Genomic DNA, 71,848 nt, shown 5'->3' with positions numbered 1-71,848 from the left:
GGAGTCCTGCTGTAAGAACAGGTCTCTGAGGTCAGAAAAGATGTGTATGGAAACCCTAGCCTAGACTTCACCAGCTGTGTGACCAAAGAAAATCATCTCCTACTTATAAGCTTTCAACAACAGATTTGTAAAATGATACCATTGATACTCACTGCATATGCAACTCCACAGGTGAAAATAAATTTATACAAACATATATTAAAGTTCATGGCCTTTGGGGCACTAAGTAAATGCTGGTCTGCTTCTGGCACATGCAAGTCTACAGATTCTTAAAAACCTCTTTAAGATTTTGCACAATAACTCCTAATCAAGGTAAGGACACAAGGAAAAGGTTAGCAGAAGGACAATGGGCAGCAGCAGAGCAATATTTCTATTATTTGGTCGTTTTTGTAAGGTATAGGTTTTGGAAACAAGGAATACTAGATGAATTTTTAAAAAATCTTTGGTGACATATAATCACATATAATAAAGTATAAAAACCAAAGAATTCAGAATAATAAGTACAACTAGGCCTGGTGTGCATGCCTGTAATCCCAGCAGCTCTGAGGCCGAGGCAGGAGGATCAGGAGTTCAAAGACAGACTCGACAAAAGCAAGGCACTTAGCAACTCAGTAAGACCCTGTCTCTAAACAAAATAGGGCTAGGGATGTGGTTCAATGGATGAGTGCTTCTGAGTTCAATTCCCAGTAGTTCCCTCAAAAAAAAAAAAAAAGTACAAATAAATTTAGGTTTTATTATGTTTCTGACAATGCTGAGGATTGAATCCAAGGCCTTACCATGCTAGGCAAGTGCTCTACCACTGAGCTACACCCCCGCCTCTTTAATTACAAAGCAAATTACCATGTAACTATTACCCAAATCATAACATGGGACACTGTTATAGTACTTAGTACCCTAATATGTCCCTTCTCAGTCACAAAAATCCCCACCTCTTGGTGGTTACCATTGTGACCTGCATGTTAATTACTTTCAAAATTCATTGTGTTGTTTTACAGAAGGTTTTCCCACTTTAAAACCTACTATAACTAAAATCAAGTTAAACGTGTTCATTCCCTATAACCCTATAATTTGTGAAGACTAAAACAATCTGGTTGAATAGTGTTCAGTTTATGGGAACACATAGCAAGAGAAAAAAAAAATTTACCAAGTTTAAGATCTTATTTTCAGCCAGGCATGGTGGCACTCACTCTTAAAATCCCAGTTACTCAGAAAGCTAAGGCAGGAGGATGGCAAATTCAAGGCCAGCTTTGGCAACTTACTGGGACTGTATCTTAAAATAAAAAATACAAAGGGCTGGGCATTAGATTAGACAAAGGGGAATGAAGGGAAGGGAGGGGAGATGGGAATAAGAAAGACAATAGAATGAATCAGACATAACTTTCCTATGTTCACACATGAATACACGACCAGTGAAACCACACATCATGTACAACCACAAGAATGGGAAGTTATATTCCATACATGTATAATGTCAAAATATAGTCTGCTGTCAAATATAACTAAAAAGAAAAAAATTTAAAAAGAGTGCACTCACAAAGAAATAAAAATGGGTAGGGATATAGTTCAATAGTAGGGCAGGAGAGCCTGGGTTCAATCCCCAATCCCCAGTACTACACATACATAGCAAAAAAAAAAAATATATATATATATATATATAAAGGAATATAGAGAGGGGCTAGCAATACAGTTCAGTTGGTAGAGTGCTTGCCTCGCATGCACAAGGCCCTAGGTTCAATCCCCAGAACCAAAAAAAAAAAGAATATATAAGGAAAAAAATATATATATACACACACACACAGTTTTTTTTTTTTTAATCAGGTTTATCAATATCTGTTCCTAAATATACACATGCTGCCACAAGTTATGTCTATGGAGCTACTTTGTTCTTTCATAGACACAACAAGGATAACAATAAGAAATCAAGAATATAAAATACAAATCAGACAGCATATTCTTTCTTTTACCCTTTTTAAAAGCTTTATAATAGGAATGTGGGCTAAAACTTAGGAATTTCATTCAGAAAATCTTAAGGGATATTTTAGCTCTAACAATTTGACTAGAAGTTCTGGTAAAATAATATTTACATTATGAACAGGCCTATCAGCCTCAATATTTGATAGCTTACTACATGTCTAAAGTTAAAAAATATACTTTATCACTATGCTATAAAGTATTCCTATGACTTTAAGGAGAAAATCAGTATTGCTATACTTGTCAGTAGGCTTTTTCTTTTTGGAACGCTTCACGAATTTGTGCGTCATCTCTTGCGCAGGGGCCATGCTAATCTACTCTGTATCATTCCAATTTTTTAGTATGTGTGCAAGCACAGTAGGCTCCTTTAAAACATTTTAATATAAGAAAAACTGATCTGGCTATTTGTAATAGTTCTTGTAAGTTCTACAATGAAAAACTAAAATGTATTTTTTTTTCCTAATTGTGAAATAAATTGATAAACAATTTGATAAACAATTGATAAATTGATAAGCAATTTCTTATTCCATTTGCCTATTCTTTAAATAAGGTAGTTCTGTTTTCCTAATATGAGTTCATGGAAGTAGCATTTAAATACTAACAAACCTGACTGGAAGCACTGGGGTCTTCAGAAACTGAAGAAGGCATTTCAAAGGGAGCAGGCCATGAAGCCCCTTCTGAGTCATGTGTCTGATCAGAACTTGATGATTCCTGTTGTTCTGCAGCTGAAGGGACAGGCTGAGCTGCTCCATCACCATTGATACTGCCCAAATCAGAAATTAAAAAAACAAAATAAAAACAGACTTTGTCAAAAGTTAACTTTATGTTACAATCTACCAATTATAAAAGATGGTGGAAGAGATGGGCATCATCACCCTAAGTACATGTATGATTTCACAAATGGTGTGACTCTCCTTCGTGTACAACCAGAAGTGAAAAATTGTGCTCCATTTGTATACTATGAAGTGTATTCTGCTGTCATGTATAACTAATTAGAATTTTTAAAAAAACTCCAGACTTTGTAATCAAGCATGTATTTTCTTAACAAAAATTAAAATGAAAAATGTAAATACATCATAGTGAAAAAAAAATTAATTTTACTAGCTTCAAATTAAATTTTAGATAAGAATTTACTTTTTTTAATATATATATTTTTAGTTGTAGTTGGACACAATACCTTTATCTTATTTATTTTTATGTGGTGCTGAGGATCAAATCCAGCACCTCGCATGTGCTAGGTGAGCGGTCTGCCACTGAGTCACAACCCCAGCCCCTCCTTTTTCTTCTTAAGGTAAAAATAAACAAGTAGTCAAGTACCTATAATATAAAAACTTGGAAAGAATAGCCTTCTGGTACCAGTGCTCCTTGCTCTTTTTCTTCCTCTGCCACTTTTGATCTATCAGTCTTTGATAAAACTCTTTCAACCATGTCCAATCACCAGTCTGAGTAAGAAAAAAATTAAATAAATATCACACACATAGCGGAAACAACTTGGTACTATGCTATCGTTTGGATCCTGAATGTCCCCAAAGGCTCCTATGTTGAAGGCTTGGTCCCCTGCCTGTGGCACTATTAGGAAGTGATGGAACCTTTAAGAGTGGAATCTTGTGGAAGGAAGTTAGGTCACTGGGACATACCCTTGTAGAGGACATGGGGATACCAGCCCCTACTTTCCCCTCTTTGCTACCTAGCCACCATGAGGTGAGCACTTTCCTCCATCATGTGCTCCCTAACATAATATGCTCCCTCACCATAGGACCAAAGCAAAGGAGCCAGCTGGTCATAACTGAAACCTCTGAAACCATGAGCCAAAATAAACCTTTCCTCTTTTTAAACTGAATATCTTGGGTATTTTGTCACAGTGGCTGAAAGCTAACCCGCACCTATTACTCTTTTACAATCGATTCTCTGTTGAATATCGTTGGCATAAGCACACTCACAAAACACCTATATTTCTAGACTCAATTCATATTGCCTCTTTTAACTCTTTTAAGAAGCCCACATATTCCTCCCTTCCTAGGCCAGGCCAGAGAGGTAACCCTTCTCTATCTTTTCTTGAGTGCGTGAAGTATAACCTACTTTGCACTTTATTGAAATATCTACCTTTGTGTTCTTACATCAAAACTGTGAACTACTGAAGAACTAGGGCTATAATTTACTCACTCACATCTCCCCCAAAGCATTGTGTATCTGGTGCACACACAGATTGAACTTTACTATTTTATCTAAAAGAATATTTTAAATGTCAGTTTAAATCACTCATTTTCCTTTATTGGAAAACACTGAAGTGATGTTAAAGAGTAGCCCTATGAACCAGTAGAACCATCAACCACTTGCTATCAGTAAACTAAAGATTAAGTATAGAACTGGAGAACAAGCCTGGAGAAACTGAAACATTGTGATTATATTTTATAAAAGTGTCCAACATTAACACAAGAAGGAAAAACAGCAGTTTATCAACACAGTTTTAGAAATCAGGCTTTAAGACATTTTTCACATCGCCTAGTAACAACTTTTCAGGACAATCTCTATAATGAAGACAAAGAATTTTTTTTACAATTTAAACATAATAATAATTATGTATAAATAATAATTTCACATATTTTTCTGAACTTTTTCTTCACTAACTTCACTCTTTTCCTTGTAAGAATCCTGGCTGTCAGCATGAACAAAATAATTTTCTTCCCCATTCTGTGTTTTTTTTTTTTTTTTAACTGAAGTTTTCTTATCTTCAGTAAATTTTTTCAACTTTTGATTGCTGAAGTACTCAGCTTCATTTCTACTTTGGCCTTTCTCTGGAACACAATCATATTTCTAGCGCTCTTAGGTTGTTAATGTTTTTCTGGATGTCTTTCACAAAGTATTACCTGAGATGATCTCATGAAGAGTTCCTGAATATCCAGCTCATCTAATAAGAGTGTCCTTCCTATGCGGTGCACCGCCATGCTTACGTGGGACTTGCTGTAGGGAATCTTCAGCAGTTTTTTTATGTTCTTAGAAAAAATAAGGAAAAATAATTTAGAAAGACCTTTTTAGAGTTATCTGTAATTTCAAATTTCAATTTCATTCATCTCAAGGTTATACAAACTGTAATTTACACAAAAAGCTACATAGAAAATAGACCTTTAAAACCAGAATCACTACACTTTATGAGCCACGCTAATATGTTAATATAAATGATGATCAAAGATTTATTTTTACAAGATAGAATTTCTCAAGGGTAAGTGCACACAGATAACACTACTGCACTGACCTAAGCTTTTAGCATATCAGAAAAAAACTGCCAACTAAAGATCAATAGAATTTACTGGAAATATGATTCTAAATTGGTAACATGCAGTATAATCCATTTCAATTACTATTATTAAAATATAGCAGTTCATATTAGTATTAATATCACTACCATTGTTTTGGAAACTGTTCCCTCCACTTTGAAGAAAGAACATATGGTAAGGAGTAATAATTTAAAAACAAAAAAGGTATCAGAAAATCAGATAATTGTATCATTTCATCGGGAATTTCTCAAGACTGTGAAACAGAACATGTAACACCTAGTATAAAACACTCATGGAGTTCCACTTAAACAATAAGAAAACTTACTTCAGAATCAGAGACAACATCCACATCATTTCCCACAGAATCAATAAAGTCATATGCCATGCCAAAACTACCAAAGGAAAAGAGGCCACAAGTTAAAGGTGAACAGAACACCAAATATCCTTGCTTCTAGGATTCACATTTTCCACATTCTAACATCTCTGAAATCAACATGTAGTAGGTTGACTAGTGTTTCCTTTTCAGAATATATAAAATAGTGTCTCAAAATAAAAAATATCTTAAGATTTAATGAAACAGTAATAATTATAAGAAGTCATTAGGAAAGATTTAGAATAAAATACTTAGTGGGTATTTTTATTTTTGTCCTCTGAAACTCAAAAAAATCTCTTCCAAGAGAAAATTGTTCTAAGATTTTACTCTTTTTAGATAAAACAAACATTTATTATGATTTTAGTTTCTAGGACTGGACTGTTTCTAGAAAGATATCATTAAAAAAAAAAAAATGAGATAAATGCACCTGACACCAATTTAGAAACAAGGAGAAAAAAGAAGAAGAAATGTGTGCATCCAACTCATTCCAGGTACCATATGAGATACACCTATAGTCTATAAGGTGGAGAAGTAGCAGTCAGGATATTTACCCAGGACTGTCTAATATTGGAGCATGCTCTTACAATCTATCATATGCTTTAAGTAAATTACTTAAACTTTCTTAGCTTATTTTCTCACATGCAAAATACTTCACAGTATCTAGTTCAAAAGATTGCTATGAGCATTAAATGAGATAAACATAAAATACCTAGCACTGTGTTTCTACAATCAATATAATTATTTAAATCATCTCATAACAATATAATCTATTAAGCTATTCTTCCAAAAGAAGATATTTGAGTTATTTCCAGTTTTTTGCTAGAATAAATGCCACAAATAAACAACTTGTATACATAACTTTTACTTTCTGAGGCAGTAAGGACCCCACGTATTAAATGGCCTACAAGAATAAGACACAAGTGCATTTTTCTCTGTAAGATGCCGGGCCATTCTCTCATTTTTAAATACCACTAGCAGAATTCTCGGGTTCAGAGTCAAAGGTGTAGGTCACCCAATATGCTGGAATTTTACATCAGGTTTTTCTAAACTACACAATATACCATAATTCAAAGAAAAACTCCAAAGAACAGATCAGACCATGGTAAGGGTTTTCCTTCTCATGTACCACCCTGATTTGTTTTGTTTTCACATTCAAAAGTTAGCAAATTAGCTAAAAATAAAATGGTCAATTTTTAGTAAAAAAATTTAATATATGTTAATAACATGATACCGACATGAAAGGAACACATGAAATTGGTATCTTCATATTATTACATATTCTGCAGGGGAGAAAAAACTTTGAAAGTCAAATGTGATCTTTGGGAAAAAGAAAAAAATCCCAGCAAGTTAATGTACATCACAAATTAAACTGGAAAGTATTAAGAGTTTTAAGTGGGGTAAAGGGGTAGGTTAAAAATGCCATCTATTAATATTTACCTTGAAAAGGGCTTGTTTTTCTTACTATTGCCAAGAATGGTAGTTCCTGCTGGCCCTAGTTTGGCACTCTCTCGTAACCAGTTGGCAGGTGGGAGTTTCAAGTCTGTCTTCTCTTCCAGGCGTGCAAATGCTGTTCGAGGAGGGGCGGAAGAATATTTCACCACAGCTCGGCTCTTCACTTCATTGCCTCCAAGAAATAAAGCTGATCCCTAATTAACATATTGAATGACACTATAATGAACACTCTTAGGAATGAAAACCTCAGCTTTATAAAAAGAAAACAGGAACTCACTACCTCAAGCTTCACCGGGAACGCGTGTCGCGTGTCACTAACAATACATTTTAGCACACATTATCATATTTACTAGCTCTTCTTCAATAGTTTTAGAGGAAAAAAAGACGGATGCATCAAGGAGCACGATGGCTACGGTCTTCAGCCGGGAAGCAGGCCGACCACCCCGCCTTGTTCAATGTACTTATGTAAAACCCAGAAGCAGAAACCAGGAGACTGAAGAGCGCCCGGTGGGTCCCCGCAGGATCCCACGACGCCGCTCCCCGGGTCCGAGAAACAGCTCCACACTGCGCGCCGCCTACCGAGTGGTTTCGGGTGTTTCAGGGCCTCTTTGGCTACCAGCCAGGGCCAACTGCCCGTCGGTCCCCACAGGAGCGCGGCACCNTTCCGGCCCCTGACAGGAAGGCTTGCGGTGACGCGACCAAATCTCGCGATCTCTGTAACAGAGGCTCGGCTCCGCCTCCTGCTGCGGAGGCCGCCTCCGGGGGCGAGATCGGCGGCGCGCCGGCGCCTGTCAAAGCCTCTCGGGGAGACCACTTCTCGCGGTATTTGCCGCCCAGGCTCCACCCCTCGCACGCCGCTAGTCTTTGTTGGCATATAGTTCTTGGTGCCGGAGCTTGGACCGAGTCCGAATCCGGAGGTCTTCTCTGCGTGGGAGGTGAACTACCCTAAAGGGTTTTGAGAGTTAGCGGCGTCAGCACGCTCCCTCCCCGGCCTGCGGTGCACGCCGAGGCCCAGAAGGGAGAGGCGCATTCAGGTGCGCCGGTCCGCTGCAACCCGGGTCCCTGCGGCGGCCCGTTCTTCCTGCATCACAATGCAGGAGTGCAGGGGCGGGGGCTTCGCGGGCCTTGGGGCGCCGGGGGACTCTGAGCTGGCAGCACCTTCTCCGGTGGTAAACTGCTTAGATGCGCAGGGAGCGTCTGCTGAGAACCCGGGCGTGAGCCGAGGCTCCGACGTCAGAGCGCCTGGGAACACCTGGGCATCTAGCGGGCGTGCACGTTCCGACTCGGTGGCTCCGGGAGGGGCCCGACCGTCTGCATTTCTCCCAAGCTCCCAGGAGGTGCTGCCAGTTCCTAGAGTAGCAAGGGGGTGGAGAAATAGCTAGGGTTGTTTAAATCTTGGAGAGCCTGGACTCTTTCGGACGAATCAACTAAGATGAAACAGCGAAACATCTCAAAAATTTGGCAAATCTTGTTCGGTTTTTCAGTGAAAAAAAGTTTTTTAATTAAATTTGCTTTTGAAGTATGTCTGTCTTAGTTTGTAATTTACATTTGACTAATAGTGTGCATCTTCAGGAATCCTTGTGAATGAGCAAGCCTAAGTTACTTTGTTTTCAAATGTAACAAAAAATTATGGATTAATATTCGATTTGACAAAATATTTTGGAGCTATTTAACATGTATTGATTTTAATTTTTACAATCATTCGTTCTATTTTGCTGTCATTTTTTTTTTTTTGCAAGTTATACATTATTCAGTAAAATGTTGAACTCATATCTAAAACGGGATGGTTAAACTTATTTTGGGTACCTAATAAAACCTATGCAATCATTACCTAATTTTTCAAGAATATTCAAATTATAAATTGTACATATCACATTAAATAAGCCAAATTTGTAAAAGTAGATATGCATTATGATCCCAGTCTCAAAAACATCTATTTCTATGTCTTTGTCCACAAAAACAGATCTGAATGGAAAGATGGAGTGATTAAATTTTTGTTCTTTCAAGTCTCCCCTATTTTCTTTCATTTTGTAACTAACTTTAATTTTATTAAGCTTTTGCACATATGTAATTTAGCTTTTGATAATATTTCAATTTTGTTGTGTAATTCTATGTAAGAAGTGAGGTAGCAGGAATTCTTTTCTCAGAACTCAAATTTGTGCATGCCTGGAAAAGGGAGTTCCTGGATCCTTGTTTATATTGGCTGGTGGGAAGATGGGCTGGAAACCACTGGTGAAAAGCCAGAGAGGAGTGAGACAGAATGGAGATCTTGCACAGAAAAAGGAAGACTTGCAGCCGGAGAGAGGCTGAGGGAGATGAGGGCCTCACCCCTCAGGAGCTACTTGAGGGATGCCTGGCCCCCAGGGGCTGAGTCTGCAGCCACCCACAGGCTGGGACTAATTTAGTAAAGGAGGGTGATCCCTGAGGCCTGCAGAAACTGGGCACATCTGGGTTACATAAAGTTTGAACAGTCTTCGAACTCCAAGGCATGTTTTTCTTTTTCTATATTCAAATACTCTTACATGCTATGTTTTTAAAAAGTCATTATTGTTTCTAAAGTAAATTACTAAAACATAGCGTGGGAAAAACATTTATTCCACAATTTCAAATTTGAAGACCCTCGTTCATCTTCCTTTTTATATCATACCAGGATATCCCACCCCCAGCTCAGGAGGTATGGCCTCCTTCATTTATGCCCTGTCAGTTGCCCTGGTTCTGGGACCTAGCCAGGGTGCTCAAGTGCTTGCCTGCTGCCCTCACTGCCTACTAGGTGTTTGTTGAATTAATGAGCTGTCCAGAATGGCTGCTCCGACAACTTGTTCCATGAGCTCCACAGGAGCTTTTCCTCTGCTTTAGAATACGTTTCCCTGCCTTACCTGGCTTATTCCTACCCATCCTCAAGAGTCAGGTATCATCTCTAATAAGTCTCTCCTCACACCTCTCCAGACTTAACCCTCAGGGTCCTTTTTTTTGTTCTCTTCACTTGTATGGCTTTATCCTGCACTTGTCATATTATAGAAAAATTACCTGTTTGTATCTGCCTCTCTTGCTGCCTGTGAGCTCAAAGGCGGGTGTCCTGTCTGATCATCTCCGTTTCACCAACACCAAGCACAGCAGCAGCTGACAGAACTGTTTTAGCCCTTAGGCAATTTAGGGAAAATGACTAGGGATGACAGGCTTTAAAAATGCTTATCAAAATGTATGAGACATAAAAACAATGTTGTTGACTCCAAAATATTTTTTTAATCGGCAAAATCAAAGCTAAGACTGTCTAATGAAGTAACTCTAAAACATTGCACTGTCAATGACATTAATTATTAAAGTCAGTATTGACATACAGTTTGTTCTATTCTAAAACAATTTGTAGGTTAGACTTTCTCAGTTTGCAGAATTCCTCCCAGCATGCAGGATGATTTCTGCAAAATCCCAGTCAATCCTAAATTCATTTTGTTATTCACAGTGTACAGTGTTTCCAAGCAAAATTAGAAACCCTTTCAAAAACTTTTACAATAAGACAATTACATGAAAGGCAGATGTGGTTTGGGGGTGCTGCAGAAAATAGGAGTGCCCAGCATATTCAATGCCTGTACAGCTATACCAGCAGAGAATGCCAAATTCCAAAACTTCTACACTCAGGCAAGTTTGAGGTACTTGCTCTTCAGTTTGCCACAGCCCCCTCTATGACCTACTATCTTCCACCTAACTAGCCTCATTAATTTGCTTGCTGGATCCTAGAAGGATCTGTTTCTGATTCCTGATCCTAGATTGAGCTGGGAGAGGGCTTTGAGATGATCTGAGCCAACCTCTTCCTTTAGAAGAGAGCAATGAACCCAAGAAAGGAAAATAGAACTGACTGGCTGAACATTGTACAAAACTAGTAAGTAGCGAAGCCAGGACTAGTTCTTAGGTTTCCTATTCAGGCAGCCTTCTAAAAAGTTTCATTGCAGGTAGAGTCCACAGTTAATTTGTTTCATAACCACCTGTTTAAAAGGCAGATCTTCCAGCCACCAGCAGATTCTAAATCAGTATCTTTGGGGCGCTACTAAGGAATCTGCCTTGTTTTGTGAGACTGCTAGTTCTAGCAGACCTTGGTCTGTAACTACCACCTTGGCAATAGGGTCTCCTAGAACGATCCTTTGGATGCAAGAAGAACTATAACATCTTTTTAAAATCTGCAAATAATGGCAAACTTAAGCTTTACTAAACACAAGATTAACACAGGAGCCCTTCCTTGGGCCATGGTCTATCAGTCAAGTGAGATTTGGTATGCCTCTGGAACAAATGATCTCAAAATGTCAGAAGCTTACAGTTAAAGTTTACAGATAAGATACAAGCGACTAAGTTAAATCTGAATTTCAGATGAACAGTGAAAAAAAAAATTAGGGTGAGAAACATACTGAGAATGTAGCATAAGTATGTCCCATGCAATGTTTGAGACATACTTATGCCAGTCCGAGTCATCTTGGTTCTGGACTGAGGCTGATAGTGCATTGCCAGTTGGAGTGGTAGAGAGACAAGGAGAGATTGGGAACTGTCTGCTTATCTCATAAATCCTCCCATCAAAAGTGACAAACATGGGCTGGGGTTGTGGCTCAGTGGTAGAGCATTCACCTAGCACGTGTGAGGCCCTGGGTCCGATCCTCAGCACCACATAATAAATAAATAAACAAACAAACTACAACTAAAAAATGGAAAAGATTAAAAAAGAAAAGAAAGTGACAAACATTACTGCCATTCCATTTTTTGAGGGGTGGGGATATATCACAGGGCCAACCCTGGCATCAGTGAGGAAGGAAAGACTAATTCCCCCCTGAGGAGGATGTTGGCTATTGGTGACCATCATGCAGCCTGCCCCAAGGACAGGGTGGCTTGAGTAGGCTGCTGCCAGATGCCATCGCCTGGTTGAATTTGCTAAGAAGACATGGCTGCTAGGAGAATCTTTTTTTGGAGTTTTGTGATGAGAGGAGGAGTGACCTCGAACTCCTCGTATACCACAGAGGTCACAGATCTTCTGTGAGGAAGCCCTCAGAAGAGTTGTCGAGCTTAAAAGAAAGTTGCTGTTTTCTTTCACAAAGAGTGCCCCACATTTTCTCTTCTTATCTGTGATGACAAGCAGCTGTCATTAGGATGCTACTGAGGAGAAAGTCTCACGAAAACAAACAGACTTAATGTGTTCCTTCAAGACGAAGGTGCTGCTTTAGCTGCGAGGGAGAAAGCATTTGGCTTTCAGAAGAAGTTTATCCTATGGAGGCAACATCTTTGAAAATAGATGTTTGGAAAACTTTCCAACATTATGTGATTTTGTTGCCAAAAATGATGTGTGTTGCTGTTAACAGCTCGTATCTGCACACCCAACTTAGAAGTGAAGTTTCTCACTGCTTGGGGAAATCTTCCCAAGGGGTAGCTGGGTAACCAAACATGGAGGCTTTCTTGGGAGGTCAGTGGCTGTCGGTCTGGTCCAGGAAGGGCAGGTGCTAAGGGAGGGGACCTGGACGAGGTCACACAGAGGCAGCAATCTCCTGTGCTCCTCGGCAGCAGGGTCAGGAATTTAAAAACAACAACAATAACAACAACAAAAAACTATCCACACTTAATTGTGATTTTGATATTACTAGTTGGCTAACTCACACACCCAGAGAGATCTCTCCATCAGCTGCCAACTGATTGTTTACCCAAGAACATACCTGCAAGCCCTCCTCTTTGCAGGCAGATAGCAGGTCTTTCCCTTTCTCCTGTCATTCACAACCCTGCCTTAATTTTATTCCATGACAACAGTCTGTCGACCTTTCTGTTTCATGTATGAGCAAGTACATTGCACATAAAATAACTGACAAGTGACTTCTGAGCTATTCCTTGACGCTATTTAATTGGTTTGTAAGGACGACTGATGGACTTCAAAGAAAATGGAAATTTAACCAGTCAAATTTCAGTTAAAACCTTTGCATAATTTGTATGTACATATTTTGAATTGAGCAGTTTCATCTGGTGAGCCCTAAGCCCATGCAATTCTTTCTAGTAGGTCTTCTTGTCTTTTGAGATATGTTAAGGAATGACAGCCATTAAGTCAAGTTTTAAAATAAACTGATTTGGAAGGAGACTTCAGTCTGTTATACAGCAAATTTGTCAACCAAGTTTTCCACCTTGCTTTATTTTCAAAAACATTAATGTGAGCAGAATTGTTTTGTAGTTCCTGAATAAAATGTTTCAAGTATTGTTTTACACTTACATTTTTTTTTAAATTTTATGTTTTATGTCAATGATTAGTGCTGATACATATTTACAAACAGATAAATATGCATATGTCAGGGTTTCACATTCAAACATCTTTTTAATAATGAGGAGTGATTTTTAAAAAGTTTGTAGACTACTGCTTTTATAATGACTATTTTAGACTCACTGTGGTGCCGACAACCAAATGCTAGCTACTGTTCAAGTCAAGAACAATTAGCAAGTTAATGAGCTACACTTTGCTTTACACTTTAATTTGACAAGAGTAGAAAAATGTTCGTGTGTAAGACAATGCAAGTCTGGCTGTGCTGTTTACCAGTGTGATAGAAAGATACTCTTGGTCACAGCTACCTGATATCATATTTAGTTATTAACTGATCAGTGTTGCTGTTCTGAAGATTAAGAACATTGAAGCACAGCATCTAGGACTTCATTTGAAGGAGTTTCTTGACTCCTAGGAACCCAGATTCTTTTGCGAAGTCTTAGCATTGACTTTCAGAATAACCAGGCAAGGGATTGTAAGGGCAGATTGTTCAGTATCACTTTTGTAACAGCAGAAAATATTCTTAGAGTCTTTGAGTTTTATCCTCTGAGGCTGATGAATACCCTAAATGAATCCTAGAAATGGTTTCAAAGTCACTAACATCTGCTCTTCAGGCATGTCGGTGGCTGGAGCCCAAGCGATTATTAGTGTTGCCACACGTGCATCTTAAGCTGAGGATGAGCAGGGAAGAATTCTCCAATGAACCTTCCAGTCAGTCTGGCACTCAGACACTGCTGGGGGGGGGGGTCTCCCTGTCTTTCCAGTTGAGGGTGTGGCCTTTGCAGACCTGAATGAATCATTTAGCTATTAAACATTTATAAGGAGGCTTCCAATGGAGAGAACAAAAGGAAATCAGCCCCTGGTACAAGGCATCAAGTGTCAAAGCCACTGCTTGGACCTTTTACTAAACATTTCCCTAGCATCTGTCTTCCCCTGGGCATTGAAGGAACATGCTTGGCCTGCTCAGTGTCATGTGGTCTCAAGGCACTCAGCCATGGAATCCGTTGCTTGTGAAGGCTGAGCAGGACGGTGACCACTGGAAGAACCATGGGTGTTACCCACATATGACAATTTTTTACATATTTATTTACATTTTTTCTCTCTCTAGGAAATGGAGCCAGAATCCACAGATGTCATTATCCATCTGCACACTTTTGTTTACTACCCAGAAGGCAAGAATATTGCATTTTAAAAGCCTTGGATGTTTGTTCTTTCTTATCACAAATGACTTAGGGAGCTCTGACCATTCACATTTACCCCAAGCGAAAGTGCCAGTCAAAGCCCTGCTTCCTGGAGAGCTTTGAGATTCTGCTACAAACGGCATTTCAGAAGCACAAAACGGAAAAACATCATTTATATTCATTTGCTGCTGTGGCATTTCTCCTGGAATCTTCCTCTTGTCTGTCAACCCTGGGTGAAAGGACGACCTCATCTACATCACAAATATCATGACTCAGTGTTCTGGAGGTAGGGAAGACACCAGCCACACGGAGGAGAGGACAGAAACTTGGGCTCTTGCCTTGGAGGGCCTAAGGCTTGTTTATCTGCAACACTGGTTGGACCTGATCGGTTGGGCCTAATGAATTGTTTTGGGAAAACCTGCAAGGAGGTTTGTTAACTGATTGCAGTGACTCTTGGGAGAGTCACCAGAGGGAGGCTGCTCTGAGGAATGGTCTAGAAGGTGGTTCCTTGGTCAGGGCACAGTCTCCAGGGGCCTCCTAGGTCCAAGAAGAAGTTCTACCAAGACGACTCTTGTGACCTTTCTCAGGGAGAGTTGGGGCTCTGCCCAGTGTGATTTAGGAGGTAACCAAAGGGACTCTCTGTCCCAAAAGATCTCAGTGTGTATCTTGTCAAAGGAGGGTTGCTAGCTGGATCAGTTGGTGTGGAGCCTGGCTCCGACAGGATCCATTCCCGTTTGGGAATGTTCCAGGATGTGGAGCAGCCCAAGGGCAGAGCCTTGGTGGTGTTACTTGGGTCAAAAGTCTGATACCAGATCCATATGAATGAATGGGGTTGGGGTGCTCGGGGGACTGGAGTGCTGCACAGGAAAGGGGGCAAGGGTGGGAGACGACCTTCCAGAGCCTGGGACCTCCTCAGACTCTGCAAATCAGCTGCTGCTTCTCTTTCTCTTTTGTCTTCTTCAAATGTCTTCAACACAAAAAAATTCCAAATTCAAACCAAAGCAGACAGAAGAGTAAAACAAGCCCCGCGTGGTGTCCATCACCATGACCCCTCCGCTCCCGCCCTCCTCCCCGGGGTCATCTACTTCCTTCCACCCTGCCTTCCTCCCTTCTCCAGGTTAATAGTGAAGTTAGCTGAGGCTTGGTTTCATTTAACCTAATCCTCCCTGTTGCATTTCTTCTGTTCTGTCAATCAGTGCTGTTTGAATTAGCCAGGAAAAGACACATGACTGTTGAGTTAGCCAGGAAAAGACACATGACTGCAGAGGGCTTTAAGCAGTTTGGAGACTTTGCAGTTTGGGGTTGACTCACAGGTATGCTTAATCCAACAGGTTCTGGAGTCCTAGACGCAGTGCTGGATTGAGGGCCTCAACAGTAAAAGTGATACCTGACCTCAGGGGAATGTGCTCTAGGTCTGGGCAGTGGGTGGGGGCAGTGGCAGGTATTGAAGGTCACTGAGAAAAGAAGGAAAGGTAGCATGCGTGATGAGCACGTGCCCGCAGAGGCTGACAGTGGAGGAGGCTCAGAAGCACTGTGAGTCTGAGGCCCTGGAGAGCGGGGAGGGCTGGGCAGGGGGTGGGATGTGATGAAGGAAAGACACTGAAGCCAGGAGATGGGAGTGTCGGGGGCAGGGGGGGGGCAGGAGACTTGCTAGTTGGCTAGAACACGTTGTGCCAGGGGCCCTGTGGGGGACCCCAGGGTCGGGAGACAGGCAGTCAGGCTCTAAAAGACCCCTGGCATTCTTCCTAGCTTAGTAACCAGACGATTCTTAGTTCTAAGTAACGAAAAGCAAAGCTGGATATCTAGAAGCCCGGCTCCTGGAAAACAAACTCCAGAGCACAACCAGGAAACAAGGAAACCCAGGTGGGCTCACGGAAAAGCATGGGTAATGCAAGGCAGCTCCCCACACTCAGGGGATGCTGGTCCATTCGCCAGGGAACACAACAACACTTTTTTTTTTTTGAGTCTCACTAAGTTGGCCTCCAACTTGCAGCCCTCCTGACTCGGCCTCCCAAGCCGCTGGGGTTGTAAGCAACACATTCTTTTAAATCTGCGTACGAGGCTTGTCCCTGATTTCTGATATATAACGTAAGTGAAGCCATAGTGCTTTCCACCAAGTTCTGAAAATGTAAGGCGTTTGCCTCTGCCAGGGAAGTAAATTCATGGACAGGACATTCCTAGCAATTCATTCAATGCTGTCATGTGAGGGCTGACAACGAAGATGGAAAGCTTTGGCAAAATGTTCACATCTTGTAAATGAAACAGAATAGTAATGATTTTTTTTTTTTAAAAAGGTCTTCATTGCAAGTGTTAGCATGTTTATAAAAGAAAACTGAAATAGTAGCAAAATGTGAAAAGGCAGGAAAATTCTTTGTCCCACTACCCTAAGAACATAATCTGTACAGTATTTTGGTGTCATATAATGATTTTGCCACATTTTTTTGGTACTGAGCGACTCGAGTAGTTCATGCCCCTCTCCCTCCATCATGCTGTCAATGAGCTTGGGCAACATGCCCACAGTTCTGTCGACTTGAAGAATCAGTCCTCCTCTGACCTCAGATTTCAGAAGGGCTCCAGAGGACCGACTTTCCTTTCTCTCTCTCTCTCTCTCTCTCTCTCTCTCTCTCTCTCCCCTCTCTCTTTCTTTATTTTTTGTGGTGCTGGGGATTGAACCCAGGGCTCTGTGCATGCGAGGCAAGCACTCTACCAACTGAGCAATATCCCCAGTCCCAGGGGACCATCTTGATGGCTATCTTGGCTGGAATTCTCTTCCTTTTTTTTTTTTTTTAATAGATACTTCTGACTGGGTCAGGAGAAGAATAAAGTTTATTGTCAGATATGTGAAATAAACCCATGCCAACATTCTCAGGGCCTGGGGAAGACTGGAAATGGAGGCCTGCCTAGCCTCTGTCTAAATACTTAAAGTTTTCATGGATTGGGCTAACAAATTGTTCACTGAAGCATGTTCCTAACAGCCATCCTTTGGAAACTATTCCAAAGTGTCCCACTATGTTACCTCCACAACAGCAGTCCCTGGGCCACCCCCGGGACCGGATGTGCACACCAGCTCCTCTGGAGAGGGTCCTGGAACCAGGACTGTAGCTCATAGGACAGGCCCCCTGTCACTCCTGGTGAGCCCCTGTCTTCACCCGGGGACACCTGTGCTTTTGGCTGCGCTCTGAGTGAATGAGTCATTCCATATTTCTCTGGTGTAGGGAACACAAAGCTGAGTAAAAATAGTTTCGTGGGTCACACAGAAACTTCCAGTTCCTCCCAGAACGTAGACTTACGGTGTGAGTTGGCCCAGTCAATGGCTGTGCAAAAAATGGCAAGAAGAGAATGGCAGAGAGGAGAGCCCAGGGCCCTGTCCTCACGCAGCAGGGAACACACTGGTGAGGTACAGAAAGACCCAGGGAGGGAGGGCAGAAGCAGGCCCAACCAAGGTGGGAGAGGGGCTGTGCAGGCAGGGACACCAGACCAAGAAAGGCACTTAATCAAGCTCATCTGCAGTGAAGGCCTCTCAGCAAGGGGCCACCTGGGCAGGGCAAATGAGGCCAACCTAGACGGATGACCAGCCATCTGGGGGACATGCTTGCTCTCTGGCCCAGTGGGGTATGGTGGAGATGGAGAGGCAGCTGGTGTCCTGGAGATTTAGAAAGCCAGGACTTTGCTGGGTCAAGAATGAAGGGGCAAGTAGGGAGCGGGGATACCTGGCTGGCTGAACAGGTGGACGAGCTGGGGACGCTGAGGGGGGATGAGGTGGTGGTTCCCTGTGGGGCATCTAAGAGGGCAGCAGGAGGCAGGAGGATATAGGGGCTGCACTGTAGAAAGGGTGGGGTCACGGGTGGACAGGCGCGGGAGTCTCCTCCACGCAGCTGGAGGGGGAGACCAGGGCAAAGCTGCCTGCTGACCTCCTGTCCACGGTGGAAATGGCCCACCCAAGCTTTCCAAGGCCAGTGAGAACTTGGAAAAGGAAATCCCGTGAGCGCTGAACTGAGATGAGAAGGGAACACCTAGAACTGTCCTTGTCCTTCCCGAATCGCCTGCAAGAGCCAAGAGGGTCTGGGCTGGCGAGGTCCCAGCGGCCGAGATCTTTTCTCGCCTGGGAGTCGAAATCAGATTCCTGCTCCTCACACACCATTTTGCCATGTGGGTTTGTAAATATATCTTGCCAGCATATTTTATGCTTCAGTTAATTTAGTTGACATCTAATTTAGTTGACATATAAAAATAAAATCAATTTTCAGACAAAATACCCATAAAATAAGTGAAATGGTGTAATAGGTTTCAAGAAATTAAAATGTAATATATTTAGGCTTCTATTCTAAAGCAATTTCATCTAGAATAGTAGATGCTGTAGATGTAATTTTTTTACAAATCTCTGTCAATTATACAATAATAAATGTTGCCACTCTATAGTCAGAAATTTATTGCTTGGAGTAGTTTGTCGTGAAAAATGAGAATTTTTGTTGTGACTTCCTTTAAAATGTCAAAGAGCCTAAATATGAATACTTTGTATCTTGATGTTCAGGCTGTAATTAAGCTGTGACAATGATTATTGCTTTTGATATAAACTCTATCAAATTTTCATTGGGCGAGTTCTTTTTTAATTAATGTTGAGTTATGTTCTGTTTATCGTCCCGTTTGCCTATGTTTCCTGTCATTTTCCAGTTGTCTGCCTGAATCCCGTTTTTTAATAGTGATTTAGCAACTGATAATGTGTATTGATTTCAGTTTTGCTTCTAATTTACATTTTTATCTCTTTGGTTGATGTATTTGGCTTAATCATTTTATTTTTATAAGCAGTTGTACAATTCGTTAATTCAGCTAGATGATTAAATTTGGCTTCTAAAGAGAGTTTGTTTTAGAAAATGGTCCCTGAAGTGAATCACTGTCTGGCCTTTCTAACATGTCAAAGGGGCTGATCTCTTACAGATAACTGGAAATGTAATTCTGAATTCTTAAAAGTGGTTTCGCAATTCTAAACCTGTGACTATATAGAGCTGTATATTCCAGTAGGTGGTGCAAATCGACTCCATTTCAAATGGAAATGTAATTTAAAATTGTGATGTAACTATTTTCACTGTAAAAAAATAATATTTCAACATGTTTTCCAAATGCAAAATTATGTCCCTCTCCTTCTAACGGAGCAGGATTTAGCCTGCAGCGCTCATTTTTTCTTATGTTTTATTCACAGGTGCCATCCTGATGATTACTGCACAGGGAGGTGAGGGGACAAATTAGAGGGACTAGAGGAACCGGGGACCTGATGAAAATTATGAATACGTAGAAAAGTCATTTGTCTCTGTGCTTCAATTCCATAATTCAGTGAGTATAATGTCAGTATTGGCATTATTCTAATAGTTTTTATGCCTATATGATGAATCCAATGTCACATTTTGGTCTTTTTATAAAAGTGGGAGTTATTTTGCTCCTGGGAGTCAGATATCCTCACACAAGCACATAAAATATGCCTATAAGGATTTTCACTGCAGCATATTTTTGCGATTAGTTTTTTCCTTCCATCCCCGTCATATAGATACAAGAGAGGCAGGGAAAAGGGACAATGGCGGGCAGGGAGGACTCTGGGGCAGCCTGCCTGGGTGGAGCCCTTCTACTTCAGAGTCTTTCCATTTCCTTTTCTGCAACCTGTGGACCCTTAGCGGCACCTGCTTCCAGCAGCAGTGGGATCCGCGGGCACATGCGCTACCACTTTAAAGCACGCCCGGCACACAGTAAGCACTGTATAAATGTTACTGCGGCACTTTAAAAAGTAAAGTAGCACTGAAAGGATCCTAATGAAAACCCTCGGTGTCTTGCGGCGTCCTTAGTCTCCCAGCACTGTGTGTGTATTAGCGACTGCTCTGCTTCTGGATGGTTCCTACCACAACTTTAAGAGTTAACCCAATACAGCTATTTTTAAAAACCATCTTCACTGTTTTAAGTGTCTTATTTAATACGTGCAAAGTGTTGTGCAACCTTCACTATTACCCATTTCTAAACCTTTTTCACCTTCCCAAACTGAAACACTGTCCCCAGTAAACACTCACCATCCCCTCCTCCCAGTGCCTGGGAGCCACCATTTCACCTTCTGTCTCTATAAATTTGACTAAATTAGGGACCTTATAGAAGTGAAATCATACACCATTTGTCCTTTTGTGACTGACTAATTACACTTAGCAAATGTTCTCAAGGGTCATTAATGCTATAGCATGTATCAGAAGGTTATTCTTTTTTAAGGCTGAATAATATTCCACTGTGTAGATATACCACATTTTGTTTAACCATTCATCCAGGAATGAATATTTGTTTGTTTGATTTTTTCTGCCTATTCTACTGTGAAAAAGCTGCTGTAAGCATGGGTACACAGGTAACTGCTGAAGACCTGTTCTATTCTTTAGGGCAGATCATTTTTGGTTTTAGGGATTGAACCTGGAGCACTTTACTATTGAGGTACATTCCCAGGCCTTTTTATTTTTTGAGATAAGATCTCACTAAGTTTGTTAGGGCCTTGCTAAGTTGTCCAGGCTGGCCTTGAACTTGTGATCCTTCTGCCCCAGCCTCCTGAGTCCCTGGGGTCACAGGCATGTACCACCATGCCCAGCAACACTTTCTTGGTTCACCAGTTTTTCACCTTATCTCTTGACTTCCAGGCATGGTAAATGAGCAGAAGACATTCTAACTGCAATCAACTCCCTACCCCTTTGCCTACACATTCCTCACCACACCCCACTTTTGTTAATAATCGGCATTATCTTTATTATACCTACACAGATGTAGATAACTATGGTTAGCTGTGAAGCCAAATGTGTTTTAGACTCAGGTCTCTGTTTTTGAATACTGTCACTTTTTTTTCTGGAGTTAACAATGGTGTCAGTTTACATTTGCTGTAGTTTCTGTGTCTCATCAGTACCCTTTCCTCGATACCTTGCTGCATGTTCACCAAAACAAGTTCTTTTTGATTAGAACCCAGAGTTCTTTTTTTTTTTTTAATTTTATCGTCTTTTGTTCTCTTTTCCTTCTTTTTTTCCAGAAGCCAAGTATTCTTCAGCTCTGGTATGGATGTTCCCTTTGGCTATCTTTTTAAAATTGGTTCTTTTTAGTTATACATGTCAGTAGAATTCATTTTGACGTATTATAGGAGCATGGAACATAACTTGTTCTAATTCAGTCCCCAGTATGTCCTCTTCCCCTCCCCTGCTCCCTCCCAGTTCTCTTCCCTCTACTCTACTGATCTTTCTATTGATTTATAGTTATTTTTAAATGAGTATCTTGTGGATGTGTACAATGTGGAGATTCACTGTGGGGCATTCACATGTGGACACAGGAAGGTTGGGTCAGATTCACTTCACACTCTTCCTCTTTCCCTCATTTCCCTTTATCTATTCTCTACGATCTTTCTCCTATTCCTTTGTTATTCCCCCACCTTATTTTGGATTAGCTTCTGCATGTCAGAGAAAACATTCAACCTTGATTTTGGGGGATGGCTTATTTCACTTAGCATGATAGTCTCCAGCTCCATCCATTTACTGGCAAATGCCATCATTTCATTCTGCTTTGTAGCTGAGAAATATTTCATTGTGTATATACACCACATTTTCTTTATCTGTTCATCTGTTGAAGAGCACCTAGGGTTGGTTCCATAGCTTAGCTATTGTGAATTGAGCTGCTGTAAACATTGACATGGCTGCATCACTGTAGTATGCTGATTTAAAATCTTTTAGGTATAAACTGGGGAGTGGGATAGCTGGGTCAAATGGTAGTTCTACCCCTAGTTTCTGAGGAACCTCCACACTGCTTTCCAGAGTGGTTGCACCGATTTGCAGTCCCACCAGCATGTATGAGTTGTGTTATTGCCATCTTGTGGCTCCCGTTTTCCAGTGTTCCAAGACTTCTCTTCTTTGATGTTGTTTCCTGCATCTCAACTTTGTAGTTCAAAGTACATCTCTTAATACCTTCATAAGGAAAGTACACAGGAGATCAATATTTTGAGATTTCAGATGTGTTAAAAATATATTTGTTCTGGGGCTGGGGATGTAGCTCAGTGGTAGAGCATTTGCTCAGCATGCACAAAGTACTGGGTTCAATCCCTAGCACCACAAAAACAAACAAAATATATATACATGTATTTGTTCTGCTTCACTATTTTGGTAGATGGCATAGCTGGGATTCGAATTCTGGGCTGAAGATCAGTTTTCTTTAGTATCCTATAAAACAACCTTGTCCTTGGTCTTAAGCTCTCAGTTTTGCTGTTGAGAAATTTTATGTTACTTTTTATTTTTTTTTATGTTTTATTTTGCAAAATTTCAAGCCTACACACACACACACACACACACACACAGACAAAGCACTATATACATTTAATGCAATTCTGACAAAAATCCCAATGACATTCCTCATAGAAATAGAAAAAGCAATCATAAATTCATCTGTGTTGAGAGCCACAGCCAAAGCGGCCCCAGCAAACTTCCAGCTGATTGGCTCACCGCGGCCCCAGCAATTGGCTCCTCTGTGGTGATGCTCACTGGGCTGTTTCCCCGCCCTTTCAGACCACGGAGCTGCTCATTGGGGGACTCTTTTGGCTCCGCCCATGTGAACCAGCCAATGGGCCTCAAGAGCGGGAGGAGTGAGGGGGTTGAGAGGCTCACCAGAAGCTGGTGGTGGCAGTTGGGCTCTGAGGGAATTCCTGAAGAGCTCCTGGGGTGCGGCATGTGTGTTCTAAAAATAAAGTTCATTTCTGCTTGACAAGTGGCTCCTGAATTGTGCCCAGCCAGACTGTGGCACATCTGGAAAAAGAAGAGACCCAGAATAGCTAAAGCAGTCCTTATCAAGAAGAGTGAAGCAGATGGCATCACTATATCAGAACTTAAACTATACTACAGAGCAATTGTAACAAAAACAGCATGGCATTGGCACCAAAACAGACTGGTAGACCAATGGTACAGAACAAAAGACACAGAGACAAACCCACATGATTATAACTATTTTATATTAGACAAAGTCACCAAAAACATGCATTGGAGAAAAGATAGCCTCTTCAACAAATGGTGCTGGGAAAACTGGAAATCCATATGCAACAAAATGAAATTAAACCCCTATCTCTCACCATGCACAAAACTCAACTCAAAGTGGATCAAGGACCTAGGAATAAAACCAGAGACCCTGAGTCAATAGAAGAAAAAATAGGCCCTAATCTCCATCATGTGGGATTAGGCCCCAACTTCCTTAATAAGATTCCTTTGGTGCAGGAATTAAAATCAAGAATCAATAAATGGGATGGACTCAAACTAAAAAGTTTCTTCTCAGCAAAAGAAACAATCTGTGAGGTGAATAGAGAGCCTACATCTTGGGAGCAAATCTTTACCCCTCACACATCAGATAGAGCACTAATCTCTAGGGTAAATAAAGAACTCAAAAAGCTAAGCACCAAAAAAACAAATAACCCACTCAATATATGGGCCAAGGACCTGAACAGACACTTCTCAGAAGAGGATATACAATCAATCAACAAATATATGAAAAAATGTTCATCATCGCTAGCAATTAGAGAAATGTAAATCAAAACTAATCTTTCATTTCACCCCAGTCAGAATGGCAGCTATTATGAAGACAAACAACAATAAGTGTGGGCAAGGATGTGGGGGAAAAATGTACACTCATGCACTGCTGGTGGGGCTGCAAATGTATGCAGCCAATATGGAAAGCAGTATAGAGATTCCATGGAAAATTTGGAATGGACTACCATTTGACCCAGCTATCCCTCTCCTTGGTCTATACCCAAAGGACTTAAAAATAGCATACTACAGGGACACAGCTACATCAATGGTTATAGCGGCACAATTCACAGTAGCTAAGCTGTGGAACCAACCTAGATGCCCTTCAATAGATGAATGAATAAAAAAAATGTGGCATATAGACACAGTGGAATATTACTCAGCAATAAAAGAGAATAAAATTATGGCATTTTCAGGTAAATGGATGGAGTTAGAGAAGATAATGCTAAGTGAAGTTTGCCAATCCCAAAAAACCAAATGCCTAATGTTTTGTCTGATATAAGGAGGTTGATTCATAGTGGGGTAGGGAAGGGGAGCGTGGGAGGAATAGAGGAACTATAGATAGGGCAGAGGGGTGGAGGGAAAGGGAGGGGGCAGGGGGTTATAAATGATGGTGGAACATGATGCACATTATTATCCAAAGTACATGTATAAAGACATGAATGGTGTGAATATACTTTGTGTACAACCAGAGATATGAAAAATTGTGCTCTATTTGTGTAATAAGAATGATAATGCATTCCACTGTCATATATAAATTTAAAAATTAATTTTAAAAAACTAAATAAAAAACCAACGAACACCTGAATACACATTTGATTCATTATTTAAACATTTTGGTACATTGGCTTCCTCTGTTTTCTTCTCTCTTAGGGCCATTTTGTCTACTTACCTATCTATGCACATATTCACACACATTTGCATTACATAATTTATTTGTTGAACTTTTGACAGGTGCAGACATCATCAGGCTTCCATCCTAAACACATCCATGTGGCTCTTCTAAGTACACAGACCTTCTCTTACATTTCCCCAATAGTGTTATCCTAGCAAGGTATTTATAATATAGAGCCCAAATTCCAATTTCCCTAGAAGCTCTCAGGTCTTCCTTTATAGTTGCCTCTTTTTCTGACCCAGGATGGGACTGAGCTCCCACAGGAAACTTTGCTCTTGGTAAGGGGCATTTGCAGATAAATGGATGGAGTTAGAGAAGTCAGAGAAGATAATGCCCCCTATGCTGAGTCCACTCCGTGAGCTCTGGCCAGCTCTCAGCCCTCAGCGCCTTCTGGCCGGTGCCCGAGGGCTCTTCTCCCCAGCTGCGACCGTCCTGCTTGACTACTGCATTCAGCTGCAGGCCCTTTCATTTCCTTGCCTCAGCTTCTCACCTGTGGAGAATCCCAGGTGTTGGGGACCGCAAATCAAGTCAAGATGGTGCCTGGCAGTTTGCCAGGAGGAGTGGTTTGTGAGGCAACACCACCGAGCCATTAAGATGGTGGGGATTCCTTATTGGCTGACTGCTGTATCTGGATGATGCTAATTGGGTCAAGCTGTGTGTAATCAGTTAGGTATATATACCACTGTTGTTCCGTAATAAAGCAGTTCCCACTTCAACCTTCAAGTTGCTTGTCACCTCCTGGTTATTTTGCCCAGCCGGACTGCGGCAAATGGTGGCCTGTACAGGGGAACTCTGGGACACTCGGGGGTAAGTGACAAGGTAAGCAGCCCGTCCCTAGAAATAGATAGGATGGGAGGAAAGCTGCCTGTCCCTAGAAATAGATAGGATAGGAGGAAAGTTGCTCACCCCTGAGGAAACAGGGCGAGAGGATGAATGGCCATTTCAAGAAAATGGAGAAGATTGATACAGTGTTTTTGTTTCGTTTTATCTTAGTGGGTTGTGTTGTCTTTGTTACGGATCAGAAGTTAGTAAAAATCAAACCGAAGGGGTGTTAAGTACATTGCTAAAGGAAGGAGGCACCCCAGTAAAACCAAGAACAGTTAGGGCATACATTGATAAAAGCCCAGGAACTCTAGTCAGAAAGAGGAAGAAAGTTCAGAAGAGAAAGGACTATCAGGGAAGGAGTTACAACAAAAGGCTGCTACTAACCACTTTTTGTCACTGGAGGGTGCGTAAAGTGGCGCTGCACGGCAGTCACCACGTGCGCAAGCCGGTCGCAGTGCAGCAGGGACTTTCCAGCCGGTGGCGGTGGTGGCCACCGGCCCTTCCCCACCCGGGGAAGGGGCTGCCCGGGGAGCAGGATGCTGCGGCCGGTGGTGGAGGACGCACCCGGCACCCCTGAAGTTTGGCCATTTCCAATGCCAATAACTAATGAGTCGTCAGTTTTTCCCTGTTTGCTTCAGGTGCTGCCATGGGACTCCTCGCTATTCCTGTGGATACAAATGTTCAGAATGCTATTTTATCTCAAATCCATAACAGCTGATATCTAGAACTCCAGTTTAGCTATCCTTACATCTGTGACAATAGTTCTCCCACACCTGGAGGCTAATGAATAATGAGCACCATTAAGGCCTATTTCAAATGTAAAAAACCTTGAGGCTTACTTGTGGGAATACCTTCAAACCCATATGCAAGTTACAGGAAGAAGGAATTACAGCTACCATCATCACAGCTATCCTCCTCCTTCTGCTTGTGACAGGTTGTTTATGGTGTTTGTGTAAAAACCACTATGGTCGTTATCTACAAGTATGGCTAAGTGTGTTGGGCCGGTAGTCAAAGACGGGTAAGATCCAATTGCAATGGTACCAACCTAAGCCAGGAGGCTGACGATTTGAGGTCAGACCATCCAATGACGGGTAAGGACCATATGTAGTATTGGACAACCTAAAACAGGCATGGTCCCTAAACCACATACTTGTTGTTTAATAAAACAAAAAGGGGGAGATGTTGGGGACCGCAAATCAAGTCAAGATGGCGCCTGACAGTTTGCCAGGAGGAGTGGTTTGTGAGGCAACACCACCGAGCCATTAAGATGGTGGAGATTCCTTATTGGCTGCTTGCCGTAACTGGATGATGCTAATTGAGTCAAGCTGTGTGTAATCAAGTATATATACCTCTGCTGTTCCATAATAAAGCAGTTCCCACTTCAACCTTCAAGTTGCTTGTCACCTCCCGGTTATTTTGCCCAGCCGGACTGCAGCACCCAGGTTCATTTTTCTTTGGAGAATAAGCCTCTGCTTTCTTTCTGGGGGTGTAAGGGTGGAGAAATGGTGCTTGTCTCCACAGGGCGAGGAGATGTGAGGGCTTAACTACTCTACCCACAGAATTTTAGGCGACTTTCCATTTCAGCCCAGGTTTGACTTCCCCCTGCTGTGTTACTAGGTCTCAGTTTCCCTGGGCTCTGGGTATCTCCTGGTTACCTTCCTGATGGCTCCTGGGATATGGCTGTTCTTTTCTGCACAAACTACGATTTCTCTGTCTGCGTTTGACATTTCCAGACTCACTCAGCTCCTTTCGCTGTGGTCTCCTGCTTGGTTTTCTTAGTCCTGGTGGGTCTACACTTTTGAAAACTCCCGTTGGTGGAGGACTTCTAGAAGGAGAGGGAATAGAAGCATGTGGTCAATTTGCCATGAAATGTCTCTGAGGTATGTTTTTAATGGAAAACACCATTCACACAGGACGACTGAGAAGGTGGTGGAGGGTTGGTGCAGGCAAAACCAGGGAGAGCTCTGGGTTTGGCGCTCACCGTCCAGAGTGGAGTGTAAATGCATGTCACATTACAAACTGTGACAGCTGCTCCAGAGGAGGGTCTGGGTTTCCCCACTGACCTGGGGCTCTTGACCTGGTCTAGAGGAGTTCTCAGTTCTCTGCAGAAGCGATGTTTGAGATCTGAAGGATGCATGGGAATGGACAGATAAAGGGATGGGGGAACTCTGGAGCACAGGCAGAGAGCACAATGATGAAGGAGTCCAGGTTGGAGGTGCAGCCAGGACAAGGCAGGCCCAGAGCCTCACGGTACACACACCGCGCTCAGGATGTATCTCTAATGCCCAGTGTCACGGAGGCCACTGACGGGATTTTCAAGCATTGACATGGTCTGATTCATATTTTTCAAAGACCATAGGGTGAAGCATGGCTTGGTGGGGAGGATGGTGTGAAGAGAGGGATTCTAGGAAGGGGGTAGTCATCTAGTGGCAAAGTAATGGTGACCTACACCAGTGTCGGGAGCAGAGGTGGGAGACATAGCAGGACTTGGGAATGACTTGATTTGGGCCGTGGAGGAGAAGACAGGATGATACCGATGTCTTTGGTGTATAGATGGTGGTGACCCAGGAGGAGTAAGAAACTAGAAAGTAACCAGATTTAACAACTATCAGAAACAACAGGATCATTTATCACCAGAATTACAAGATCAAATAGACTATGATAGAAGCAAAACCGGAGCAGCCATGACCTTGACCAACAGAAAGCCGGACAGACCAGGGAGGAAGAATGTGAGTCATGAATCTAGAAACAGGGTCAGTGTCGGGATCATGGATGGACCAAGGGGCCAGTTGATAAATTCCCAATTCCAGTCTTGAGAGGTTAGGATGGGAGGAGGAGGAGGCTCCTGAAAAAGAAAAATTTTGAGGATGTTCTGAAAATTCCTCCTTTTCAAACTTGACACCACCATTTTCAAGGGAAGCCAAGCATACTGGAGGGCTGCCTCCTCTTTGGTGACTCAAAGGAGGAGGTGAGTCAGCCTCCAACATTGGATGGAGCTGCAGGTGGAGGTACCTGACCCCACCTGTATGGAACTCAGTATGGAACAAAGAGGGACCCTGGGCTTCAGGAAGATCTAGCTAGTAAGGGGCTGCCCTCCAAGCAGGGTCCCTAGGTCCCTGTCGGGTTAAACAGTCCCACTTCCCTAGCCCCACCTGCAGTCCTACCCTGTACCACCCCCATCAGGTCGTGGACAGGAACTAGAGCTTGCCTCAGATGCCTCAGTGGAAAAGATCTGGTGAAGGTGTGGGCAGGTTAGGGGACCTATGAGTGGCGCGGCTCTCTTACCACACCCAGACCAAAGGGGTATGGGGAAGAATGATGTTCTAATGCCCACTGAAAACGAGCCAGGGACGGGTGGAGGGCAACAGGGGCACCTAGAGAGTCTTGCCAGAAGAGGGAGGGAGGTGGGGCGAGATGCCCTGGCTTCTCTTCCTTTGCTCCCATCTCCTGTGGCTCAAACCAACATGGAAGCTAGAGAGCAAAGGTGCCCAGGCCACGCTCCCCACAGGGGTTACACTTCTGGGCAGAGCTGAAAAGGATGAGAATGGCCAGGAAAGGGGGCCAATTGGAGAAGCACCTCCTGAACCCCTTCTTCCTCACCTGCTCCCTGCCATGCCCACCACCCCAGCTGCTGCTGGCCAGGGCCACCACCTGCCCTGGAGAGCAGCCTGGATGTGAGGCAGTGCCCAGGTCTCTGTGTGCACACCCATCTGGCAGGGAGGCTCCCATCCACCCACACTCAGAATGAGCACAGGAACTTCTCCCAAGGCCAAATAGAAATGGCTTTTGGATTACCCGCCATTTGGCTAGATTATCTGCACCATTGCTTCCGTCCATTACAGCAGGAGCCAGGAGGTGTCTGCGCTGTCCTTGGCTTTCCAGGATGACCTTGTGGACAGCCCATTGCAGCCCATGCGCCCGCAAAGAAGATGTTTCACGGTCGTTGTTTTCTTCACTCTGGTTCGGCAAAGCTTGATCTTTGGCCTGTGGCTGGAACACATATCAGATAGCCTGTCACTGCTCATGGCTTCTCGTAGGACCTGAATTCAGACTGAAACCAGCCTTTCCATTAGGAGAGCCATAAGGAATCCATATTCGCCTGAGAGACTTCCGGGCCCCTGATTTATTGTCGGGACCTTCTCCATAGGACGTCTTCTTGCCTTCCTCCCAGCTACCTGGCTGCAAGCTCCCTGTCCCAAGCCATCAGAAAGACAGATGCTGCCATGCTGCCAGGGGCCTCGTGTCTGAGCCCAACAGGGAATGAGAGCAGGGGGCAACTCCAGAGCAGGACCAACCAGGGCCGGCAGAGAAGCCGGAAAGGAAAACCCGGACCTTCTAGGTGGTTCCTCAGATTTTGTGGAGGGCACCTGCCTCTGCCCGGCCTCTGATACCTCACAGTTGGACCCAGGACAGACTTTCAGAGCCGCCTGGCTGGACCAGGTTCCCAGCACTGTCCTGCTCCTCTCTGATTCCCTGCACTGCAGCCTTCTGCCCTCAGCCTCGACAGTGTCCACGTAAGCACTATGATATCTCCATCTTACAGACGGGAAAACTGATGCAGGAAGAGAGTAAGTAACCTGCCCAAGACCGTACATCTCAGAAGTGGCACTGCCAGGCTGGCTACTGCTGAAACTCGAGCTGATCCCCACAGGGTGGTATTGTCCCCAGAGGTCCTGGGTGGCTTTTCCCAGGGCTTTCTCTGCTTGCTATCTAAAGGCTGGAAGGTTTTCCCGCTATTCAGAGAAATAGTGAAGCATCAGCACCCAGGTGGTGCTTGCTTCCAAGTATGACTTGGAGAACAGACAACAGGCAATTCTGCATAAACCTCCACCGGAGACTGGGTCAGAGCAGAGTCCAAGTGCACTAAAATCCAGAACATTTTATGATCAACAAAGGTGCAGCATGCAAGTGCCTATTTTTTAACAGAAAAAATTACAACTTTATGTTAATGATACTGATATGAAGATTAGTAAGGAGATAAATTTAATATGGAACTTAACATCCTTCGGTGACAGGACTGGCGGGTTTTTGCTATTTGCTCTCTTAAAGTCATTGTGATTTCCATACCCCACCGCTCATGTCCCAGAGGCAGAAACTGGGTCGTGTGGCCAACAAGTGAGTATGTACTATGAATAAGAAGGGGTGGTTGCATCCTTGGGGCGAGTGTCTGGGGCTGTCTGTGCCAGCTGGAGGAAAAGCCAAAGTCACAGGACAGTGGGGCTGTCATGGAGGCCCTGGGATTTGCCAAGAGTAGTCCTTTCCAGGGAGAAACAGATGGTGTTTGGGGATGAGTTCAAACCCAAAGTAGGTGGGCTGGAGTTGGAGTCGGGCATGTGGAGGGTCCGTGAGCACCCGGGACCTGGGAGTCCTTCCCTCCTCCCACCTTATAGAGGCTCAACCTTCTACAGGCATTGTTCCTGGGGAGAGGCAGTATCTAGGAACCCGACCTGCAGTTTCTTCCTTCTCTCTACCTCTTCTTTCTTTACCCACTTCTCCCTCAATCCTAATTCTCTTTTGACAGCAAGAAGGAGACCCTATTGCCTCGTGTCCTGAGCAGTTCATGGGAGCCTCTGGCTTCTGGTGCAGCTCCAGCCACGTGGCCAAGACCCGAGCTTCCTCCGTGGCTCCCACAGGTCCCCTGAGTGGGCCTCATTCTCAAGGCTTGGAGCTGTGGGCTGGAAGGTGGCAGCAGAAACAGCAGCCCCGTCAGGAAAGGTGGAGACTCTTTCTCTGCTCCAGTAAGAGTTCTGGAATGAAGTCTGCCTTGCTCTGATTTGGGTCTTGGGCTGGTTCTGTAAACAAACCATCTCAGGGGAAGGCAATGCTCTGATTGGCTGGTCTGGGAGCAAGTGGCAGAGTTAGCTCTGCCTAAACCACAGGGAATGGTGATGGGGGTGAGAAGGAAATGGGGATCATTGCTGGGAGAAGGAGGGGTGCTGGAGAGGCAATCACTAAGTACCCTCCCTGATACCCCTGTTTCTCTTACTTCCAAGTAACCCATGATTGCCCTTTAAAATAAGACCTGGGCTGAATGTGGTGGCACATGTCTATAATCCCAGCACCTCAGTAGGCTGAGGCAGGAGGATCAAGTTCAAAGCCAGCTTAAGCAACTTTGCAAGGTCCTAAGCAACTCAGCAAGACCCTGTCTCAAAATAAAAAAAATAAAAGGGACTGTGGATGTGTCTCGGTGGTTAGGAGCCCCTGAGTTCAATCCCTGATATCAAATAAATAAATAAGATTTAGTCCCTGGCACTCATCCCTGGCCTTGATCACGTAGCCTGCCCAAAACCCTATAAGGAAGAATTCGTCAGGTGGTATAATTATTATAAAAATTAGTACTGATACTCAAAGAATTGTGTCACAAGCTGCAAAAGTTTTTCAATATGGGAGAGGATACACACACACACAACCTCACACACACACCCACACCCCTCCAAAGTAAACAACATATACCATTTGGGGGTCTGGTTCCTAAGGGCAGAAGCTTTGAAAGTGTCAAAACTGTGTTCAGAGAAACCCATGGAGAGATTTTGGGAGGTCCCGGATTTCCAGCCTCAGCTTCTCATCAGAGGCTTTGCTGGAGCTCAGAGCTTTGCTAGTCCTGGTTGCTGGACTTGAAGTCTTGTCTCCTCAGAGTCTGGGGCAAAGCCAAGTGTCATGCCTCAGCAGACTTGAAGCTTTTCATGATCTCCCTTTCTATAATGCAAGACTCATCACAGTGGGTTCCAAGGAGCTGACAGGAGAACTTCTGTGCCCACCACAGGGGTGGAGTGACAATGCTCCCATGGAAATGGGGACATACTCCTCAGGCTGCGAGTCCTTGAGAGTAGGGACACCTCTCATCCTGTGGCAATCTGGAGGATTACCTGCAGAACACTTTTCTGGACTGATGCAAGTTCATTTTTTGACCGTAGTCAGTCTTGCCCTCCGTTCTTAGCAGATGTAATTGATTCTGTCTGTATATGTTGCAGCTTAATTATGTGGCTTTCCTGTCTGGATCCTGAATGATGGCAAGACATTGGCAATCTATTGCTTGATCCATCGCTGTCTCTTTCAAAAAGAAGTCTTTTTAAAGCTTTCTTTGAAAAGCTGAGCTGGGTATGGTGGTGCACACCTATAATCTCAGAGACTCCAGAAGCCAAGGCAAGAGGATTGCAAGTTCAAGACCAGCCCTGGCAACTTTGTAAGACCCTGAATATATATATATATATATATATATATATATATATATATATTTAAAGGGCTGGGGATGTAGCCCAATGGTAAAACTCCCCTGAGTTCAATACCCAGTATGAAAAAGTTAATTTTCCTTCTGATCTCAATAGCAAAATGCATTCATTATTAGAAATTTGGAAAGTCCCAATAAAGAAAAAAAGAACAATCCTAAAGTAAATGTGTAATCTTCATTTTTTTCCACTAATCTTATATATAATTTTTACAAAACTAGGATCATTCTATATGTGTATTTACCTTTCTCTTTTATGGAACAATATATTTTTTCTGTCCCATTCTTTCGTATTCTTCATGACTGCATTGGGTTCAATTGCATTTATATTATGTTTCAGTTTTTCCTCCTAACAAATACTGTAATGAGCATACTCAGGGATAAATCTTTGTGCAAATACATGGGTATTTCCTTGGGGTAAATTCTCAGAGGTAGAATTACTGGATCATAAAGGATTTTGGGAGCCTTTGCTACCACTAGTAGCCTTGCTGCCAATAGTTATTTCTTGGTTCTTGGTCCCAGTGCCACTTCTGGCAGAACAACTGCACAGTGCCCCTCCCTGCCCTGTGGCCCTGTGCCCTGGGAGCCAGACTTGCTGGAGGAGGCTTCTTGCTTTCAGTGCTCTTTGTTCCCTACAGATGCACTCGCCTTAAAGGTTCCCCTCCTCCCCACTGCTTTGTATTCAGATGTCTCTTTCAAAATTGTGGGGATGCAGTCTCCAACCTGAGACCCGCTCATGGAGAAGGCAATACTGTGCTCCTTGCTCAACTCTCATTCTCCTGGTCTCCAAGAGGGTGGGGGTGCTGCAGCTTAGGGCACCCCTGCAGTCAAGCCCTGGTTTCCAAGGCCTTCCCCATTTGGGAATACTCTACCCACAGGAGTTATTCTGCCTTGACAATGGCCTGGTCTCCAGGGGTGGCCATAGGGATTTTTCTGGGAAGGGAGCTGGTTTTAAATCCGAGGGCTGCCATGCTGTGTGGCCTCTTCAGATGCCAGCAGTAATTGGCCAAAGAAGGCGAGGCTTGTGGGAATGGCCCTGGGCTAGCCAGGCAAAAGTCGCAGCTGCTCTGGCCAATGGCAACAAGAGCTAATTTGCTCTAAGGGCCCTAATTGGCTGATGGTGCAATTACATGCCTACTATTTTAAGGCTGCGTTTCTAGCCCCAGCTTGGCAGGCTTTCTTGAGACATCTGGCAACAATGATCAGATGCCTCTCTTTTCAAGGAGGCTCACAACCGATTCATCTACGGACTCACAAGGACAGGCTCATTTAGTAGAGCCAACATGTTTCAAAGAAAAGTGTATTTTCATTAACTAGCCTCAAAGCAATAATTATATGTTCAGAGAACACAGTAAAAATTTATTTCTAAATATTTGGCAGTGAAAGGTTGGAGGCGGTATGTGTGCGTGTGTGCATGCGTGTGTGTGCGTGTGTGTGTGTGTGTGTGTGTGGTGTGACCCCAACGTGTTGCATGTGTTTTAAATAAACTCAGCATCTTCCCCTCTACAAGGAAGCAGGAAATACAATTGTAGACTTTGAAATTTAATTTTTAGCAACAGGATGTGTTTCTAAATACTGCTACCATATCAAAAGGAGAATTGTAGTTAAAGGCTTTAAAATTATTATCAAAGCAATTGCAAAGCAAATGAGGTGCCTTTAAATTTATTTATTTATTTATTTTTAAAGGTTGGTGGTGTCTGAACACTGAAAACTGATCTCCACCAAGGATCAAAAGCAATGGTGGAGTCTTCGCATGAAATTCCGCTGAACTTGGATGCTCCCCCTGATCTGATTCACAGTTTATAATCACAGTTATCACAGAACCATTAAAAGCCTATTAACTTGAATTCCCACAATTCCTTGAGGGCAAGGGCAAAGAGAAGGCAAAATAACTTTGAATGTAAATGTAACACAACATTCGAAAGGAGAGAATCTCTTCTAATTATGCCGGCGAAGGAAGACGTCTTGCGGATGCATCTACCCTGGCAGATGGCTGATAAAAGAATACAGCATGAACTCATAGACACTGGATGTTGGGAAACTGATTTCCCTGGGAGGAGAAGTGTGGGGAAGAGGGTCCAGACCTCTTCCTGAGAGGCAGGAGAGTAGGGGGCTTGTTAAAATGTGTAACTGCTGGCAAGGTTGGCTGGACAAACACTGTACCGTGGCTGATCGAATCAGCTGGAGAAGAATGCTCAGCCATATTCAGTGGAAGCAAAAGCCCAACAGATATTCAAGCTATTGTCATGTGAGAAATTTGATTTCGTGTTTTTCCACCCTCCAGTGCCTTCGCTGACATTTCCCCTAACAATGCCATTATGTGCTGCAGCAGTAAGACAGTGCAGTCAATAAGCTGTTCTGTGACTTCAGATAAAATGGAGTGTTCTTATCTCACCGCAGAACAATTAGACACATCAAATTACTTTTAAAAAATCATACAGCAGCCAGCTCCATGCATACCAATAGCAAAGCCTGTTCCCAAGTATCTGAGCTCCTTGTGGCAAGACGATCTCCTCTGCATTGGGATACTGGCCCTCTAGGGTCCCCTCACATACATGTGGTCCTGGGCATCTGGATTCAGACCTTGCATGACCATTTGTAAAGGAGTATTGGAATCACCTGAGGAGGGAACCACTTTCTCTTGCTGCCTGCAATAACTAATTCCAATCAATCCAGCTGCACCTTAAATGAGTTCTTCCTGCATGAATTACTCACATTCACTGCCCAGCTTGATCTCATTCCCGCAATGGATAAAGCAAATGACTTAGTCCAGAGGGAGTGGGTTATTGACTAAGTGCTTAATTAGGCGCACAGCCCTTATGTGGTCATTCTTGTACAGTCAAAACGGCTGGACCACGGCATGGCAAAACCATGAATTTGGTTTAGTCCCATTTGCCCGAGCCACAGTTGAATCAATGGGGCAGCAATCTAAATTAAACATTAAGACAAGCACACTGCAGCTTGTTTATGTATCTGTGCAGGGCAGTAGCCCGTCTGAGGACCCCCCAGGGGAGCACATTATCCACTTCCTTCTGATACGTCCATATCAGACTGCACCGGAAGGTGGCCATGGTGTCCCCCAGAGTTTCATAGTTCCCAAGGGAAAGCTTGCTAGATACACACGGGGCAAACTCACCCTTCAGCCTCCAACTTTGGCTTTCAAATCTTTTTAAAAAGTCCAATGACTGCTGTCCAATTGAAGGTAGCAGGTTGAGACCAGGCTTTGGTGCTTACCTGCAGGTGCAAGGTCTCCTGTGCTTGAAGGCACCCTCACCATATGGTCCTTTCCCAGAACCGAGAGAGCATTGAATACAGATATGGCGAAGGTGTACGTCCTGGCTTTCTAAGATGGCCCCGCTGGAACTTCAAGGTGCTCAGGAATCACCAGGGAATCTGTGAACATGTAGATTCTGATTCAGAAGGTTTGGGCTAGGCCTGGGAGAAACTCCACAACTGGAGGAGGGTCCCAAATTCCAGGGAAGGAGGGGAGAAAAGGCAGCTGATATTTTGGTGACCACGTGTTGGAAGCCAGTGGGGAGGTTGAAATCCAGGGAAGAAGAGCCGGCGGGAGGGTGGCTGCCCAGCTCCTTCAGGGGACGGCACCGAGCTAAAGCAGCAGGGGTACAGAAGGCACAGCACGGTGAGGCTTCACGCCACAGCACTTCCTATCTGCCTTTCGAGGCACACCCTGTGGGCAAAGCGCCCTGGAATGTGAAGAAAGAACAAAAGCAAGAAAGGACAAATGCCTGACCATCCACTCGATTAACTGAGTTGATGAAGCCTGGGTCCCCGCAGAGTCAGAGAGAGTGAGGCCTGAAGCCAGAATTCAGCCAAGTCTCTTTTATGACTTTGTCTTCTTATTATCTTTGTAACAAGGCTCTTTTATTAGCTCGAGATTTCCTGCCAAGTTGATGAAATCTCCATTATGTTTTATAGTGCAAAATAAGAGAATCTCTTGCTCGGTGTGAGGCACACATGAACTTTCTGTCATGTTCCAAGACATTTAGTTTGTGGTGCGATTCTGGAGGCTGGTGTCCTCCATCCCGGGGCTCTTCCTTCTGAATCATAATTACAGCTGTCTTTTATGCTGGGTTTTCGGAGGACTATCCTGTTCAAATGCAAGGACAAAACGCAGCTGTGTTTCCAGGGGGTGAAGCAGGGACGGCGTCTTCATGTGACCCTCACAAACACGGAGAAGCAGAAGGGGAAATGGGCCTCAAACTCTGGCAAGCTGAGAAGCAGGAATCGAACCAGCGATTTCCACCGTCTTTGTTTTTTCTTTCAGAATTTAGAGAAGGAACAAACACATTCAGCCTGCCTGCTGCCTCTTAGGTGAGTCTCATTTCTCACCCTGCAGAAGAAAAGATGCTTTTTTCATCAAAAGGCCAAAGCTCAACTCTTCCTTTTTCCTGCTGTTGTTAGTTACTCTTGCCGCCTCCTGGCATCTCTGCCTCCTACTGACGTTGTGCTAGTCAAGGTCACAGAGGGCCGGGTGCTGTCCACGGCTCTTTCCACTGCCTGGATGGCCTGCCTCTTGCTCCAGCCCCATGTGCCTCATTCATTTGACTGAGCCAAGCTCCTCCCAGCACCAGGCCTCCCATCAGGCCTCCATCTGCCCGGGCTGCTCCCTCCACTTCCCCAGGTTCACTCCTTCACCTCCTCCTAGCCTTTCAGATTCACTCAGGGTCCCTGTCACGTGCTTTGGAAGGCCCCCATACCTTTCCCAGTTTTCTTCTGTTACCTGTACAGTAATGTCTCTCTCCCCACCACAGCCAGTTTCACGAGGACAGGGACTGTATCCACATACCCATCACTGCCGCACCTAGTACAAGTTGCCACATGGAGCACGGCTTGCCGTGACCATTTGTCCAAATTATCAATCAGGAGCTTTTCTAGAATGCATTTGAAAAGTTTATAGCAATTTGTGTGTCAGTCAGAACATCAAATATTTAGTAATTTCAATGACAGTTTTATATGGAATTTGAATTTGGGGTGTCAGGCTGGTCAAGAGTCAGTTGAAGGACTGGGGCTATAGCTCAGATATTAGAGTGCTTGCCTTACATGTGCAAGGCCCTAGGTTTGATCCCCAGCACCAAAAAAAAAAAAGAAAAGAAAAAAGAAAAAAAGTATAAACAATAATATAATCATTATGAAAAATATTAAAATTAAAAAAAGAGTCAGTAGAATCAAGAGTTTTTTTTTTTTTTTTAAATAAAGGTTACAGTGAGTTTGTATGGTTCATTTACTGACTTTCTGGTTGGTCATCTTATCCTTCTTGTCTTTCAGATAGTCTCACTTATCTCGAGCCAGGAATTGCTCTCTTGAAGATGAGGGAGAGATGTAGTGGATCTTCCCAAGAGTTTGCAACTCAAGATAAATAAAAAACTGCTTCCTATTACTGATGTCTGAGGACTTCTCAAGACAGCATACTAACATGCTGTTCCTCCAGTCCAGTTTCCATTGGTACCATAGGAACCCCATATTGTGACCAAGTGAGTGCAACTGGGTCCCCTCAATTTGTGGGCTACTTGCAGGAAGAATCCAGACTCACTCTTGCAGGGTGAAACAAAATGTGATTTAGTTTAGACACCTGAGAACTTCTCAGAGGGTCAGCCCTCCACATGCAAATGGATCGGCTTTCCCCAAGTGCCTATTGAATTGTCCAGGGTTTGTAGACACAAACTGAAAATGCAATTTTATTTGGTAGTGTGACAAAACACAGCGTGCCTGTGTATAGAATCTGGGTGTTTGTGGGTGCATTCCTGGGGGGACATGTGCACACCCATGGGAGAACTTTTCTGCATAGCAGCGATAATCTACCACTTTATCTCCTGCAAAAGACAAATCATTAATCAAGACAAGGAATGGCACATTGCACTGGAAAGACCTGAAACAGACATATCCACCTTTTATGAAATCCTTAATACAGTGGATGAAAGAGATCTAAAATTCTAAGCACACAAAATCTGCCATATCAAAAAAAAATACAGTGAGCAAAATAATTTGCTATAAAATCTTGTAGACAGTTCAACGAAAATAATTTTTGGTTTATTAGTAATCTGGGGCATGGGTCATTGAATGCATTTCAAAGTCATGATTTGCTTTTTTTTTTTTTAAAGAACTGCTTTTTGGTGTTTGCTGTCGTGTTTCTAGAAATCACACTAGCCCACAGTGGACTGGCAATAATGTTTGTTGAAGGAACTGGTAAGCCCCACCATGCACTCATGCTGCCCTGCACGTACTCCCCGGCAGGCCATTTTGGACACAGAACGTGCAAAGGCAGGAGGCAGGACCGCACCTGACCCTCTGTGTTCTCAGCCCCGAGGTCTGAATTCCTTGAGCGCTGCAGGATGTGTTTTCAGAATAGCAGGTCACAAAGTACAGCCCAGTCACTTGACCTCTGAAAAATTATAGCCCCAACGATGAACAAACCCCACCCTAATCTGTGACTGAGAACTCCTAGTTGAAGAAAAATTCTATTTCGTTTTCCTGGCCAAGGTTTCTTTATTTGGTTTTGATTTTCTTGGACAACTTTATTAGAAGTCATAACAACCATTCAAAAGGATATTGAAATGTACTTAGTGTTCATCTACATGGTTTAACAGAGCATAAGACTAAAAGATGCACAACATATTTAAAAAGGAGGTTTTGTTTCTAAAAGAGTTTTGGTCCACTGGTGGGGACTGGTGGTAACATATAACAAATGCTGTGTTGTAAACGGCGCTGGTTTTAGGTTTTAGATTCTGGGTCTATGGCTTCCCCTCCTCTTACAGGCTTCACCTTTAACCCTAGGGTCAGGACCAGCTGCTTCCTGTACCACCCCCACCTCCTCGACTTGGTAGGATCCCACCCGGACCCTCGCCTTTGCTTCAGGAGAGAGCCCTGGAGTAGCACATAATGTCAATCAATTGGCCCTTGGTCTAGAAGAGCTCACCTTGGAGGGCACTATGGCTGAGTGTGGGCATTTCAAAAGGCCTGCTTTAGAAAGATTAGGAAAGGGAATTAAAGGCATCCTCTGTAAAGTAACTGCCCAATAATCTAACAGGGTCAAGGAACTGTAGTGGAACAAACCTTGTTTGGTGCTGGTATTGACCTTGGCTTCAGTACACCTGGGTTCTAGTTCCAATTCACACTGGTCCTTCCTTCTGGATAAATTTGACCAAAGGGTCAAGGAATAGGCGATACAGTCTTTGTAGCTGGGCTTGGGGGTGCAGAACAGAGTGGGGATGGACAGTGAATGGGGGTGGGTGGTACATGCAAAAGAAAAGTAATCAGCCTATATCTTGGGGTCGATGGGCAAGTTATTTAAAATGGACAGTGAAGAACTTAGTGGACATTGAAGTTTTTTCCACATGCACTCTTCTTGCTTTTGCAAAGTGTTTTAAAATTGACCAAGTATTTTCTGGGTGCCATGTTGCCATGGTGCTGAGAGTGGACGGCAGGCTTCCTCCTCTTCTGCTGTGCTGGCAAACTTTGCTGTGAGGAATGAAGTTAGGCTTACCCCTAAGATACAAGGAAATTCAAATTCAAGGTTAGGGAGCGCCCTTTGGGCAGGGCCACTGGTTGTCCTCTGACATGCATTCTCTGTCTCTCCTGTGGTGGTGACAGAACTCCTAGCCGGACAGAGACCCCACCAGAACAAAGCCTATTCCACATTAACCCTAGGGGCAGGAATAGCTGAATCCTGGTCCCCACCACTGGAGGTGATTGCAAGGTGTGGTCCTGTGGCTTAGGCTGTGTCACATGACAAGAAGTGTTGTGTGCAGCTGCCAGGGACTTTCGTAAACTCATGACAAGTGTGTGTCCTGGCCCAGGGGTCGGGGATCGGTCTAACATGATATATTGGGACTTCCCTTCCTCCGCTGTGCTGCCTGGAATCCAGATGTCACATTTGGGGCCACAAGGTAACAGCTGCTCTCCGGGGATGGCGGAGTGGTGACAAGTAGGGGGGAGCCTCATCTCTGAGGATCATGTGGCAGATCTGCCCGACAGAGAGAATAAACATGGATTGTGTTTAAGCCCTGTTATTTTGGGTTTCCTGTCCCAGCTGAACTTGATCCTAATCCATATACCAAATCTTGGCCAGGCTGGGGATCAACAGGACTCTGGTGGTGCTGCTGGGCGGGAGGAGTTCCACTGCGGCACTGGGGAGCAGGCGGCAGCACCTGCTGAAGGTGAAGAGTCCCAGGAAGGGGTCGTGACCCCCAGGTCAGCATGGCTTGCCTGGGGCGGGCGCAGTGGCTGGAGCACAGCAGAGCTGCTCTGTCCCCTCCTACCCTCTCCCGACATGTGGCTCTCAGTGTCCCAGCTGCAGCAGGCCTGCTGCACCTCTGGCTTCAGAGCCAGGAGCCCACCTCTCGGTCTGACTGACAGAGGACGAGTTCCCATCTCACTTCCTCAGCAACTCCTGTTAGTACCCAGGGAGGTGATTTGGGAGGGGAGTTTTAAGGACATAATTTCTTAGGAAGAGACAGAGTGGGATAGAGGCTTCCGTGGGTGTCACTCTATCCTCCCATGGAGCAGCTGAGAGAGTCAGTCAGACAGCAAAGGAGAAAGGCAGCCGAGCACGGTCAGGAGCAGAAGCAAGGTGGTGCCTGTGTGTCAGCCAGGCCCAGGGAGGAGGGCCAGGCCCAGGGAGGAGGGCCAGGCTTCAGGAGCAGCCTTTGCAGCCTCGGGGAGGCCAGGTGGTCCTTGGAAAGGCTCCTGGGCTCTGGAACTGACCCATCACCTTGGTTTGACCTCCAGTGCCCCATCCATTGGCTGGGCGGCCCTCATTTCCCCATTTATAAAGGTTGAAATTTGTCATGGAAAACAAATAAAAACACAGGGAAGTGTCTCCTTTAGTGTAGCACGTGGCATATAATAACTATTCATGAATGCTACTTCCTTGGGCCTCCGTGCTGTGCAGGCAGGAGAGAGCACCTGTAAGTGTGTTGGGACACAGAGAGTCATGGAAGGAGACAGTGGCAGGTGTGGAACCTGGTATAGAAGTGCTCCTGATATGGACAAGGTCACCCTCTGCCCAGGGATGGTAACTAAGAGGTTGGACAAAGGGTTATCATGGGGACATCAACTCAAATAGTATTAGTTCCAGGATTTGGAGGTGCAAAGTGTTCGCCATTACTCCAGGATTACCTTACCTTGTCCTTCCCTGTTTGACCCATCCCTGGGACTTCCTCCCCTGGGACCTGGTAGCTCTCTGCTTCCTACTTTGGGGAGCCTCACCTGCAAGGAACCAGAGACAGGAATCCTCAGGGGCTTCAGAAGACTTGTGCACCCATTGTGATGGTGAGCCCCGCTCCATGGCAACAATGCCCCCCGCCCCTGCAGAGCTGAGGGGGAGAGACCAGGAAGGGAGAGAAGGCCTGGCCCTTCGAGTGTATAGAGCTTCTGGGGCCATGGAGCAGTGAGGGTGCCAACCTCAGCCCCCCTCAGCTTCCTGGAGAGAATGCCCAAAGGGAGACGCTTCAACCCTCCGCCAGACAAGGACGGAAGATGGGTAAGAGAGACGGTGCCCTCTGGACACCTCCTCACACCACATGGATGTGGTCTTGGGCACAGAAGTGGGTGCCTATCCCCTTCTTCCTAAAGCAGCATGACCTTTGACAAGCCCCTTCCACTGGCCTCAATTCCTTCTTCAGTAAAACCGGAACCTCTACATTTGTAGGAGAATTAAATGAAATAATGCGGGTAAAATTCTCTGCTCGCTGGACCGTGTAGATGCCCGCTAGGCAGCCTGTTCTAGTCCTTCTTTTTTTTCTCAACATCTATCTTCTGACAGACTCTACCCACCTTGATAGGTGACGAACATTAGTCATCTCTGCTTCCTAGAATAGAAGCTTCATGGGGGCTGGGCCTTGATCTTTTTTGCTCGCTGATGTTTCCCCAAAGCTTAGAATTTCATCTAATACACAAGACACACTTGATAAGTATCTGTTGAAGGAGTTCATATTAAACTAGAAACCTAAACAGACTCCTGTCCGCTGGTATCTGACTCCCTTAGCCCACCCCATGAAACTGGCAGAGTCTAGGAATGCACATCACCCCTCCCTGTCCCTGGGAAACCTTCCCTTCCCAGCTTTGAGCACAGCCCCAAGCCCCTCCCCACTTTGTAAATGTTGCCCAGGTTGTTCCCAAACCCTGGGCTCAAGGCAACCTGCCAGCAGGACCCCCCTGCGGCAGCCCTGACATAGTCCAGTGGGCGGCCACTCTTCTGGCACCTCCAGGACACCTCCTGCGGGCGGCCCAGCCCTGCAGACCCCGGCTTCTCTTGTTGGCTCTTTGCTGTGTGCATTCTGAGTGTTTCCAATCGATACAGCTCACTCACAAAAGGAAGTCCTCCAGGTGCCCTCCACAACACCCGTGGGAGAGGCAAACCCTGGGGAAAAGCTGGCTGACTTTTTTCAAGAGCAGCAATATGCAGAAAACGGTTACAATTTTTATTTGTTTGTTTAAAGCAAAAAAAAAAAAAAATAGAAAGGCCTTGGCAAATTTGGGTCTTTAAAAAAACTGATTGTTGTTAGTCAGATGTAACCTTGGACTAAGACAAATAGTCTAATCTCAGTTTCTTTACCTGTAAAATGGGAGCATAGTATACTAAGGTGGGATTAATGAGATGAGTCATTCAGAAGTGCTCAGTGTAAGGCTGGGGATGGAGCTCTTGCCTAGCTTGTGCGAGGCCCTAGCTTTCATCCCCAGCGCCATACACACACACACACACACACACACACACATACACACACGTGCACACACACACACAAAATGCACACCCTGCTTCATTTCACTGATATTGGAAGTAATATATGGAAAATATGCACAATAAATTAAGTAGAATTAAAATAAAAATCTATAATCAGTTTAAGTGTATTTAGAATAAGAGACTGCGATTAGGAAGAATTTGACTCGAAGCTCCAAAGTAAAATGGGGAATAGTGTCCACTATATAACACTAATTTCCTATAAAGAGAAAAATACAAATTTCTCGAACTAAGTAGCTTCTACTTCTCTATCACTTAGCTATCATTTAGGATCATGTTTGACTGAATATCATAAAAAGCCAACTGTAGCATCTTACCAGTTAGGGTTTCGGTTTCTCAAGTAACAGTAGAATCCAGAAGCATGGCTGCAGGGTGCAGGGCTGGGACAGGGCCCCCCAGTCCTCTGAGGCCCAGGTCCTTTCGGTCTTCTATTCTGCCATCCTTAGTGCAGGGCTATTCCAACTCCAGGCAGTGAGTCCACAGCCCAGGAAAGAAAATAGGGGAAGTTCAAAGGACAAAAAAGACAAGACACCCGCTGGCTAAGGCTGCCCCTTTCTTATCCAGAGCTTTCCTAGGAGCTGGGCCTGCAGGCTCTTGCCTCTGGCTCACTGGGTCACATGGCCACTTCAGCTGCAAGAGTCTAGAGACAACCACATTGTCATTTCAAACGGCCTAGAGAAAGCAAGAGTCTGCATTTCAAGGGTAGAAAGTTCATTCCATGCTCCAGTAAAGAGCCTGGGAATGCAGCCTGGTGCCCGGGTTTGGGGGAAGGCCACTGTCCCCCAGGGTTTGACTTGAATCTTTGGCATGGGTCCTCTCTGCTGTCAGCACCTAAGAATATAAAAAGAATATTGCTGATCAGGAAGTTTCCCAAAGTAACTCGTAGACGAGTTGAGAAAATTAAAGAAATTGTTGGCTTGGAGTCAGCAGCAGCCCATTTGGGAGGACAGTAATTGCCACATTAGAGGTGACAGTCATTTTGCAGTTGACCTTGCTGGTTGTAATCTGGCTGTCGCCGCACAGCAAAGGCTTTTTCCCACATACTTTCACTTTCCTATTTAATATTTCAGTCATTGAGTGATTGAATGCAGCAAAAATTTCACCGCCAACTAGTTAAAAAGCTATATTTCACAGTTACAATATCTAACAGAAGGGTTTATTTCATAGCTATCATGTTATAGCCATTAAATATATATGTTAAAAGAGGGAAATTAAAATGCTAGTGCCATTTTTTTAAAACAGCGATTTAGTCCACAGACTGGCAGAATACAAATGAACTCAAGTCCGTCGTCATTTACCGGGTGAGAGCAATCATTCCTGATGTCAGAAGAGGTGTCCCCAACTGAGAGGGGCTCAGCCAGGCCCAAGGAAAGCCACAGGGAGGGTGGTGAGCCTGGAGCCCCTTGGTGTTAGTTGTATGTAGCTTCAAAAACATTTATAATGTAGGGCACAGAATGAACTAGAAACATACATGTGTGAGTTGACTGAAAACCTCTAGGGTATATGTTAAATGACAAAAGCAAGGTAAGGCAGCAGGTCCGATGCCATGTGGTATTGGTAAAGCAGTGTAAAGCTCCATGTGTATACGGGTTGGTGATCACACGAGGGATCACTCAGTACTGTCCTCTGGGGTGCGGTGGAGGTGACAGAGAGGGCACAGAAGGCAACCTGAAGTACCAATACATAAAAAGGTATCCACAGCTTTTGGAAGTCGTACAGATAAAGTAATCATCCATGATGTCATAGCATATCATGTATGTATCATACCATATCATGTCAAGTGATCTGGGCCTATAGATGCGCATTTGCATAGGATCATGAAGGGGTGGTTTCCAAAGGGTTAAGGGGAGAGGGCCATAGGATCTCGGGGGTGTTTTACTTCCTACATTTTTCTTTATTTTTTGAGTTTTTAAAACCAGGAATATATATGACATTTCTCAACAGAAACAAATACATTTATTTTTTGTTGAAAAAAGACAATGTAATAACACAAGTTAGTTAAGAAACACTTAAGTGCACAGTGGCGGTCAGTGGAGAGAAAGTCACCCCTTCCCTGGGGCCCTTCCTCAGAGGGCCTGGTGGCCAGTTCCCTGTGTGTCCTCTGGAAAGTTTGTGCACACAGAGGCACGTAGGAGTATATTGCCCTTGACCCCCATTTCCCCTCCCCTCACCCACAGGCAGCCATTTAAACATGTTCAGAGGGAGTTCTTCTCTTTCTGTGTGTCCTTGTCAACCACACATGGTTTTGTGTGCATGGATAGTTTACTCACGTCCATGGTGATGGCTGACACGGCTCATTCTGTTTCTTCCTTCCTTCCACTCTGATCCACCCATTACTGTGTGTCCTTTGCTTCCTATGGATTCCACACCCTCCTCTCACATATATGACATTTATAACATGACCCCCTGGCCTTTTTACACAAATGTAACATACTGAACACACCTGTGGGCAGGCATTCATCAAACCCTCCTGAATACACAGTGGTATTGTGACTTGAGAGGGTGGGCAGCAATGTCATACTCCCAAAGGGAAGAAGGGGGGACTGGCCCAAGGCAATGGCGTTAGGTTTGAGGACAAAGAAGAGGACAGCTATGAGCAACTAGAGAACCTGCCAACCATGATGGAGCACTACCTGGTACATGCATTTTCTCTTTTAATCGAATCCACCCTGTTGAGTAGGCATTATTATCCCACTCTACAGATAAACAAAGCTGAGGCTTGGAAAAGTTGTCACCTAGCAGGAGAGAGAGGGCTGGACTGCGCTCGGGCCCTCTGCTCCTAGAGCCTGGTCCCAGCCACCACGGGATGATTCTTCTTCCCTAGAAGAATCGGGTCTTGACTTTTGCTGGCTTTAGCTTCCATTTGTTTTCTTCTCCCAGAGATCCCTACTTCAAAGCTCATTTTTTTGGGATTGCTTTTAAGAAGTGCCATTCACATAAACTAGGGTGAGCTCCCAGGGGCATCCGGTGCCAGTCATGCTTGCGTCAGGGATGAAGGACCGTTGCTCTGGGTGCCGAGAACACCTTAGGGATCCCATGGCCAAAGAGCACACAAAGGCCAGAGCCCCTCACCCCGATTCAGGGCAACTTTGAAGGACCACACTGTGCCCACAACTTGCCAGAGCATCTGCTGAGGCCCTGTTTGGGACAACCCCCCTCGGCCCAGCCCTGTTTCCTTTCTTCCCTTTGTAGGGAGATGCTGAGGACAACCCCAAATAACCTTCCTTATCCTGTCTTTCCTTCATTTTCTCCTTCCCCCCTTTTCCCTCCTTGATTTCTCCTATCCTCTGCTTCACATAGCAGTGGGGAGTCAGCGTCCTCACCCCTCAACTTCCCCTTGTCTCAGGCCCCCTTCGTGCCTACCTGAAGGGAGGTTGGTCCATCCCTCTGATGGGATCCTAGGAGGGAGCTCCTGGAATAGTGGGGATCGCAGAGAGCCTGTTGGTGTCTTCTCCCAGCGTGCAGGTGCACACTCCAGGCCCTCACCCTCCTCACCAGGCTCCCACACACACAGCAGGATGGTCCTACGACCTGAGACAACCGCAGGGATGGATCTGGACTATTACAATTTTATTTTTTTTTTGTCTTGAAAATTACCAAATCATACCATTTCCACTGCATGCCAGAAGCACCCAAACTGCACTTTAGTCACCTTACAGAGGAGACACTAAGCCTTGGTTATAGTCTGGGGGGGGTCCAGCTCTAATCAGGGTGTGTGCTGATTTCCAGTTCCCTCACATTGGACTAACGCAGACGACACCAGAGTCCATCACTAGTGCTACTTTGAAAGAGCCTCATTATCCACACTCATCTGGATGAGTGGAGGGGAAGCTGCCACCCATATACAAACGGGAGAAGGTGAGTCGGCTTGCAGCTGCAAGCTCTGTGGCTCTCAAGGGGCAGCCCCGTGGCCTTCTGGTCGGCAGTTCTTCCTAGCAAGGCTCATGCACAGTGACCACTTCCTATTGGGTCCTTGTGCCAGGCTGGATATTCTGTAAGAGTGGCTGCCTCCTAGTCCACAGTGAGCAGAGCTCCTTATAGTCATCTCAGGTGGTGCTCTTGGGTCATTGGCATCCCTGTCCACCTCCCTGGCCAGCTCATGAGCAACTCAGGGCACTGTGGCGGCATGGGGAAGAGCTGGCGTGGGCCTAGTCCTGCCAAGACCAGGGTTCTGGTCTCCTGGGATCCTTACTGGTTAGAGAAACTGGTCCATGTGACCTCAAAATTCTTTTTCAGCTTTTATTTTGTGAACCTGAATGCTTTCCTTATCCCTGCCTCCAGAGCAGGTGTTTGGAAAGAGGATTTTTCTGATTTTTAGAAAATTGGCAGTAAGGCTGAGTTTCAGGTCCCCGACACGTACACCCACATCCCCATGTTCCTGCTGTTGCTGGGGCGGGTTGAGTCGTCTCACTGAGCGATCGCTCTGCCCCATCGGGCCTCCTTCCTGCCACATACTAGTCTGACAGTGCCCCAGAGTTCTGGGGAGTTCTGACGTGTGCCTTCCCATCTCCTCCTTCACTCTTTCCAGCAAGCAGCGAAGGACAACTTCCCCTTCTCTGTGCATGACAATCGTCACAGTCTTGAGAACTCTGGATACTACTTTGACTCTGTGAGTATTTCTTTCCAAATGACTGATAAATCAGGGAGTAGCCTCAGGGCTCTTGATTTGCAGAGGCCTGCGGGAGACAGAGGACTGATCTCGGAAACTGAACAGGGTCCAAACAGAGTGGGGTCTTCAAGAACTCTCAGACAGGTTACAAGAAACGCCTCCTGGAGTTCGCAAAGTGGCCAGCAGTTTTCAAGTCTGCACCAACCTTCTGTCCTGTTAATGTGCCTCTCAAGCTTTTCCAAAGTGCCCTTCCCATACATGGTGTCTTGTGAGCTTTCTTGTGAAGATCTGTCCTAGGAAGGAGGAACATGCATGTCTCTGGATGACAGAGCCGGGTCCTCAAGGAGGGATCCAGGAGGGAAAAGCTAACATAATAGAAGGAAGGACTTCCGAGTACCTAGTTACCTTTTCTCTACAGGTGGTGAGTTCCCTGTCATTGTTGAACTTGAAGTCTGATAGCACTTGTCAGTGGTGGTTAATAGCACTGTGATAGGAATATAGAGCAAGCTGTGTATGTGATTTTAAATTTTCTTGGAGCTTTAGTAAGTAAAAAGAAACAGGTGAAGTTAATAATGTTTTTCTACTTATGAAGGTTTGATTTTTTTCAACTTAATGGTGGGGTTCAAAAGTAATAGGCTTTCAGGAGAAACCATACATAAATTTTGAACTTTGCTCTTTTCCCAGGTATCAATATATGGTACCACACTCTCTTGGGATGACTGACAGTAGCAGGCGGCCGCAGCCCCCAGGCAGGTCTGGTTGGGAAGCCTCACCATGGAAACTGCCAGACCATAACAGTGCCCTGTAGTGCTAAGCTAGGTTGGCCAGGAAGTTTTACATAACATTTGAGGCTTCTTCTTCTTCTTCTTCTTCTTCTTCTTCTTCTTCTGGGGACTGAACCCTTTACTACTGAGCCACATCCCAGCCCTTTTTATTTTGAGACTGGGTCTTGATAAGTTGCTGAGGCTGGCCTTGAATTTGTAATCCTCCTGCTTCAGCCTCCCAAATTGCTGGGATTATAGGCATGCATACATTCTGCACAGCTTATATGCATTTGTGACTTAGGATACTTTCAACTACCAACAGGTTTATCAGAATATATGTCAAGGAGGAGTTGGGATTGTGGCTCAGTGGTAGAGTGCTTGCCTAGCATGTGTGAGGCACTGGGTTCCATCCTCAGCTCCACGTAAAAAAATAAATAAATTAAATAAAGGTATTGTGTTCATCTACAACTAAAACAGAAATTCTTAAAAAAAAAAAGAAGATATGTCAAGAGAATTTGTATTTTTAAAAATTTTTTTTAGTTGTAGTTGGACACAATATGTTTATTTAATTTTATGTGGGGGTGCTGAGGATTGAACCCAGTGCCTCACACGTGGGAGGTAGGCACTCGACCACTGAGCTACAGCCCCAGCCCGAGAATTTATATATTTTATTCAACACAATATTTCCTCCAAATTATCAATTCAACATGTAATCTATACATGCAAGTTATTAATGATATATTAATTAATTAATCCAAGCTGTCTTTAAACTCCAGTTTGTATTTTACACACCCCTATTTTGAGGACTCACATTCCTAGTGCCTAGTAACACTGTGGTTTGCCTATGTCCTTCCATGTCCCTAACTGCACATTCAAGGCTGCGGGGCCTTAGGTAGAAGGTGGTCAGGAGAGCTCTGGGAATCCTCACCAAACCTGAAAGTCCAGGATGGTGGGGACGATGCTGTTAGTCATAGCCATCATTTACTTAAACTGCCAGAGGCCAGCATCTCATATTGTCTCATTGAATCCCCATGGCAATTCTATGGGCTTTCCTCCAGTCTACAGTGTCCTAACTAAATCTAAGTGGCTCTAACCTAAAACAGCACCAACCACCCAATCTCTGGTTTTCCTCTGCAGTGTTGAGTATAGAACCCACACATGCACCAGCCTGCCTCTTCTAATGAAGAGATTAATGTTGTTATCTAAATCACCAAAGTAGCATGCCTTTAAAAGAGAACTCAAAAACCATGGAATTATAAAAAACTAGAAATGAAATTCACTCCCTTGTTTTCCCTTCTGACCATCTCACCTTGATGATTCACTGCTAGTGATGGTTTTCAGATGGAAGGGGAGCTTTGCCTGCAGTACACACACACACACACACACACAAACACACACACACAGATGTGTGAGTGTGTACCTTGTTAGTGGCTCAGATAGGATCCTGCCACAGGCACTTCACCAGAGTCACCAGAGTCTTGCAGAAGACATTGCAAGCTTTTCAGCCTTCTCTGTGTCCTGGAATAGTTTACATAACATTGAGACTTTAAGTTTAAAGAAGGTTGGACAGAATTTGCCCATGAAATTACTTGGGTTCAATACCTTTTTGAGTTAAGTTTTTTAAAACTACTTTTTCCTTTTCTGCTTTGGGAATTAATCTATTCAAACATTCTACCTCTTTTTGGGTAGATTTTGCTGTTGTATCTGCCTAAAATATATCTAACTCATTTTAAATTTAGTGGTATAATCTCTCTTAAAATACTATTATTTGGGGGCCAGAGTGTGGCTCAGTGGTAGAGCTCTTGACTAGTATATGTGAGGCACTGGGTTCAATCCCTGGCACCACATAAAAATAAACAAATAAAATAAAGGTATTGTGTCTATCTACAACTAAAAAATATTTAAAAATACTATTATTTTGCTATTCTTTTAGAAATGTTTTCAGTTGTAATTTTGGTTAATTAATCTATGAAGACCATGAATGTTCTTCAGATTATTGTTTTGGATATGTTGCAAAGGTTTTTCTAATTAAGTTATCATCATTATTTGCTTCTAAATAGTCTATGATCTAATTTTTAATTTCCATTTTAACTAAAAAATAATTTATAGAGTATTTTGAATTTTCTAGATGGTTAGAATTTGGTTAGGCCATCTAACAAAGTTGATAGATGTTGCTACTATTTAGTTTTATGGGCTATAGTAAGTTTATAGTGTATGATCTGTGATTTTGAATTTTTGAATTATAGAAATTATCTTTGTAATTTTGAAGTGTTTTATCAGGGTTTAAAAAGAGCATAATTTCCCCTTTGAGTTACAAAGTTTTTTTTATTAATGCCCAACTTGTTATTGCAACCTTTCTTATTCTTATTTTTCTACTTGATGTTCCAGTTTCTGCTTCTAAGATTATTCTTGAATTTCTAAGCATTCTTGGTTTTGCCTTACCTTGTCTTTCAGCACAGTAACCCCAATTGTTTTATCTCCAGGCAGCCTTTGCCCCACCCACCAGCATGGAGTGCTCCTGACAGGCCTCAGTGCCTTCAGCCTGGGCTCTACCTGTCTGCCAGGACACTACACCACCTTTTTGCTAATGTTATTTAGGTTATGCTGCATTCCTTTGTCTTCATCATTTTTAGTGATATTGCTTTGGGTTTGTCTTCCATTATAAATAGTATACAGCATTGCTTTTTAAAACATCCGGGAATCTTCGTTTCTTTATGAAAGAATTTAACCCATTCATATTATTATGACAGCTTGTGTTTTTGGTTTTATTTCTGTCCTTTCTCATGTTTCTTGTTTATTGTGTGCATGTCATATATATATATAATATATATTATATATATATGAATATATATGATAAAATATACATATATATATGATAAAATCAAGTATGTGTGTCAATGTACTAATATATATATATATATTAGTTGTAAACAGACACGATATCATTTTGTGTATGTACGTATGTATATCCGTGGTGTTGAGGATCGAACTCAGTGCTCACACATGTGAGGCAAGCTCTCTACCACTGAGCTACAGCCCCAGCCCTCATGTGCAGGTCGTGATTATCCGCCCCCCCCCTCCTTATTTTGCTAGATTGGCTGAATTTATTTGCTCCCTTTGATTTCTGTTGCTTTTCTGCTAGTAGTTACCTTCAAGTATAAATGTTTAATACATATATTAACGTCATGTTATTCTGATTATATAAATGGATATCTCTAGCTCTTCCCCAAGGAGAAGGCAAGTCTTTTAAAGTGCTTATCTCTGCATGTCCCTTCCTGGGGCTGTTGGTGGCTCTAGCTAGGCTCGCTCGCTCCCAGAGGTGCCACTCCAGGGCTTCCGCCTGGACATCGGAGCTGCAGACCTGGCTTCCCCAGACAGGGCCAAATCCTGCAATTTCAGTTGAAGATTCATCCCCCCTCCTCCTTCTCTCTCTCTCATTCCTTCTTGCTCCCTCCCTTTCTTCCTTTCTGTGAATTCTTTTTTTTTTTTTTTAGTATTTTTTAAGTAGTTAGTAGACCTTTGTTTTATTCACTTATTTATATGTGGTGCTGAGAACTGAACCCAGTGCCTCACATATGCTAGGCAAATGCTCTACCCCTGAGCCCCAGCCCCAGCCCCCCTTTCTGTGAATTCTTACTCAACGTCCCAGCACATTTCTTAGTCACAAAGTCACCAGTTATTTGGACATAATTGCAGTTTTACCTGCTGCTCTCCTTCCTGCTCTTCCCCCTTATCTTTGTTGTTCCTGTTGTGTCTTCTTACATTTTCTGGTGTATCCAGCATCTTGTTTGTCTCTCCAGAGCCACTTGCTGCCTACCCCCATGGCCCTGGCCCCACAGGCTGGTCTATGTGGACTACCTTAGAGCCATTGCATGGCCCCTGCAGGTCCCCCTCACGCACCAACTCGTCCGTCAGTATACACGGGGACTGGTTCTGAGACCTCCAGACATCAGCCTGCTCAAGTCCCTGGTATAAATGGTGTAGGATTTGCATGTAACTTATGCAATGCTCCTGTATTGCAAATCATCTCTACGTTAATTAATACTTCAAAAAATGTAAATGCAGGGTCAGTAATTGTTATATTGTATTGCTCAGGGTATAATGTCACACACACAAAAAAATCTGTATACATCTAACAGGTTCAGTTTAAAAAAATATATTTTCCACCCACAGTCAGCTGAATTGGAGGTTGGCTGCCTGCATCCTTGGCTGTAGGACTCGAGAACACAGGGGGCCACCTGCAGTCCCTTCATAAACTCTGCTCCGATGGTCTGAGTTTAGGTGTGCTGTTCTTCTCCCTCTGCAAACCTGACTGCTGCTGGCCCTTGTGAACAGAGCCCTCACTGACTGATGCGAAGTCTGGGTGACCTAGTGGCCGCCTCCTCTGGGTCCTTTGTGTTAGCATAGTGTTTTCTTTTTTCGTTTTCACCTACTTGTGATAAAATCAAGTGTACAACTTTGAGTACATGGTAATTCTCGGGTTCCCGTGTCTGGTGTCACAAATTAACATGTGAGCCTGTGGGCAGAGACAGAGGTTCTGTTTCCTTCCTGGGAACCCGGGGTTGGGAAGGAATTCAGCCTCCCATCTTCTTAGAGAAAGATGCATCTGTCCTGCTGCGTAATGAGGAGGCAACCAGGGATGCAAAGATCTGCTGGGGTCCCTGGGATCTGAGGCCAGTTAGCGGGCACTGATGGCTGGGTTCACTGTGGTTCTGCCTTCCACGTCTCTGAAAGTCCAGCCCCCTGGTAGCACAGGAAAGCGTGAGACACTCATAGTTTTAGCTGTGAGTTGCAGAGAGCTTTCGCTCCTTTCTGGAAAATGCAGGATTTGCCAGGGAGCTCCCTGTGCTGCTGTCAGTACAGATCTTTGAAGTCTGTTCACTTTATTTCATGAAGCTTGGTCTGTATGGTGCTATTTCTTTTCTAATTTTGATCATTTTTATTTTTGGTGGAAATCACTTGCTCTATGAGGATTTAACCATTTTCAGTGTTTTAATTTCTTCTCTTTAGGTTTGTGAAGTCATGCCCCACCCTTTGACATTTTGAGTGATGTTCACATGTCTCTGCTGTTTACCAGATCCACAGTTTGTTGCTGTTCTTAGCTTTTGGTTTCAGTTTATGCTTTGGTGTTTACTAATTTCCTTGCTTGGGTTTATTTTGATTTTCCTTTTATAGTTTCTCAAGGTAAAAACATAACCCAATTATTTTTAGTCTTTTCTATATTCTTACAAATGTAACTAAGGCTATTTCTTTCAAATACATATATCATCACCATCATCACCATCAACATTGTCATCACCACCACCACCATCATTACCATCACCATCATCACCACCATCACCATTGTCACCACCACTATCATCACCATCATCACCAGCACCACCATCATCATCATCATGGTGCTCTCAATTTGTTCATTTGTATTGTTCTAAAACACCTTGTAAATGCTTTTTTTAAAATCTAAGAACTATTAAACAGTATATTTTAAAGTGTGTTCTTTTGTCAACATTTTATTAATTGATTGGCGATTAATCTCTACATTGCTAGCGATTGAGGTTTGTATGATTTCTGTTTACTGAAAGTTCTAAAATGTTTTTGTGATTCAATACACAGCCAATTTCTGTGAGTGTTCTACATATATATATATATTTAATGGATGTGAAATCTCCTTTTTAAATAACTTTTTTTTTGAGGGGAGAATAACTATAGGGTTTTAGGGAAAGAATTCCTAAGCTTCATCTTCCAGTTCAACAAAGAGCCCTTCACTTATCCATTCTGCTCTTTGGCCAATTTACTGAAGTTTTCCTACAACTACGCGTTTTAATCTCCAAGGATTCTCTCTGGACTCTCTCCAAGGACTATCTCTTGGTGACGCCCTGTTTAATTCTGCCTGATTCTAATTGTCCTCATTACAGTACCTTGTTGCTTTCCTCCACTCCCTTTGCCTCCACAGGAGTTGCTGTTTTTCTTGCGTGGTGCAGACATTTTGTGTTTGTGTTTGAGGATCTGTGAAAGCTCCTCCAGTGTTTATGTTCTCACACTGTCAGCATGAGGCTGGGACAGATGCCTGTGGGTGTGGCTACTGACTCCTCTTGGGGAGTCTTCCCGGATTGTCTCTTGACATCTTCCTGGGACACTGCTTTGGTCCCCTGGCCCAAGCACTGACTCTGGTCTCACTCACGAGGCACTGGCATGGACCCTGTCCATGGTACAGAGAACATGATGGGAACCTGCCCAGGTGGAGAATCCCATTGCCCTGGACCCTATCTGTTCTTTAATTCACTGCCTCCATGCCAGCACCCGGGGAGCAAAAGTTAACACTTTTGTACAGATATGATGGGTACACAATTGGATCCTGTCAGTCTTCCATCGCTTAGAAAACCAGGATAATTTGTCATAGATAGAGGGTAATCCCAAAGCAAATACAGAGGGAAACAAACAAACAAGCCGATGTGATTGAATTCCAGCTGGGTGTCAAGGCCTGCCCTCGGTTTGTGGAAACAGGAGATTAGTAAGTATTAGAGAGATGTTAAACATATTATCACCAAACCCAAGGTTTTCTGCTTGACCTCAACAGAAGATTTGAAATAGAATAGAAAAAGAAATTCTTAATATGTAGGTCAATATTATTTGATGCTGCATCTGGCAACTACCTAAAAACTGCTTCCCATACCTTAAGAAATACAGACTAAGGGCCTTAATGCTTAGAAAAACTAAAATTTAAAAACAGACATACAGAATATCAAATGACACCTTAGGCACCCGAGTTAGTAATCATGGTAATTTCTGCTTTCTGAGGGAAGCCTTGGTAACACTCCCCACCTGTCCCTAGATTCAGAAAAGCACTCAGTTTTTCTGGTGCTCCTTTTAGCAGAAGGCCTGGAAACAGGCAGCTTTTGTGACAATGGAGCTTCTGATGGCCATTCCTGCCCCTTGGGTCTCACCTCTGCAGACCCAGTCGTTGGATGCATTTTGGGATTGCAGCATGCATAAATTCTCAAGTTCATGTCCGATGCACAGGGCCGTACACCTTCAGCTCTGCACATTGCCCATGAAGCACTTTGCTGCCCCACTGATGTGCAGGAGTGTTGTTCTCAATAAGTGCATTTTCCTCTGCTTTCTTCTCCCATAAGTCCTCAGAAGAAATCCTCACTCAGCTTTCCACGTCTTCTTACACTGCCCAAACACCAAAAATCTCCAACAAGTGACTTGTAATTCAATTTCCTGGGAATCAAAATTTAAAAAAAATTACCAAAAAGGTACACAGAACCAAATCTTCAATCAGGTGAAGGAGGAATGTGGGATTAATGAATTGGAGTTATTTTTATCATCTTTTTTTTCACTCAAATGTTTTCTCTGTAAAAGAATAAAATCATCCAAATATCTCATGATTCTCAAGTTGGTGGACCACAAACAAAAGGAAGCCGTGCTTTAATGGAGGGTAGATCTGGGGCCCCCAAATACAATAACTCACTTTGGGCAAATCAAAGTTTTCGATAGCCTGGCATAGTGCCAAAGACTTGCTGTCGCTGGCTCCTTATTTTAGTGGGTTGTTTAGAACAGAGAAATAAACAAGCAGCCGGTTAAGAAAACCCCAACTTACTAATCAATTACATGCAGGTGTTTATAGATTTCCTCTGTTTTAATGAATTAGACTTGGACCTGTGCTATCTAGAAGTGGATGACTTAGACACCTAAAGGAACAACTGATGGCTTCGCAATCGCATTTTGGAGAGATGCTGCCTAATTTCTGTTCCAGAACCATCCCAGGAAGTCCTGGTCACTCCAGGATATCGTAGGCACACGTCTAACTGCCGAATCTCTATATTCACAAAAGTCCAATCTAAGGGTCCTTAGACACCACGGTTGAAGGAGCAGAGTGACAATTTCCTCTATGAAGCCGACTCTTCAGTGCCACCTATATTTAGACAGAGAAGCACATTGTCAGCGGGTCTGTTTGATGTCGATGTGGATGATTAAAGATTGCCTTGTGACTTCTTTCTGTTTAGAGCAACTTGGGACTGGCTTTGGCCAAAGTCATTCTGCTCTGGTGGCCATGCTCCTGAGTCAGACATAGTGACAGTTCTCCTGGGGCAGACAAGAACAATCTGGCCATTCTAGGAACTTCTCCACCTCATAGTTCAGTAATCGTGTGGGGACTCCAAAGTTCAGGCTTATCACTGCTAGCCCTTGGGTCAGGAGGAAAGGACATCTCTCCTACTTCAAATTTTTTATTTCCATCTACAGAAGAACTGGTCCCATATTGCTGATTCCTAGGGGGAGAGGTAGGTGTGGGGAGGAGGGCTTGAAGTGGTTAGCTAAGTATAGCCTTCCCATATGTTCCGTGGAGTGCGCGAGGAATCTGTGCTGTTATGGTAACACCCTAAGAACCATAAAACAAGCAAGAATAATCGATTTTCTTCTCCAGGCTCTTGACGCTGCCCACCTCTTTGGTCCTCGCCTGGTCGGGGAGCCAGGCACTTGGGAAGACCCGCTTAGCTCTGCTTTGGGCCTTGAGGCTGGGCCGTCCTGCAGGAGCCCTGCCTTTCTCTGGGTGGAGCAGGGTGGCGCCTCCCAGACGCACAGGGTCCTGGCACCAGGAGTGCTGTTGAGGCTAGAGGGTGCTGAGCATGAATGCCACATGCTGCCCTCGCAGGCGCCCATCAAAACAAGAGCATCTAGTCACATGCACAGTATTGAAGCAAACATCTGACCAATCCACCAAAATAATCCCCCAAATATAAACAACAAATCAAGCTCCTGTCAGAGCCTGACTCACTGAATAAAGGGAATGAATAAAATCGTAACGTGTGCGCCTGCCTACAGCTGTGCGGAGCTGTTGAGTTTGTGGTGTAGTGTGTGATTTCTACAGAGTAACCGAAATCACCTTACTGCCATATTCTCTCTCCTAATCAAAATGAAACAGACCCGGTTTCCAAATTGGCCAATCCAAGCTCAAGGATGCAAGTTGTGTTGTCTTTCCTTCTGCTGCTCCTATCGCCCCAATGGGAGCTGGCCTCGGAAGGTTGGGGTCCAAGGACTGTCACTTCCAGGACACTGGGCGCTGCTCTGCCCATGCTGTTGCGAAAGACAATGTTAAGTTTCTGAGGGAAGGCACAAGGCTGCTCATTCTTCATGTTGCAAGCTACCGGCTGGGTTATAAGTGGCCAGGGCGGAGAACAGCCTTCTTTTCTGGAGAATATGCAGTTATTCTCCAGCCAGAAAAAGAAACACTGAACCATCTGAAACATCTGGTGCCATCTATAGCCTCTGTCTAAAATGCCAGGCTGGCATCAACCTTGAGCCATGTACCCTACAATTGCCATTGTGGTTCCAAAGGGGACTGAGTTGTCTCAATGTAATCCCTCAGGGGAAGTCTTCTTGTTCCTCAAAAGAATATTTTGCAATATCTGTGACATTCTAAGTCTTTCAAGGAAGGATTTGGCTTTGCTGACACCCAGCAGTCTGAGAGTTTGGTCTCTCAGTCAATTAAGATAGCTTGTGTCAAAGCAGACACAGTTTGCCAACTGTACCACAACTCATCCCAAACAGGGCCCTGCCTCTCACCTCCCACCCCCCATCTGCTCCCCCTCCAAGTTGCTCCTTTCCTTTTGGGATGGGTGTGCAGCTACAGTCTGTGTGTCCCAACACGCGTGCTGAAAGCCGTGCCAAAGGCTCACATTCTTACTCATCACTCACAGACTATCTGTTGAGCCCTGGCTCTGTGGTCAGCACTCTGCTGGTCCCTGGGGTCCAAGGGCAGGCAGGCAGCCAGAGATCCGTTCCTTGCTCACAGTGCATCCGGACCACACTGTCAGATGGCAGAGTGCAGCCCCCCCCACTTATAACAGCCCAGGCTAAGCTAAGGATGTCAAGGAAGTGTGGATCAGGCGATGATACTTTGAAAGGTCATAATTATAATTGTAGTAAGCTATGATCAGGGAGAGAAGATAAATGTCATAGCAACGTGTTTAATATTGGATACATATTATATTATGGAACAATTATGAATTTATTTCTTGTATACATTAAAATTTGGATACATGTAAAGGCAAAAGCTGAGCTTAATTTTTGTCTGTTGGATAAGGAATTGATTTTAATTCTTTCTCTGCTAATTAGAGGAAAATTAGAAAAACAAACTACTTACTAAAGCACTAAATACATTTTGATTACTTATGGATATAAACAGTTATTTTGGCTTCATTTATTTATTTACTGAAAACCTAATGATAGGTAAAATGAAGAATTAATAGTGTAACAGGGAGGGATAATGGGTTTATTCAGCAGATGGAGCGAGGTCTGCTGTTTTCCCACCTTACGACTGGGAACTCAAAGTTACAGGGTTTGCTCTTGGGTGATGCCAGGCAGCGTGTAGCTCCTGCTCAGACTGAGTGATCTGCAGGGACAGCGGAGGGCCAGGCTGGGGGATCATGAGAGCTGTGGCAGACAGACTCAGTTCAAGGTGAGGGAGGAGGCAGAGGGAGGTCTCCAGCCTACGGCCGAGCGTGGTGGCCCAGTTCTGGAGTAGCTCAGGAGGAGGATGAGACACGGACGGAGACGCGAGGACGTTTGATGGGGGAACAGTAATGTAGAAGGATTTTCTTAAAACACAAATTTATTATGGTTTTCCTGGGCGGTCAGAAGTCCACAACAGGTCTCACTGGGCAAAAATCCCAGCATTGGCAGGGCTGCTTTTCTCTCTGGTGGCTCCAGGGGAAGGCCAGTGGCTCTTCCTGCCCAACTTTTGTAGGTAGCCTGAGTGTGTGGCCCCTTCCTTCACCTGCAGGGCCAGCCACGCAGAGCCAAGTCCCTCCCACACTGGGTCTCTGGTTCTGTCTTCTAAGTTCCTCCCCTTATTCTCTGTGTTTTAGGGTTCCCTTCTTCCCTCCCTCCCTCCTTCCTAACATGGGAAAGGGTGATGCTTCCAGACCAAGGCAAAGAAGGGAATAGAAATCGACAGTGTTCTCCTGAGGAGAGGAAAAGCAGTGAGAGGGCTGTCGAGGGTTGGGCAAGGTGTGCACCTGGATAGGAGACCCACCTCCGGACGGGGTCACATGGTGCATGGGTGGCTGAGAAGAGATGAGAGGAACTTCAAAGGGGAGAGGGAGGCAGCTGAGCCCGGAGCAGCTGCTTCCTGTAGGGAGGTGGAGGTGGGGCTTTGGCTGAGAAGGAGGTGCCTGAGACGGGAAGCGGGCAGGTGTGGAGTCACCGTTTGGGGAAGGCCTCACCAGATGAAGCTGGAGGAGGCCCAGAAGCAGAGAGATGGTCTGGAGTCATAGATGGTTCATGGTCCTGCTTCAGGATTTCCCCAACTGGGCTCAGCAGGTCCAGAGTGGGCAAGAGGAAATGATAAAAGGGAGTGAATGCCCCCGTGGGGAAGTTAGGAAGCGTGTGCAAGAGGAGGTTGGGGTGAGGCTCCCGAGGCTGGCTGCCCTGCAAGTCTCCTGGGGAGTCCAACTAGAGCCTGCTAGTTCTTGGGTCCCACTGGACCCGCCAAGGTAGGACCAGCTTCAGCAGTTTAAAAAAGCTCCCTAGGTGATTCTAGGGTCAGCCGAGGCTGGGCACTGCTGGTGGAATGCAAAGAGAAGTGTATTCAAAGGCCTGAAACCAGGGGCTCAAAGAGGCATGTCTATTCCACTGCAGCGTGACACACTGTGGTCCCCATATGGAAGCCCGTAAATGTTCCCCAGTGGTCGGGCAGATAAAGACCATGTATGCAGTGGGATACTAGTCAACCTTGAAAAGGAAGAAACTTCTGTGATAGGCAACAACATGGGTGGATTTTGAGGGCAGATGTTAAGCAGAATAAGCAGACACGGAAGCACAAATTCTGCCCAATTCTGCTTATGTAAGGTCTTTAAAATAGTCAAATTCATAAAATCAAAGACTACGATAGTGTTTGAGAGACTGAGGCACAAGCAAGAAGCTTCATTTAAATGAGATGAATAAGCTCCCGAGCTGTGCCACACAGCTCTGTGCCTAGAGCCAACGACAGAGTATTGTACACTTAGAATTTAAGAGGTTAGATCTCATGGTAAGTGTTCTTACAGTCACAAGAAAATACACCAGGGCTCTTGAAGATGCTAGGAGGGGAGTGAGGGTGAGAGAGGCGCTTCTGGAGAAGGCTGGATCAACCTGATTGGGAGGAGGCGGGGGCAGAGCGATATGTGGAGCAGATTTACAGAAACAGGATTTTAAAAAGTCATGCTTGTGAGGTCGTTTGGAACTTACACATAGGTATCCAAGTCGAGTCTCATTTGGCCATTCATTTAACGAATCGCCTATGTAGCTGGGTTCAGCAAACACAATGTGTAAATATTAGGAAAGTCTCGGAAATTCAGGCTATGAGTGGAATCCGTCATCCCAGAATCTCATTCACGTCCTGACTTGGGTGCCGGCCAGTGTGCACAGAGAATGGGAGGAGCTGAGCGAGCAGGTAGGCCCCAGGGGCAGGGTGACACCAGGACAGTGCCAGGCTCCTAGGCTCACCACGGGGCAGTATCTGGGGACAACTGAAAGACTTCCCCCTTCTGCTCCACCTCCAACCCCAGCATATAGCACCCTGCCCAGCACACAGGGCCTTATTGCAGAGGATGGCCAAAGGAGCATTCCTGAATGTCTTTGCAAAGGGTGGATGTGGAGGCTGGTCTCAGCTCACTGGCTGGGAGCAAAGCTTTGGTACCCAGCCCAGTTACTGTCTATCTTTATGACCTTGAGCAAGTTGCTTCCAAATTACCTGGAAGATTCTAACAGCCAGTTAGTGAGGCCCTTCTTTCTGTGTCCCTTCCAGATGGATGGACTGATGGGATGGTGCACACTTCCTGTCAAGACTCTACCATTAAATTGTCATGAAATCAGGTGCCTAGTTACAGTGCATTTGCACCCAAGTAGAGTCTGCTGGTTCCTGGAGAACAGAAGGATGTTAGATTGGCAGTGGGCCTGATGTGACCTCGCCCCTTCTTCCTTTACTAAGAAAAGGTCTGGTCATTTCCTCCCAGCCCCAGCCCCAGCTCACATTACCCCTGCTCTAAACCCCTCCCAGCCCTGGCATGCCTGCTGGCTGCTGAGGACCTGCACAAGCTTCATTCTCCTCCTGGGCTGCAAGAGCCTGGGTTCACTGTCCATTCAAGCCACCCATATTTAGCCACAGAGATCAGCATGGCCCCCACCCCTCTCTCTTTCTCTGGGTTCTCTTTCACAGACCCCCAGTAATGATTTGGTGCACCGAAGGAGTTAGTGCACTAATGAATGAGTGTTTTCAAAACAGCCAACCACTAAACCAGTGTTTGCAGATCTGGGCATTTTTAGCCATCCGGTTTTTAACAAAGTGGACGTTAATTTTCTAGCAAGCAGCAACTAGCCACTTGTTCTGCAAAGTTGCAGCAGTAAGTAAAAATGTGCCTGCAAAGATGACAACATTTTACTAAGGTTGTATTTGTGGGAAAGAACTCTCCAGTGGGTCTTCTCTGAAAATAGATTCCCTTCAGTTATTTATTTAATAGCTGTGATCACAGGTAGGGAAGATGGCAATTTTGCTCTAGACGAAGCATATTGAGAGATACACTGCCTTTCCCAGGACTTGGTAGAGGTTACCAAGTCCAGTGGGCTTGCCAAGGAGCGTGCTGTCACAACACACCCTCTCAGTATGTCACAGAGTGCACAGAGAGAAACAAGGTCAGAGCATCTCTTCTTCTTGGTGCCAAAGAGGGACACGGACAACTTGGGACTGGTTCTGCAGAACAAATGCCACTCCCTCCTTTTCAAGTCCCAAACACTCAAGTGCTACAAAAAGATGAATCAGATTCAGAGAGCAGTTTTTTTTTCTTTTTAGACCACAAACTTCCTTTCTTCTTTCCCTTAAATGACTGTGCAAAGATAAGTTTGTTGTTTTTAAACATTAAGACAAAGCAAAAATCATGTAACATCATTTAAAAAAAAAAAAAACCAGAGAAAGGAAAGGAATCAGATGGCAGAGGAGCAGACTTGAACCTCAGCAGCAGGGTGGGTACTAATGGCCCATAAAGCACCGCCCCACTTCCCACCCAGTGCCTAATGCCTTTGTGGGCCCTGCCCGGGTCTGCTTTAACAATGCAGTCAAACAAGGTAGAACTGTGTCCATTTATGGGAAAGTCAAAGACCAATAAATAAAAAGTTTAATTTCCTGATTCCCCGAAGTTGATGGGGCTTAGAAAGTGCTCACCAAGCTCCCAACAATGGTCTTTCAAAACGTCGTGGGGGCAGCACCTCGTATCACATTTCATTGCTCATAAAAAAGAATCAGATAATGTAAAGTGAAAAAAAGCAGGCCAAAGGCCCCGCTTGCCCGCAGCTGCAGAGCCGGCCGCCTGGGGCGCGGGTTTGCAGGCCTGTGGCCTTCTCAGCACAGCTGTGCTGGGGCAGGGATGGGAGGGCGCTCACTCTGTTTTCTAAGCTTTCTGCTGCTATATTAGCTTCACGACAAAACTTAAAAAAATAAAATAAAATAAAACAATTATTTGATTTCTTAATAGACATTATTAGTCAGAGCAATAGTACCCTCAAGGCTGGCAGTGTTAGGCAAATCAGCTCAATCTGGGAAATTCAAGTAAATGTCATAAAAGACTTTGTTAGCTTTCAGGGTGGTGGACTCCTGAGATGTCCAAAGGTGCTACCATTCGTTAAAAAAATAAGCCCTCATCGGGTTTCTCCACCTGCTGGATTCTCTTGGGTCATCAACAGCGTTTAAGACGCATTTCCGTGTCTTCTGTAAGAAGAGATGAAGTGGGAGGAGAGGCCATCAACTGTGCACAGGATTCCCACCTTTAGTAAAAAACGGTTTGGGTGAATAGGAATGTTTCCAGGACAGTCCATCCTGCTTGCATGTGGACAGAACCAGTTCTGACCAGCCCAGCCATGCTGTCAGGTTGAGCAGGGACCAGAGCTGAGGGACAATATACCCACTGGCCAGCTCTCTTGCTCCTTCCCTTCTGTTCTGTCCATCACCCTCCCTGGCTTCTCTTTTTCCAATGCTTCTCTAACTGTGGTCTCAGAGTCACAGTCTCCCTTCCCCTGCCCTCTGCTTCCTCTCCTCTCCCCTGCACTTCTGTGGGCAGCCATTCATGTGGCAGAGTTGCAGAGCTCCTTCAAGGAGCCAGACAAGACCAAGACAAGAGTGTCTTTCGCTGGAGATCATGGAACGCATGCTCTCTGGAGGCTGGGAGACACACGGAGGAGCCACACTGATTTTATAAGCTCAGGGTCCTGAGGCAAGGCCAAGGTTGCTTCCTCCTGGACTTACTCTCCGGATGTCTGTGAGCTCAAGCTCTCCCCAGACTCCCTACTCCTCCTTTTGGGAGCCCATATTTTGGTTAAAGACGCCGCCATCTATGTAATCATAGAAGCCAGCAGGAGCCTGAGAGCCCTGCCACACGCCTTCCTGTAACTCTTCTGTCCTGTCTGAGAAATGTCCCTAGGCCATTTCCTTCTTCCCCTGTGCATGGCCGGTACCCCAGTTATCCCTCACTTTCAGACTTCCTCTGTTGTCTTCAGGCATAACCTCTCGCTGCCCCATGAACCACCTTGCACAGAGTGGTTCTCCTAAACACTCACAGCATGGAGCCTTGCTCAGAAGATCACTCTCGGTGAGGGGATCAAGTCCAACCTCTTTGCAGTGGTTCTGGCCAACCTCCACTTGTAGGCTAGCTTGCTTTCATCTACTTCCTGTGTCACCAACCAGGGTCCCTGCGTGCAATCCATTTCTGAAGTACAAGGCCCTCTTCAACACCCGCTGGGCTGTGGTGCACACTAGAATGCCTCCCAAGAAAGGAGGTAGCACACCCTGTTCACCTGTCATTCAAGGCTCTAGGGCAAATCATCTTCTCCATATCCTCACACCTCCAAACCCCACCCAAGGTCATCTTTCTACCCCAAACCCAGGCAGGATGAGTGGCAGTCTCCTGGGGCTCCTCTGGGTCTGCCATTCCTGTCATTGGGAGTATATTTGCAGACTACACTCATCTCTCATTCTGACAACAGAACATTCGAGATCAGCAGTGAGACCTCCTCCATCTTACTGGTTTGGCTATACCTAGAGCGCGCCTGCTTCCTGGCTGTCTCCTGAGATAACTTGTGAATAGTGATCACTGTACCAGCATCTGATCTTTCTGAACATCGTTTACGAATTAAAACACTCATCTTTTAAAAAATAAATCTGGATCAGGATGAGACTCCGTAGGTAATTATAGACAGTCTTGCATTTTGGGATTAAATGCACTTGCATTGGAGATGGCCTCTGACCACACCTTTCCTGCCTAAAAATCCCTCTCAGGGTGTCTGATTGTGGCTTCAATGTCTGTTTCCAGGGTTACTGGTGAGATTGAGTTGTTTTTTTTTTTTTTAATGTGTTTATTAATCCTTCATATTTCTCTGAGAAGTCGATGATGGAATTATCTTAAAATGCAGGCGGAGGACAGTAGGGAAAGGGGGTCTCGGAAGTAGACCTCGTCTTAGAAGGGGAGGACGGAAAGAAGCCCCCATGCCCCCCTCCCCGGGAGCCTATCGTGCCTCATCGTCTGCACGAGGATCCCTCCTCTCCCTCCCATTTCTTTCTTCCAGAACCAAATCCTGGAAGCTTTAGCCTCTTCCCTAGGACCAATTCCTCTGTTAGGACTTCTCCCTCGGTCATTTTCCTGGAGACGTTAAGGGGAAAGGACAGGGATCCTCTCCTGCTGGTCTGCGCTGGATGGAGGTGTTAGCCGGGTGCCCACCCCACCACAGGACTGCTCTGATGGCAGCAGGTGGAGTCCTCAGGAGGCCCAGGGCCCAGGCCTCCCTGCGTCCTCGCTCTTGGTGTTCCCTTCCCACCCTGAACAGGGCTGGGCCCTTGGGACCAGTACTATACTGTGGGAAGCATCCTCTCTGCCTTTCTTCCTCTTGGCTAGACCCATCAGGTTTTTTTTTTTTTTTCATTAGGAATTTGAATGAGAAAATGTGGGGAGAACCCACCCATGAGTGGAGAGATAACAAGAAAGCTACAAAGAAAGTGTGTAGGCCAAGAGGTGGGTGGAGAGACAGGTAAGGCAGAGCAGAGGAACAGATCCTTGTTAGAACAAGGACTCGAAAAAGCTACCATGGGTCCCAAGTGCCCCTGAGACATCTGCTTCCTGTCTCTGTACCACAGACCCCCGTTCCTTGAGGCAGCTTGTGTGAGCTTTGGTCACTGCCATCAGGAGTCAGAATGACATACATGGCAGGTACAGCCTCGCCTCAGTACCCACAGGGACAGCTGAGGAAATCATATTCTGTGGATGCCCAGGTGTAACATTCGCATATAATCTATACACATCCTCCTGTATATATTTTGATTTTTCCTTTTAATGAACATGCAACAAAGGTATATATTTATAGGGTAAAGTGTGGCATTTCAATACATGTATACAATATACAATATACAAATACAATACATTTCTACCTTCTGAGACTAAGTCAGAAAATGGACAGTGCTTCTGCCTGGCTCGCTCTCTTCTCAGCCTTCGAACACAGCCACTCTGATCTGAAGAAAGTCCAAACCAGCACATGTGACAAGCCTGTACATAATGAAAGGAACTGAGGCCCCCAGTCTACAGCCAGCCTCAACCATCTGACCTGAGTCAACAGACCTTCAGATAGAACCAGTCCCCATCCTTGAGTCTTCCACCTGAGGCCCCACACAAGCCACCTCCTGTCTGAATTCCTGACTCATAGAAGGGTTGTTTGCACCATTAAGTGTTGGGGTGATGTGTTGCATAGCCTTAGTGCCTGGAAGAAAATAAATAATGAAAAGGAGGATTTTGCTCCAAAAATGCCATCACCAGCTCCGGGCACCTAGTGTTGGGTGGGGTGGGGGGATTAAGGCCCAGCAGAGGCTGCATCTAGGAAATGGTGGTTGAAAGAAATCTGGACTATTTTGGAGACAAGGCTCTGTGGCCGGATGTATGGACAGCCACATCAAATATTGATTGGGCTACCCTATTTCTTAGTCTTAAAAATGCTCCGTGATTGTACAGACGCGTGCCACAAGAGGGCAGGTGTTCATACTGGAATAGGGTTTCCTCCACTTCACCCCTGTGTCTCTTACGGACTTTTTCTTTCTTTCTTTCTTTTTAATTTCACCAATGACTTTGTTTCCTATTGATCACTGCCCACAGACAAGCTTCGGTTTTGAAGAAGTGAATCTACATTTCAAAACCCAGCCAGCTAGGAAAGCCTTCAGTGAGTTCCCTAACAGTTAATTTAACAATGCCATATTTGTGTTTATTATAAAATATATTTTTATAATGAAAACACCTACAATTTCATTACTAAGAAAAACTGAGCTGCTATTTTTAAATGTCAGTGGGATAAACATTTCCTGACTCCGTGTCACCGCATGAATGCAGATGTGCTATTTACTCAATCTCATTTACTTCATAATGGGATTAAATAATGCTTCATTATTTCATAATGAACAAAGTAATATTCGATTTTGAAAAAAGAAGCAATTACACTTATTTTTCTTTCACCTCAGAACCCCCATGCATTCTGACATTAAAATGAACTAATTTGTTGGGTAATTTGAAGTCGCCTTCATTTCTCTAAGAAAGATGAAGAAATAGGCTTCTCAGAACCTGTGCTTTTTCTGATTACAAATTGTCTTCTCAAAATGTTATGTGGAGGCTTCGCAGAGCCCTGCTCGGAGCATGCTCCTGACCCACCCACCTTCAGCACTTGTTTCCTGACAGATGGCTGTCACGATGGAGGCAGCACTGAAAGAGCAAGGACTGACCGGTCCACCCCCTTGCCATTTGCCCTGCACCAGTCCAGAGCTGCTCAGGGAGGCTCGGGAGCTAAGAGCATGGGTGAGAGTTTGTGCCATTGGGCACCTCAGTAGCTCCTCCTAACCTTAGTTTCCCATCTGTAAAGTGGGAATCACAGTTCTATTTTTCCCAAGAAAATCCTGGGGGAATTGGATAACAGATAGAAAGCCCCAAGCTCTGTGCCTGGCCTATGGTTAGCACTCAGTGACTGATTCACCCCACCCACAGCTCTCCCTGAGGTCACATGTCACCTGCAGAATGCCCACAGGCCTGGGGTACAGCAGACACTTGCTAGACTGTTAACTATTGTTAATTTTTACTGCTCCACTTTCTGTTTTATAAAGGCCTTAAAGGGTTGAAGACAAAGATATTAGATAAATTCTGTGCCTCCTTTAGCCACTGTATACACACGCACAACCTCTCCAAGGTCTTTTAGAAGATTCCTCCAAAATGGATGCTCCTTTCATGCTTCCTTTGCACCTAAAGATCTATTATCTCTGGGGAAAACATCAAGAAGAATGACGCCTTCTCAGGCTGTTTTCCTGATCGGTGTCACCAGAGACCTACACGCTGATCTATTCCAAAAGGAAGCAACTTCCAAAATGGCTCATTTTCAGTTCCCCTCTCTGAGGGTCACTGCAGTGTGACTACAGGAAGGTTTTGCACAACTGCCACCAGACCCCACCAGAGGCCACAGTAACGAATAAGACACAGTGGGGTGTTAACCATGCTTTCATGTTCCAGGTGCTGGGCGGGAAATCATTCTTGATTTCCCAGGACTGGTCTGGTCTGCAGCCTGTCTGCATTATGCAGGCCTGGCTTATGCTGTGGCTCCAAATGAAGCTCTTGAAAGCTTCGCTCCTCCGGAACAAGCACACAAAGCAGATGTTTTTATAGGGAAGAATTTTACACTTGCATTTTTGTTCTCTTTCACATGCCAAATGTTTCTTATCATTATATGATGTCAAATATAGAATATTAGGTTTTTTTTAAAGGCACCTCTAATTTACATCACATTTAGCCCATGAGTATAAGCATACTAAATCTGGACAGGCAATAAATCATGACTCCAGGATTAAAGTCACTTGGGTGAACATGGACAAGTCTCTTAGTCTTTCATTTGGATCATCTTCAAAGAGTCTTGCAGGTTTTACATGCTGGGAGTCACCACCCGGCCCCTTCTCAAATCCCATGAAGAGGTCACTGCTTCCTTCTGGGATCTGCAGGGCCCTGAGCTTATGTCCAAAGCTCCCAAGTGAATATCTTTTATCCCTTGGTATCCCAAGAGCCTCACACAGACCTGACCCATTTCTTGGGATCACAACATCAATGGCATCCCTGGAATTGTACAATGAGGTGGCACATAGATAGTCCCTCAAATATTTGTTGAACAGAAGACAATAAATTATGACATTTCTGATTCAAAATATTTGTTTTAATCCTTTTTTAATAAAATTAAGATCATGGTTGTTTTAGAATAATGTAAAATGCAATGCTTAAATGGAAAATGACATTTTAAATTAAAGACATGCTTTCAAAGAACTTAAGTTAATAGATTTTTTTTTTCCTGAATGACTTTAAGCATGACTTAAATATTCTAACAGGCCAATGGTTTATTGATCAGAAAAACTTGGGCATTAAATTACCAGCTGAATATTGCCCTAGGAATCCCATTTGTCTTTACATTATAGGGTGATTAAGTTGATAAATAGCCAAGATATATTCTCATCTTTGCAACATCTAAAAGCACAAACTGATGTTCATTGTTCTTTTCTCCGGATATGTTCTAAAGAAGAGTGCTTGACCCCACAATTAGCATTTAGTTTTTTTTTCAAGTGTAATATGCCCCAAATTCAGATCAGTGAAAACATCTCACCTCCCAGTGTCTTTTCATCTGGTTTTTTCCAAGGTTCTTCCCCTATCGGAGATACAAAATTAAGAAAATCCTGTTGACCCTGGAAAGTAACAAAGGAGGATTTAAGTTAATCCAGTGCTTAAAGTGGGACGTGGGCAGCCTGGCGCCAAGATCATGTTACTCTTTTTTCAGATCCCATTGCCCACCACCCGGAAACTCCCTCTTTCCCTGGACCCCAGCAGCAGTGGGAGGGGGGGTGCAGGGAGGCCTTACCGGAGGAGAGCAGAGCCCACCGGGTCTCTTCCACTTCCTGTGGTTGTGCGTGCAGGAGAGCTTGCTGTGGGGGCCTCTGGCTCTGGGCTCTGTCCATCCCATTGCTCTTGTGGCTGGTTGCATGGTCAGCCAGCAGCCTCGCCTCCACAGAAAGTCCTCCCCGATGGCCATCCTTCTGGCCCTTCCTGTGCTGGCCTTCAGTGCCTGGGCGAATTCTCTGGCTGAGCGTCAGCCTGCTGCCCTGGACGTGAGCCCTCTGTGAGGGGCAAAGTTCTCTTTCTTCCTTTTATCTCACTCCTGTGAGAAGCAGGTGGTTGGCAATGTCCCTTGAGTAAAAAAGTGAATGAATGAAGAGATGAAGAAGCAAACCAGACGGTGTGAGGACGGCACTGTCCTCAGCACAGTACCACATGGAGAACCCAAGGCCATGCCTGCTCCCTGTGGTTGCTAGCACCTGGTGCCCCACCTGTACCTCACCTGGCATGGAGAGGGCACTCAGCGCCCTCTAGGGGGAACCAAGGCAGGAGAGCCGAGCGAGGTTCACCACTGGAGGTCTTGGCCCCAAGAACAGAGTATGAAGTGAGTTCAGGGTACAGGATGTTTGTAGCAGAGAGTCCAAGGGACCCGACCTGGGAGAGGATGGAGAGGAAGAGGGTGAGGCAGGGCAGAGGGGGAAGCTGGCAGCCCAGCTGGGAGGCTGGCAGCTCAGTGATGGCCTTGGTTGGCCCATGGAGCCCCCAGCTCAAGTGGCCCTCTGGAGTTGCCCTGAGTTGGCTCGACCTTCGTACCCTGCATTGATGGTAAGTGGATGGGGGTCTCCTCAGGAAGGGATGAGACTTTGAAGCAACTCTTCACAGCTGTGGTCCCTGAAGCTAAGGCCTCCCTCTACGAAAGGAGTCTGGGCAGCACACACCAGCGCCCACCACACTGATTCTCGCAGGGAACACTCTTGGAGCTGAGGGAGGTGGGTTCCACACGCCCTTCACCCACAGTGCAGTGGCTTCCATTGGAAAAGCAGCCTGGGTGGACAGGCGGGTCTTTGTGGCCACAGGACTACTGCCCGTGGACAGGTGCTGGGACCCTTGGGAGCTCAGGCCCTCTGGGCTTCTGGCAAGGTTGTGTCTTGCTCTGGGTGTGGGGTTACATTGAGTGGCACACTTATGACATGTTTACTTTCTACTTATACATTATAAAAATTACACCTCGATAAAGCTGTTAAAATTGCTCAACACTTTGTAACAACTGCATTTGTTTAACCTTCCATTCAGCCTATCACTCCTTTTAAAAAGGGAAAATATCACAGGCAGACACAGTTCTGCCAACCACCAAATGTTTAAAATAGACATTTTAGAGCTGAGCTGTGAACTGAGCCAGGACATCAAAATAACCTTTGGATAGAACCTGAATTTTACTTTAAATTGGAACAACTCTCCATTATCTACTTAAGCTCTTCAATAACTTCCCTCTCACTCAATTAAAGACTAAAAAAATGAGGCAAGACCCTTGGGCAGGATTTCAACTATTTTCAGTTCCTTTTGCTCCAAGTTTAATTGAGCATCTCCTTAGTGCTGTGCACCTTTGCTGGCTCTGGGCCTAGAAACAGACTGAATGAGGCATAGTCCCTGCCTGTGAGAGACTCCTGGGTGGTGGGAGCTTCAGGTGTGTGTCATGAGAAGAGCTAAGTGGTGGCTGAGCCACCAGAGGACAAGGGAGGGCCAGGGTCAGCATGGGTTTTCTGGAAGAGGTGCCAGACGTGG

The 71,848-nt window shown here is 44.7% G+C and overlaps 2 protein-coding genes and 1 non-coding gene across 4 annotated transcripts in view; 1 reads left to right on the top strand and 2 right to left on the bottom strand.

The window, feature by feature from the left end:
• The window catches only part of Edrf1 (erythroid differentiation regulatory factor 1), a 41,840-nt gene extending 34,554 nt beyond the window's left edge, over positions 1 to 7,286 (bottom strand). Inside the window, exons 1-5 of one of the 2 annotated variants that reach the window (XM_015498382.2) lie at positions 7,057 to 7,286; positions 5,572 to 5,638; positions 4,839 to 4,964; positions 3,289 to 3,413; positions 2,578 to 2,734 (exon numbers count right to left, since the gene is read on the bottom strand). In XM_015498382.2, coding sequence (XP_015353868.1) covers positions 2,578 to 2,734; positions 3,289 to 3,413; positions 4,839 to 4,964; positions 5,572 to 5,631 — 468 coding nt within the window. In that variant the 5' untranslated portion in view covers positions 5,632 to 5,638; positions 7,057 to 7,286. The remainder of the gene's footprint in view (positions 1 to 2,577; positions 2,735 to 3,288; positions 3,414 to 4,838; positions 4,965 to 5,571; positions 5,639 to 7,056) is intronic. The other variant, XM_015498383.2, reaches the window with a different exon arrangement.
• Positions 2,227 to 2,329, bottom strand: LOC125612765. The gene has a single exon (XR_007343240.1). It is a non-coding gene; the product is annotated as a U6 spliceosomal RNA (small nuclear RNA).
• A 35,184-nt stretch (positions 7,287 to 42,470) lies between the features above and the next one.
• Tex36 (testis expressed 36) lies at positions 42,471 to 51,673 on the top strand. The gene is given in 4 exon segments (XM_015498442.1): positions 42,471 to 42,521; positions 47,508 to 47,636; positions 48,307 to 48,387; positions 51,635 to 51,673. Coding segments are annotated over 4 exon segments (300 nt in total).
• Positions 51,674 to 71,848: the final 20,175 nt, after the last annotated feature.

Source organism: Marmota marmota, unplaced genomic scaffold (assembly GCF_001458135.2).
Source record: "Marmota marmota marmota unplaced genomic scaffold, marMar, whole genome shotgun sequence".
In the NCBI taxonomy this organism is placed as follows: Eukaryota; Metazoa; Chordata; class Mammalia; order Rodentia; family Sciuridae; genus Marmota; species Marmota marmota.
The sequence above is the reverse complement of the archived record's forward strand: the minus strand, read 5'-3'. Positions and strand labels throughout refer to the sequence as shown.